Source organism: Carya illinoinensis, chromosome 7, assembly GCF_018687715.1.
Source record: "Carya illinoinensis cultivar Pawnee chromosome 7, C.illinoinensisPawnee_v1, whole genome shotgun sequence".
Lineage (NCBI taxonomy): Eukaryota > Viridiplantae > Streptophyta > Magnoliopsida > Fagales > Juglandaceae > Carya > Carya illinoinensis.
This window is the reverse complement of record NC_056758.1, coordinates 30,281,433-30,352,191: the sequence shown is the minus strand read 5'-3', so window position 1 is coordinate 30,352,191 and position 70,759 is coordinate 30,281,433. Positions and strand designations below refer to the sequence as shown.

Genomic DNA, 70,759 nt, shown 5'->3' with positions numbered 1-70,759 from the left:
CTATGCTCCCCACAACCTAGCGGTTTGGTCTGCAGTCCAAACCGAAGACCGAACCGTATGGTGTTTGGTATGGGTTCACAGATTGCACCAAGGACCGAACCGTATGATGCTTGGTATGGGCTCACGGATTGAAGAGTAAAAAGAACAATTTGATGAGCCAGTGCTTTTTGCTGTTTTGGTTTGTCATATCCAACAGAGGATATGGCCTAGCAATCAAGAATTTCCAGAACATGCGATATATATAGCACCAATTTATTATTTTCCTTTTAAAACTTATACTCCACAAGTAATATATATATATATATATATATATATTTGTATATGCTTAATATTTTTGGGGACTTGGTATTATGTTATACATGTAATCTGATGAAGTAAATCGAAGTTACTATAGATACAATACAGTACTACTGTTGTCAAAGTCTGCCTTTAACAATTCGTCCAACGTCCATAAATGCAAGAATTAATCCTTGCGTTAAAGGATAACCCTGCACTTCGAGCTAGTCAGGTCCCATATAGCCGGAAGGAGAAATTTCCTGCCATTAACGCCGTAAGCATTATAACTTGCCTTGCTGAGTCTATCCACCTTCAAATTTCCAGGATACCCTGGATAAGCACCTTCACCAAATATCCCTGGACATGCCGAAACAGCCTCCAGTGGAGCCAAGGGGTCTCCTTGAAAATACCCATTGTTGAAAGGGTTAGTGGCAGCTCCTGCAAGAATTGTTGCAATGTTCATAACCATACCATCGGACCCAACACCATTAGGAGCCACAAGGGCCCGGCCTGGAGGACCGTATGCTGGAAGTGAAAAAGGCCATGCACAGAATCCAGGGCACTGCACCGACGGGTTTCCTACATGTGCATATATTATCCTACTCTTTGCATGAGACAACGAGATACTGTTATGAAAACCGCAGGATCCCATGCAAAACCTCTCTACTATCACGTCTTTAGCAGTTAAAACCAAGTATATCCCAGTAGAGTCTAATGGTAATACTTTGGTCTCTATCTTGTTTCTGACATAGTTTGCTATCTGGACACGCTTAATGTTCTTACCTAAAGAGTAGATGTCACCAATTTGTTTAACAAGTTTGACAGTTCTCGAGACTGAGTTCCCAGCCTTGTCTTTGTATGTCTCGATCGTTTTCCACCATGTTGCCACAGTGGGTTGGTGGGGCACAAGGCCATTGGAAAGAGTAAAGGAAGCTAAGAAATCGGTTACTGAGGTTTGGTCGTTTCGAGAGAACGCTCCATACCATATGAGGTAGATATTGACGGTATTTGGTGTGGTTAAGAGAGGGCCTCCATGATACTGGATTTCAGTAGCTGTGGGGGCTATAGTAATAGAAGGTTGGCTTTGCCTAGGGCTGAGTGCATGTGACGGTACTGGCACTGGGGCTATGGCCAAAGCAAATATGAGGGGGAAGAGCAGAGACTTCCATAACATGGTTGCCATTAATTCTCGGTTGAAATGTTTGTGAATGATGAGTGTGAGTGTTTAATTAATGAGCCTGGATACGTTTCTTTTATAGATGCAAATAGGTCCTACTTCTGCAGCAGATAAGCTTGGGGAGTTTTAATGCATTATTGCTCTAGCTAGGGCTGGATTGCCTGACTTGAGCATGATCTCGTACGGAAGATGTGGTAGCATAGTCTTTTGTTTTATTGTCCAAAGTGCATGCAACTTTCAGCGAAAGAGAAACGTTAATTGTTCTCAATTCTAAATTTTGTCATTTTCTAATAATATTTATTACGTGACATATTTAAAGTAATTGTCAGTTAAATAATTGACATATAAAATTATTTAAAATGTGTCACATCAATAAATATGAATATTAAAACTGACAATATCATATATATATATATATTATATATATATATATGTATGTGTTCTTCTTGTTTCTTGATGGTTATTTTGACATTTCAGAATATGAATCTGTATTTAGGGCTCTTTTACTGACCGGATTGATAAGAGGATGATCATTGATCTGCTCCAGCTAGCTCAAGTACATAAATTAAAGGGTTATTTCAAGATTAGAAACTGCCTCTATTTTCAAGCTTTTATGATGTCCAAGTACTGAAAGCTGTTATGCTCCAGCTAGCTGATCCAGTGCAGGTTTTGGGCTTCTTGAAAAGTTCTCCTGCAAGGAACTATATATAATGATTTAGTCGATTAATTAAAGGGTTAGTAATTCAAAGCGATTTAGCTGTCTAATTTTTGAAGCTTATCTGCATATATGAAGTCGATGCCACCATGAACAGTGTAATATTGAACTCGTCAATTAAATGTCCATGGGCTCCATGTTATTAATGAATGAGATAAGTATAGTTAGCTAGTTCATGATTATCAAGCAAAGCAACATCAACATAAAAAAAATAGGTTCTTGGAACTTGCTTTTGTATACAGTCTCTGTGTGGAAAGAACAAAGATAACTTGGCATTGAAAAATCACTACTTATTTTAAAAATTCAAAATTTTTCCTTATGTGTGGGTCAGGCTCTTTTCGATCAATAGGTCCAACAACTTGAATATTAAACTAAATAAAATAGAGTAGAGAGTTAGGGATCGAATTCAAGACTTCTGTTCTGATATTATATATGTGAAAATATCACTTATTTTAAAAATTTAAACTGATAGAAAAAAAGAAGTAAATTTAAATATTTATATTATATTTTTAATAGGCAATAATTCGATCTTGATTAATCTACTTTTTGTTGTTTGCTCGTTGATCAGGCTCACAAACTCAACCACAAATGTGGCTGTTTAGGAGAGTCTTTATCCATAAAAGGAGGTTGGTGGCTAGATGTGCTGTGATGACACTGCAGTACCAACCACTGGATGTTGGCTTTCAAATTGACTTTGATTGGTCGACAATAAAATTTCCTCTCATAGTCTCGAAGATATATGAGGATGATTGTTTACCTATCAATTCCTGATTAACAATAATTTTGTGATTTGCGATTGGTTCTGATTCATTGGCTACCATGGTTTTATATTGGTGGTCAATGGTGTCATGTAATGCTAGGTGTGGCAGTGGTACGTCTCAGAGCTTAGGACCATTAATCAGATAGGGGGGAAAATATAAATTATTATTATTATTATTATTATTATTATTATTATTATATGAGATAATTGCAGAAGCAGTACTTTATTTTTTAGGTTTTTGTGATTTGATACTTCAGTTTTCAACTTTTGCCAAGTTGATACTTTAATTTAAAAAAATTGGCAATTACGTATCTGATCCGTCAATTTCTCATTAGAAAACTAATATGATATCATGTATCGGCAAATCAAAAATTGATAACGAATGTCATTTTACAATCCTTTTGTTCAATTGAGGGACAAATGGTTAGCGGGAAGTACCATCAAGATAACAAAGTAGCTAGTTGAATAAGTAGAGAACACGATACTTATGAAGCAATGCCCTACATCGGTATGGTGGAATTTCTTAAATATTGGGCCACTGTATGAGAGCTAGAGGGAAGCCATCAAGCCGATAACATATTCTAGTGGGTAGGGGTTAGGGGTGGCAATATATTACATGACCCATTAACCAAACACGAACACGACACGATAATAGCGGATTAGAGTTTAATCTTAACAGATTCAGGTCAAAACGGGTTGATTCATTAAGACACGATTGCTTAACGGGTTGATAACGAATTAATCCGTTTTGACACGTTATAACCCGTTATGACACGTTAAGAAAGTTAAATTCACAATTATACCCTTCTACCTAAAAGTGAAATTGTTAGAATTTTATTTTCGATATTTTTATTATTTGGATTGTGATTTTAGACTTATAGTTAATTTTATAATTTTTATAGATATTGTGATTTTAATATTTATATAAAATTATACTAAATTTAATCAAGTCAAACAGGTTAATTTCAGGCATATTTAACCCATTTTATATAAATAGTTTGAAACATGTCGTATTGTGTCGTACTAACATATTTCGTAATATTCACTAATGGGTCAAAACAGGTTGACACAACACGACACGTTATATTAATGGGTCGTGTTAGGATTTGAGATTTTGACACAATAAGCTTAACGGGTCGGGGTAGGGTTGACCTATATAATATAATATACATATTTTGACACGACCCGTTACCACGATTTGACACCCCTAGTATGGGTGCTACCTACTCTATACGGATGGATGGTCACCCATCCTGTCCCTGTCTACGTAGAGTGACTAAATCTACCTGTGACCCCATCCTCGCTTGGGTAGGGTGACCATCCACATCGCTTATGGGGCAAGTGGATTGGCACCACCACTATTGAACCATCCCATTCAACAACACATTTTTCACAAAAAAGTCTAGCAAAATTGCATATAGTTATAAAAATCTCACAAATTCAACAAAAAATCAAAACAAACTTACATATTAAACCAACCAAACAAACTAAACCAAGTAGTAATCGATTTGTGGCCATATATTTATGGCCCATGGTCGCTGCCATGGTTCGTAAAACTTTTAGGCCCACAATTGCGGCTATGGATCTTTTAACTTATATATTCACGATGGCGACTGTGGTCTTTGATTGTAGACACCCATGGCCAAGCTGTACTTTTATCGTTATATACTACAGCTTGGCCATGACCCATGCCAACAAAGAGAAACTGGCTTAGAGGAGGAAGAGAAGAAGAAGAGAAGATAGGGGAGAACAACAAAAAGAGATAAGAGAGGATGGTGAACGTATTGAATTGCTACTGAGGCATGAAATAAATGGGGAGAAGAGACAAGAAGAGAAGAGAAGAGAAGGGGAAGGAAGGACAATAGGGAAGGAGAAAATGAGAGGAGAGAGAGAGAGAGAGATGTAATATTTATAGTTACTTTATATATATATATATATATATATATATATATATATTTATAGGGCTTGGGTGGACAAGTAAAATCTGGACGGGCTTAAGACCTAGCCTGATATCCACCCCTAATATTTTAAACAGACTTCAATCCACTTGTTTGCTTGCCGTATGCGGGCAGATGTCCCTTGCCAGCTCCAAATGGATAGGCTAGATGCGGGGCCCACCCAACAGGCCTAGTCGTGGGTGGGCAAAGTTCCATCCAACCTATCCAAGAGTGATTTTTTCATTTTTATTTGATTATTTTAGAATATTTAATCTAATTCTTATCAAGACATCTTGTTTTGTCGTTGAATGAAAAAGAAGAAGAAGAAGAAGTAGGAATAGGTATTTATTGAACCGCATAACAAAAAAGATTTCAATGAGGATGATTCGTTAACGTTTGCAAACAAAATATGCGGGATGAGGGTTCAACCTCTCTCTCCAAAGATGAGTTTCTCCTCTTCTTAGTAGTCTCCCTCCTCATAGTAGTCTCCCTCACCAACCACCCACCTAACCTATTTATTTTCACCACCTGATCTACCATAAGCAATAACTACATTTCTAGAAATAGAATCCACCTACCTTAAACAATGTCCAAATAACCATCAGACATTGACCAGCTCATCAATCAAACAAAGGTGCTCTCATGGGATGATATTATTCTGGAACCTGCATCTGCACTAGTCATGAAGATCTTAGACCATGCTCTCATTGGTATGTTGGTTTTTGCAAAGTCCCTAAAAAAGCATACCTTTCACTCTACTATAAGAGTAGTTTGGAGCTTTGTGACTAGTCTCACTATAGAGGATTTGGGTCCAAACACTTTTCTTTTCACGTTTCCTTCTCCTTTAGAAAAATATTGTGTGTCCTTACACTGTCCTTGGAATTTCAAAGGATATTATATGGTTTTTAAAGAATGGCCACTAGGACTTAGCCTACAAGAAATTGATCTAATACACTTTGCTTTCTGGATATAAATATATGGGCTCCCTCTTGAAATGATGACAAAAAAAAAAGGCTAAATAAATAGGGAAATTTCTTGGCAACTTGATGGATATTGATCTAACATATCTCTCAGGTACATGCGTAAGACAACTCCTTAGAATTAGAGTAGAAATAAACACAAAAAAAGCCGTTGTTTGAAGGTTTCACTCTTTCTAGAGTCAACAAAAGTCCTACAAAGATCAATTTTATATATGAATGGCTCTCTGAATTTTGCTATGGATGTGGGCATCTTGGGCACCTTCAACAAACCTGTCCTATCTATATTAGCAGAAGAACCATGGTTTGAAAATTGGATGCGTGCGGACTCACAAGAATCCCGTCGAGCTAATAGAATCGAAGAACTCCCACGCGACTTACTACAAGTGGTACAACAGATAGATTATCCACCAGTTATTTATTGCTCATTGTCACCAGTGAAAATAAGAGAGTCATCTGAAACCTCCCAACAGAGCTGTCCTCGTCCAGGTTTTGGAAAGGGAAAGCAAACCCAAGTTGAACATCTTGGCAAAAGAAAAGAAAAAGATCATCAATACCCAACAAGGGAAGCAAAAAGAATTCTGCATCACACAACTGTTCTCTAGTTCAATGAATAGTGCACAACAAACCCTAGAAGACAACATTGTACACCATTATGAAAGTCAATGTAAAGTAAGGTCAGATTCCTTCTTCATAAGAACACGTGGTGCAGATAAAATCTCACTGACATGTCTGCCAATTTTCATTATTGAGCAAAGTAAAATTATCTCCATCAATATCCAGCATGCATTTACCCCCGCCGCAAATAACAAAATCAATTTTATCCTAGCCATCCACATGTCCCAGGAGGTAGAGAAAAATCCCCCCGTCCCCCAAGGTAATCTTCTCTGGGCCCTCTCAAGACAACCATGCCCCTTCTTCCCTTCCATTTAGATGAAGACCAAATTGAAGTGCCTAACCCATCCATTTTCAATTAGATTATTAACCAAAAGAAGCAAATTGTCGGCCCATCTAATCCCCAACCCCAACCATAACCTTTCTCTTTTAGTTAGCCCATTTGGTCGGGCTTGTCTAGCTTTTAATACCTTCCACCCAGGCCCTACCCAAGTCTTCTCTCAAGCCCACCCAAACACCTTGACTAGTGCACCATCCCCGAAAGCAAAATTACTCATGGAAAAATCTCTAATGGCAAATCATCCTTTACCCTAAAATTAAACTCCCCTGAAGCTAACCAGTGAGTCTGTTAAGAAGAGGAAGTGCTCAATTGAGGAGAAGAGTGAACCAGATTTCCCCCAAAAGAAATGCATCCTTAGTTCAACTATCTTGGTTGAAGATGAAAAGGAAAACGAGATAGAAACTGATAATCCACCAGTGGTGCCTCCAATCATTTAAGAACAAAAAGGGTCTAACCAAAAGGAAAGGAAATGAAAAGTCTAGAGAACCCAACCGAGGAGGAACCCGATGGCTACTAGATATGCTTCATATCAAAATCAGGAACTACATGCCTTGGGTAACAAAGTTCAAACTCAAACCATGAATCTATTCCCTACAAATCCAACGGCAACAGTGGCAAGGTCTTCATTATCACCCAATGAGCCATGAAACTGTTATCTTGGAATTGTCAAGGTATTGTTTGACCTTGTGCAATTAGATCTCTAAGGGCAAACATCATGACTCATAACCCTAAAGTTGTTTTTATTTTAGAAACTTTATTAGCTTCTAAAGATACTGCTATTGTGGTTAATAGGCTTGGCTTCTCTTGTCTTTTGCACCTCTCACCATTTGGTAAATGGGGGGACTCCTTGTTATGTATCAATCAGGTTTTGACTTTAATCTTGTACATATTTCTTGTAATATAATATCTATGTTAATGTATTCGGATCCCATACACTTACACTGGCTTCTTAATATGGTTTATTGTCCAGCTCCTTATAGCAAAAAACAATCATTCTGGGACCAACTTATGAAAATCACTGAAACTTATCCTGAACCATCTTTAGCCATAGGTGATTTTAACTCCATTCTTACCCAATCCGAAAAACAAGGAGGTAAACCATTTGCTTAACCGTCCAATCCAAAAGGCCTCCAGTTATTCATGGATAACAATGGGTTTGTTGATCTTGGGTTTACAGGACCCAAATTCACTTGGTGCAACAAAAGGAATGGTCATAACTTGATCCGATAAAGACTTGATAGAGGACTTGCAAACATCCAATGGATCAATTTTTCCCTCAAGCTTCCATCACTACCCTTCCTAGAGATACCTCTGATCATGCCCCGTTAATCTTAAATTCTTCGAACTCTTTTAATTTTCTCAAATCCTTTAAATTAGAAGAATTCTAAATGAGGGATCCCTCCAGTGTTGATGTTATTCAAGAAGCTTGGAATTTACCTTTTGTTGAGACCCTAGTCTTTATTCTTGCTAAAAAATTCAAAACAACAAAGAAAGTAATAAGGTCTTGGAACCTTAAATGCTTTGGCCACATCCAAACCCAGCTTAAACTCCTGAATTCCATACTTGAATCATTGCAATCTCAAGAGGGTCTTATTGATAGTACTTTGGAAATTGAACTTCAAGAAAACATTAATGAACTCCACATCAGTTAAGAAACTCTGTGAAAACAAAAATTCATGATCACTTGGCTCATTACTCCCGATCTCAATACGAAATTTTTCTATGCTTCTACAACCATTCAGCTTAGATGTAATACCATTGATTGCTTAAAGATTGACAAAAACCATTGGACTTCTGATCATGCTACCATTATCTCTAGGATCCAGGATTACTTTAAAAAATCTACACTACTTCCAATCCACCCACACCAGAAGACTTAGACAAACTGTTCCTAACCAAGATCACCACTCTTGATAATGACTTTCTTTGTTCAATTCCCACTGAAAAAGATATTGCTCTAATTTTTCATCAACCCCCATCGTTAAAAGCTCTAGGTCTAGATGGCTTTACTGGTCTTTTCTATAAAACCTATTGGGAGGTGATAAAAAAAGACTTGATAGCAGCTGTTCAAAGTTTTTTTCTCAATGGTAAACTCCTAATAGAGGTTAACCATACCAATCTTATCTTGATTCCAAAAGTGGATAACCTGAATGAAGTTCATCAATTTAGACCCATTAGCCTTTCTAATATGTACTATAAAATCATAGCAAAAATTCTTGCTAATTGTCTCAAACCTGTCATTTCTCAAATCATTTCCCCTTGCCAATCAGCGTTTATTTCTAGAAGATTTATTCAAGAAAATACTATCTTGGCCCAAAAAATTTTCCATCACATGAAAGAAAGGCAAGGTAAATTAGGACAAATGGCCATAAAAATTGATATGGCAAAGGCTTTTGACTCTATGGAATGGTCTTTCATTTTCTCTATCCTTCACCATGCTGGATTCAATCACCAATGGATCAAATGGATAAGGGAATATATCGCTATTGTCTCATTCAATCATAGTCAATGGGTCTCTTCATGGTTTTTTCTACCCTACAAGAGGCTTAAGACAGGGAGACCCCATTTCTCCATTTCTTTTCATCTTGGGTAGTGAGGTCCCCTCAAAAGTGAACACTTTTAAACTCAATTAAAGGATTAAAACTGTCTATAGGATGTCCTTCTATTTTCCACCTTTTATTTGCTGATGGTCTTTTCCTCTTTAGTTCTAGCCTCAATCTCCACCGCTCAAACCTTTTCAGATTGCCTTCAAACCTTCAATTCCTGGTTGAGACAAAGTATTAACCAAAGAAAATCATCAATTCACTTCAGCAAAAACAACCCCCCCAAAAAAAAAGCACAAAAATTGACATCAAATCCATCTTTCCTACAAAATTTCTCTACCTTACACAAAATATCTTGGACTCCCATTGGCTAGAGGAGGAGATATAAGAAAATTTTTTCTACACATTGTTGAAAAAATTCAAGCCAAACTTTAAGGGTGGAAAGCACAAATCCTCTCACAAGCGGCTAAAATGGTCCTCATCAAAACAGTAGCTAGTGCAATCCCCAACTGTGCCATGGCCACCACTTTCTTCCCAAAACATATTACAAATCTATTGGATGCTGTTTTTAGGAAATTTTGGTGGGGGATTGATGATCCTGCAAAATAGAAATATACTTCCATGTCCTGGAAAGACATATGTTTACCAAAATCATTGGGAGGTCTAGGCCTTAAATAAATGACCATTTTTTAATTTTGCCCTTCTTTCTAAGTATGCATGGTCTTTCCTAAAAGGTTCAAACAGTCTTTGGATGGAAATATTATCCAAGAAATACCTAGATTCCGTCACCTTCAACAATGTCAATCCTAAACCCTCAGATTTTTTATTCTGGAAATGTATCGTCAAACAAAAAAATTTCTTGAAAAACAATTATTGCTTTCGAATCAACAATGGTATGAGTGCAAAAATTTGGAGTGACCCCTGGAACCCTACCATCTCTAAGACTAAACTCGAACCCAAATCCCAATTCCCCATTCATTGATCATAGCTTAACTGTTTCTAAACTCATCCTTGACGAACCAAGAAGATGGAATTCACTTCTACTCAACACACTCTTTTCAGAGGAAACTGTTAGAGGAATTTTCCTCTGGTCACTCATAACTTCCACGACAAAATCAAATGGATACATCATTCATCAGGAACCTTTTCAGTCAAATCTGCTTATGTTGGCTTGGTAAAGTCAAACACAACCCTCCTCCCTTGCAAATTGCAACAAACTAGAAAAAAAAAACTTTGGAAATTGAAAATGCAAGATAGACTGAAATTGTTTCTTTGGAAGATTTACAACAACATTCTTCCCACAAAAGCTATAATCCATAAAGTCATTTCTCTTGAGGATGAACAACTCCACTGCCCTCTTTGTAACATAGAAGCATAAGATCTCCCTCATCTTTTTCTCAACTGCTTATATTCAAAAATTCGGTGGAGACACTCCAATTGGCCGATTGATTCCACCTTTTTTGCAAGTTAACCAATCATAAGTTGGATACAGACCATCATTAATCCAGTCTCTATCTTAAAAATCCCTAAGAAAAAACACTATAACTTTCATATCTTTGTAGCCATTGCCATGGACTCTATTTGGTTTCTAAGAAACAAAGTTATCCATGAACAAGTCCAATCGTCCCCCTCCATATTTGTCAAGTCTGTCCAAAACAATTTCCAGGAACACATGAGAGCATGGTCAATGTTGATTGACCACCCAAGAGAAGATGATGCTATGCAACAAGACCCATCAGATGCATGGATTCTGTCTTTTGACGTTGCATTACGGGATCAAAATAACATTATTGGATCCTTATACAGGAAGAGCATAGGAGAAACCTTAAGTGCCAAAACAGACCAAATCCGCAACACACACCCAAATACTGGTGAAGCTTTAACAGTACTAATGGCACTTCAAGAGGCAGAGAAATTGAAATTGGAAAACATAATCTTGGAAGGTGACTTCAACGTGGTAATTCAAGCTATAACAAGTTCATCATCAGAACAAGATTGGATTCTAAATACCATCATCAATGACATCAAGCACCTACTAAAATCCTTCAAGACATGGAACGTGAGGAAAATACATCGATCAAAAAATTGATGCGCACACAATTTGGCACAATGGATAGTGGCAACGCAAACTTTGGGCAACATTCCTTTAATCCAAATTCCCTAATGTCTGTTACAATTTCATAGTAGAAAAGACTCTCCCAACTTATCAATATTTTTTAAGCACTCTGCTATACTTTGTATTTTTGCTCTTTTATATCTATACTTATATGTAAAGTGCGAATCCGCTTTCTACAGTGTTTTCGTCTAATATTTTTTTTCCATTTTGCCTCTGCTTTTATTCCAAATTTGCGATCTGCCTCCTGGGTTACTTTTCTTTTAAACCATCAAAAATGGCATCTCTCTCTCAGCTCAGACAGCAGACCCTCTATCTTTTCTATCTCTCCATCGGACCACCTCGCGTCTCTTGCCGCCGTCAAAAGCCACGGAGCAGACTGGACAACAGCCCTCATTCAAGTAGTCGTAGCTCTCTCTCTCTCTTGATCTCTCCTACATTTTCCTTTCACAGTCGCTGTGCAGGCACAGTAAGGAAGATCCATTGAGATGCCAACGATCGTTTGGAGGAGCTCCAGCCTCTGGTGTCTCCTTGGACCACTACAGACACTGCTGGCATCACCCACCATCAAATTACTTTTTTCTCTTTCTACATTTATACATTTCTATCTATTTTGTGTAGGTTTAGAAAAAAAAAAATTATACCCATATACATGAAACCAAGGCAAATGCAAACACAATGTTTTCAAATTTGTACAAATTTACTGAATAAATCATACCCATATACATGAAACGAAACCAAATCGAAAAACAATCCTTTGAAATTTGTACAAATTCACTAAATAAATCCTCATATACACGAAAGGAAACCAAATCCAAAAATAAAATCTAACATAGTGCTAAACAAGAGAAAAACCCAACTGACAACAACTACCAAAACCCATCTGGTTTCCATTGTATACCAATCATAGGTTTTTTTTTTTCCTTCAATTTCTACAAGTTCAGCAAAACAATGATGGCCATATACACGCAAACTAGATCCAAACACAATCTAAAATATATGTGAAAATGTGAAAAAAAAATCCTTCAAACAATTTGAGAAAAGAGAGAGAGAGTGACCTTCTCAGAGAGAAAGAGAGAAGAGGGAGAAATAAGGGGAGAAAGAGAGAGACAGAGGATGTTGACGAATGAAAATTTGTCTCGATGTAGCAGGTGAAGAAGGGGAATGAGAGAGAATTAAAGGTAAAATGTAAAAACAAATTAGGGTTAATTGCTTTGTTTAAATGGTGTCACATGTGGGAATGGGTGGGTTGGGTTTTGGTTCTTTTTGGACTATATAGATCGGGACACTTTATGAAGAAAGTATCACTTTTTAAAAAAGATATTAATTTCTTTTGGCCTTTAGGTGTGAAAAATAAACAATGTTATAAATGATTTTGGGTTTATTAATTGGACTATAGTCTCTTCTTCTTTGTTTCAAAATAAATACGAAGTGTTCATAAAAATTTGATAGAAATAAAATGTTAAAAAAGTAAAGTGTAATGTTTTATAGCATTTTAGTTGCTTTCATTTTGAGTTATTTATATATTATTTTTCTCTTTTATTAATGACTTTCATTTAACGATTTCTTTAGATACATCATTTCCAAATCTAAATATTTTTTGATTGTTGAATAAATTTAATCATTCAATAACAAATTTGATATTAATAACATTATTTCATGTAGATTTACAATTTCTAATGTAATATGGTTTGTTTCTGTTATTTCATGTAGCATTTTATTTCCTTCAATTTTGGATTATGTAAATATTCAATTTAATAGTTACATATCTTATTATTCTCAATATGTTAATATAGTGTTATTTAACATATGTCACTACACAATTATTGTGTTGCTTTTTTCTAATGTATTCTTTGTAACAAATATGCTACTTTTGTTGTTGTTTCACATTTTCTCATTCTGCTTTTTGTTAATTTTCTCTACTTTTGTTGCTTTTTTATTTGTCCTATACTTTTTGGTACGTTCTCTTTTTTCTCATATGAAAAATTCTTATTCTATTTGTTTGGCAACAATGTTATTATATGTTATGAACGTCATTATTTTAGGTCTTTAAATATATTTGATGGTTGTAACAATAAACAATCGGTAAAATACATATGTATCATATTTTTGTTAAATATTTGTTAAGAACATTTAAAAAAAACCCAGTTATTAAAAGAAAATCTTTTCTTTTATATTGATATGAATACACATGTATTTAACAAAGATGGTTAACACCATATATTTTTGTTTCCCGTAATTTATTTCTCAACAAATTGATTTTTTTTAATAGATTCATTTTATTCTTAGATGTACTAATTAATTTAGATCAATGATATGTAATAATTAGAGAAAGAATGGATCATCTATCTAGATGCAGAAATTAATCAATTTGGACAATTGCGTCAGAAGAAGTTAAGCATCCTCTCCATCAATCCTATAACTGAAACAACAACATAAAAGTTCAAATCTCTTTTTATCAAACTTTTCACTATTGTAATTATATGCTTAAATAGAACAGTAACTTGTATATAAACTCTATGTGTTTTGCTCACATTTTATTATATTTGATATAACTTTTGTAAAATTATAACCTCTTTTAAATCTATTTGAATTTTTTATTTATCTATCTTCTCATTTATCATTTAGTACTATTTTTTTTTTCCAACTGCAGTATACATTGTGCCATTCCTAATATGTCATCAAATTACTTTAAAATATATATATATTATATATATATATATATATATATATATATATATATATTCAGGGTGGTGTGTGAGGACAGGCCCACGAAACCTTACTTTAAACAACGGATCATTGGCCCATTATAGGGTACCCAGATCATTAATATCGAATGAACCGTGACCATCGGATCCAGGGTGTTCGTTAGAGGCATTGCCACATGTAAGTTTAAAATAGCCAGCATTTTAACTATTTATCATTTGCAATGACCTAATCAAAATTTTAAAGTTACAGTAATTGTTGGATCTCGCCAATAATAAAAAATTACTGTACCGAATCTATTGTATAGTTTATTATTTTTTTTATACCGACTCTCTCTTTTTCCCCTCGGTTTACCGTTTTCTCCCAAAATCACAATATTTCGTCTGCAGCTTCTCCCGAACGAAGCTCTCCCCCCATTCGGCCTTCTTTGTCCAGCTCCCTCCAATCAAATCCACCGGTTGCCTTCTCCAACAGACACTGTCGTCTCTGAGCTGTCGACGGTAAGTTTCTCTTCCTCCCTCTTCTCTGATTTACTGAGCATTTTTTCGTGCCCTATTTTGCCCAGCCATTATCGAATCACTTGACCGAACATCAGCTTGTTCCACGATTGGAAGGCATCGGTTTGCTCCAACATTCACGCCGGCGGTTCGAAGACCCACGAATCCGACGCTACCGTCGCCCCTGTTTGGGTAATAGAAATATTTTTTTTTTGTTTTTGTTTTTGAAGATGAAATGGTAGCAACAGCTTTTTGCTTGTTTCCCTGACCTAGATTTCCTCTTGTTTCTAGGGCTTTACAGATCTGCGCAGGTCTTACTTCGAGCTCTGCTGAATCCTCCCGTAAGTGTTTTCAACCCAATTTTCTTGACTCTTAATAATGCTACTTCTCTGGCTTTGTATTTCGACGAAATACAAAACGGTGTTTAGATTTGGTCTTTTCTTTTCGTATTTTTCTGGGCCGAATTTTCTCTTTTTTGTACTTGGAAATGGAAAGCTAGCCTCGTTTTGTTTCATTAATTTGTTGAAGATTTAGCTTTTGTTTCGACTTGATGATATGTTCCTTCGAATTTACTTTGGACTGATTGACGAGAGCTTTGCTTAGTTTTAGTTTATGAATATGTGTACTTTTTTTGCCGCTGCTTTTTGTTTTTGTCATGAACTTCTGGCTCACTTCTTTGATAGAATACTTGTGCTTCCAGTGGTAAACTCCATGAATTTGTTTATGGTGTCACTTGTTGTATAGATTTGAGTGGTTCAGTCTCTAGGATTCTAATTTGCCTATAAATATGGTATTTTACTGTGAATGGTATTCAGTCTCTGGGTTTATCGTTTTCCCCGATATATTAAGTGTATTTGTAAAATATAAAAAAAAAATTATATTATTAAAATATATAATATTTTATTATTATTTAAACTTCAAGATAGCTAGTCCAATGTGGACTAATCTATCTAAAAATCTATTTTATATAGATTTGTTTGTTATAAACTATCTTGAATTGTATGACTACATTTAGCTAGCCATCAAATGCATAGTGCTAGTCGTCAAATGCATAGTGCTAGTGCATAGTACTAGTCGTCAAATGCATAGTGCATAGTACTAGCATAGTGAGCTAGTCGTTAAATGCATAGTACATAGTGCTAGCATAGTGAGCTAGCCGTCAAATGCATAGTGCTAGTCGTCAAAAGCATAATCCCTTTTGTACTCCTATATATATCGTTGAATCTTTTAAGGAATTCATAAGTTTCATAACCTCTCTGAACTCTATCTCTTTTCTCTCTCCTTTTGAAAGTTTTATAACACGTTATGACTCTCTCTTTTCAATGATTTCATAACACGTTATCAGCACGAAAGTTCTAACGATTTTGAAGCTAGTAGTCCTCTACTTCAAGTAAGTTTTTCAATATATTTTTGTAGTTTCCAAAATGAATATGAAATGTTACATTACTTAATGAAAACTCTATACTTATGTTCCTGATTTATATATGTAAAAAATGTCAAATCTTACAAAATTGGAATTCGTTGCTCTTGACATTTCTGGAAAAAATTATTTATCTTGAATCATTGATGCTGAGATCCATCTGGATGCGATAAACTTGGGAAATACAATTAAAGAAGGAAATCAAGGGTCCTTGCAGGACCATGCTAAGGCAATGATTTTCCTTCGGCACCATGTTCATGAAGAATTAAAAATTGAGTATCTAACGGTGAAAGATCCACTTATTTTGTGGAATGATTTAAGGGAGAGATATGAACACCAGAAAACTGTAATCCTTCCAAAAGCTCGTCATGATTGGATGCACCTGAGGTTGCAAGACTTCAAGAGTGTTAGTGAGTATAACTCTGCACTCTTTAAAATTAGCTCGCTATTGAAATTATGTGGTGAAAAAGTCACTAATGATGACTTGTTAGAGAAGACATATACTACTTTTCATGCCTCGAATGTGCTCCTACAGCAGCAGTATTGAGAGCGAAAGTTCAAAAAATATTCTAAACTTATATCTTGTCTTCTATTAGCTAAGCAAAATAATGAGCTTTTGTTAAGAAATCACCAGTCACGTCCTACTGGTTCTATATCATTCCCTGAAGTGAATGGTACTAGATTTACATCATTCCCAAAAGCGAATGGTGCATCTTTTCAAAGAAAACGAGGGCGTGGATGTGGTAGGAAAAACTATAGAAGTGGAGGTCCTAGAAGTGACCACACTAAAAGGGACAATAATAGATACACACCGTATCACCAGAAGTGGTTCAACTCAGAAAAGGGCAAAGGCTCTCAAAACAAATTTTTAAAGAAAGATGAAGATGGATGCCATAGATGTGATATGACTGGACATTGGGCTCGTGTCTGTCGTACAGATAAGCACTTGATTGACTTATACCAATCTTCTATAAAAGAAAAAATAAATAAATTTGAAACAAATTTTGCTGAACCATCATATGCTTTAGATTCTATAGATGGAGAAGATATTACAAGCCTTGATGTTTCTAATTTCTTTAAGGATTTTAGAGGTAGAGTTGATCATGGAAGTGTTTCTTTTTAATTAATATATTTCCTTTATCTTATTATAAAATATTTTTATATTCTACAATGTTTTGTAGTAATGAAAGTTTTATTTATTCTTTTATAATTGTTATAAATTATTAATGATATGATTTATTTGAGAATGGAAATGGAGCATCCCTGAAGGATTGTCCTAAATCAATAATTTTATTGAGTATCTCATATGAGTGATACTTGTACCAAAAGCTCATTATGATTTATGCACCTGAAGTTGCATAATTGAAATTGTGGAAAGAATATATATTTGAATGAACGTCTCGAATGTGCTCCTGAAGTAACAATATCGAGTATGCTCCTGAAGTAGCAATATGAAATACAAACTTTCACAATATATTCTAAATTTGTATCAGGTCTTTCAGTGACTGAGCAAAATAATGAGTTTTTGATAAGAATCATTAGTTACGTCTTACTAGATCTACATCATTCCCTGAAGTGAATGATAATGAATTTATATCATTCTATTCCCTGAAGTGAAAAGAATGATGCGTTTCATTCAAAAAAAACTAAGAGATTGGACGTGATAATGAATATCTTTTCGGGCCATAAGTTCGTATTGGAAAAGCTGTAAGCTTTCACTTTGAGATGATATTGTACAAATTATTGAATCAAATATTATGATGTATCAAAAGGTGATATGATTCAAAATATTTGTATCTTTTCATGGTTATCTTGATCATCCAAAATCAATTACGATAAGTTGAATGATTTTCATATGGACGTCCATAAAAGAACCAGAAGATTCTTTTACTATAAAGTCTTACCACCAGAAGTGGAAGGAAAAATTTGCTTGAAGCAAATAAGATGAAATTATTTGACATTATCTTGATTATCATATGTGAACCAGAAGTTCGGATGATAATTAAAATTTGGATGCAATAAGATAAAAATGTCTCATATTCTAAAAATGTCTCAGGCTGCAGCACGCCTGACAACTGTGGCACCTGACAGCACGCCTGACACCTACAGAGGAGTTGAAAATCCGCGATACTTGTCTGATCTTAAAAGGCTGGCCACCGTTTTTATTAAAAAATGAGGTTAGCGGTTTAATGTTGGTAAATTCTCCACTAACTGTGTTATTTACAAAAACTCCAGAAGAGTACAACTCCAGAAGAGTAGTGATGAGCAGAAAGATCCAGTTGTGATTATTTTATCAACATGGATCAAGTCCACAGTTAGTTGGATGTACAGATGCGAGTTATCTTTTAGATACCCACAAGAAGATCATTACAATTCATGAGAAGAAAGTTGAAATTGATATCAAGAAGGTACGGTTAAGTAAAAATCTGGCAGATTTATTTACTAAAGCATTACCAACTGCAACATTTAAGAAGACTATGCAGAACATTGGAATGCGGAGGTTGATTTATTCACTAAAGCATTACCAACTGCAACATTTAAGAAGATTATGCAGAACATTGGAATGCGGAGGTTTGAAGACCTGTTATCATGTACTTTTCAGGGGAAGTAATGTCTTGAAGACTTGTGCTGATTGTACTTTTTTTCCTTTGCTAAGGTTTTATCCCACTTGGTTTTCCTTTGCAAGGTTTTAATGAAGCAATCCTAAAACACTCGACGATACACATGAATATTGTACTCTTTTTCCTTCGCCATTGATTTTTTCCCACAGAGTTTTTCCTTAGCAAGGTTTTAACGAGACATATTCTTTAAATATGGTCATCTAAAGGGGAAATGTTATAAACTATCTTGAATTGTATGACCACATTTAGCTAGCCTTCAAATGTATAGTGCTAGTCGTCAAATGTATAGTGCTAGTGCATAGTACTAGTCGTCAAATACATAGTATATTGTACTAGTATAGTGAGCTAGTCGTCAAATGCATAGTACATAATGCTATCATAGTGAGCTAGCCGTCAAATGTATAGTGTTAGTCGTCAAAAGTATAATCCCCTTTGTACTCTTATATATCGTATGAAACCTCTCTAAGCTCTATCTCTTTTTTCTCTCCTTTTGAAAGTTTTTATAACACGTCTCTCTTTTCAATAATTTCATAATATTGTTGACATTCTAGCTAAATTATGGACTTATGCTCTTAACATCCCAATTCCCACTGAGATGACGAGTAGAAATAACGGCAACGTTGAGAAGGCGAGGGTTTCGGCTGGTGCTGGGAAAGCGCAATCGAGAGGGCAGGGTTTGAAGGGTGGCACAAAGGCATTGTCGGCGCACGAGAAACCAGAGTCGTGATGGTAAGCATCTGTTTTACAAGGAACCCATCAGAGGAGTCCGATGGATATTTGGCTTAACGGCGGGCCAGGTTTCTCCGCTCCAACGGTTTCGTTTACAAAAGCAGTGTCAATTTTTTTTAATGTATGTAAATGTATTTATGTTCCTTTTAGTCTCTGTCTTGTCTGAAATAACCCAACTTGTTTGGTCACTTGAGAAAATTATAGCAGATTCCTGTGTGTTTATGGTTTCGGAGTATTTTTAAGACTATGATAAGGTTTGACCACTTCTACTCGGAGGAGACGAAGTGTTTTACAGCCATAGTTTTTCTTGTTGGATGGAACCTTCGTAATAGGACGAAAACGGGTTAGCCCGATCCAAAGGTAGATACGGGTCGGGTCGGACCAGAAATCCGATTGAATTGGTCGGGTTGCAGGCCCAGCTCCTCTCCTTTCTCCTCTCCCGTGCACTATATAGTGCTGTTACCTCCTTTCACTTCTCTCTGACTGCCTCTCTCCGACCTCAAGGCCTCAGAGATTCAAAGTCGACTTCGAACTCTGCAACGGCTATTGTTGAGCGAGATGGAGCTCCGTCGGGAAAGTTCGGGACAAGCGTTGGAGTTGAATCGTGGAAAGCGTTCGTGGAGGTAAGCCAGTTTTTCACTTGGCTTAAGGTGTTTGGCTGCTGAGGAAAAAGTAGGAAAAGAAGGATTAGTCTGTTTGTCATATTTTAACTAGAAACGGAAGCATTGAAAATAACTGGCCTTGAATTTCTCGGTTTGGACACAAAAGTAGCGTACTCATTTCATCTAATAATCATTAACACTTTCTCAAATTTCTACGCAAAAATATAATAGCCAATTCAACTTTTTCAAATTTCAAATGAATAATAATATTAAAAAATAATATTTCTAAGGATGTTTTATTCAACTTTCAATTTAGCCATCTAATCTCAAATAACTATCCAAACCTAAAACATTGTCAATGGTTATGATTAATGAGTTGTTTTCTTTTTTTAATAATTCTGTTTCATAGTTTGGAAGATCCTGATAGCAATGCACTAATCTTGCCTGAAAAGAAAAGGAACAAAAAGAAAGGCGTTGATAAGGTAAGTTCGGCCAGCTAGTTAACTATTTTGTTTTGATTTACTTTGTGTGTTTGGGTTAAGATTTCACAAGTCTTATGTATAGGAATGCAAAAGGATTAAAATGGATAAGAATCCCAAGCTGAGCAAAGCTCAGAAAAGGAAGTTGAAGAAGTTAGAGGTGCTTGCACATGCAAATCTAATTTGGTTAATTCATTTTGCGTACTAGACCAAAACCCTTAAGTGGTTTTTGTTACTGCAGGAGGAAAAGGAGAGAGCACTTTTGCTGTCAAAAAGCATTGAGACCTTGGAGTATGTCATTGTGTTTTCTTAAAATGATTTATTTAATTATTTTCTATCTGAGAAGCTCAAGGAATTTTAAAATCTATCTTTCAGGAAGTACAAGCTTCCGGAGGACGCATTTCATCTTCTGCATTCTTCACGAGATATTGGTCATGTTAGTATAGTTAAATCAATTTTATCTTATTAAAAAAATGTTATCTTTTAACATTACCGTTAAACTCTTTCGGAATGTCCCATCTTAATGTGAGATGAATGGATGAATATCCTAATTTTTCAAGGTTATAAAAATTGTTTGGGTTTGTATTTATGCTATAGAATTATCTTAATGTAGGCTGAAACCATGAAGGAAAAACATAGGAGGGCTGTGCACTTTTCTAAGGCAGGATTAGAAGTTCCGGATAGGGACAAACCTTTTGAAAGAAAGGGTGGTGATTCTGCCACTGGTGGAACTGAACTTGAGGTGGACAGAATTTCTTCAAGGCAGGATTTCAACAAGGATGATTCATTGCAACCAACCATACTTAGAGGAGAAGCCCTGAAGATTCTGTCTAAAATGGACAAGATTCCTTCAAGGAAGGATTTCAAGGATGATGATTTATTCCAACCAATGATACTGCAAAGAGAATCCCAGAATTATGAATCTGTACCTTTGGACTCTTCTCAAGGGGCAGTTCGGTGCATTGAAAACAGTGGATCAGTATGTCTAATCCTGTATTTTTGCTTTTCCTTGGCCAATGAATGTATAGGACGTGTCTGTGTCTCCTAAAGTATGATAGTATTAGTACTTACACATGGACACATAACCTATTCATCCTAATGGATGATTGTGCATATTTAATGATCTAATATTTTTTCCATAATTTTTAAAACTCAGATCAATTCAACTAAACTCAACTAAACATTGAATCCAACTGGTTCAAGTCGATCCATATCTGACACACCAAGTAATTATGTGTGGCTTGTTGTGGTTCTTATATATTGTTCTCCTTTTAATGCAAAAGGCACATGATTTCATTGCATCTGAGTATTCATGAAACTATCTATCAAGCTAATATATGGAGGGAAGAAGTTCAATTGTTTATGATGTAGGTGAGAAATTAAGAGTTAAAAAGAACCAACTAATCTTATGATACTCAAAGATGGTAATCTAAATGGAACTTTAATTTGATTTGTTTTATTATGTTTATAAAATGTCCATAAAATAAGCATGCATTGCAGTTACAACTGGTACTGTTTGCAATTTACATCTGTCACATACCATAACTCAATCGAGAAGCAATACATGACATGTATCATTTTTGTTTGAGTTACATAATATGCACAACTGAGTGATAAGAACTACAGTTCACTCTGTTTGTTAGTTTCCATATATTTTGTGGTTGACAAATAGGAAACTGGGCATTTGACATGTGACAGGATAAGGCAGATGCGAGCCAAAAGGTTGATTACAGCAGGAAATTTAACACACAAGTTTGTCCTGCTCAAGAACCTTTAACTTTCCCAACTGTTGTGCATGTATCTAGGCCGAATGAGATTCAGAACTCTAGGAAGGATCTTCCAATAGTCATGATGGAGCAGGAGATAATGGAAGCTATAAATGATCATTCAGCTGTGATCATATGTGGCGAGACTGGGTGTGGTAAAACTACTCAAGTTCCTCAGGTGGGTTTTGCTTAATGCTTGATTGTGATATGCAAGCTGAATTCACACCTTTTTCCCCTTTGCATGACAATCCTATTCTGCATTTTGGTTAACATTGTTCAGTTTCTTTATGAAGCTGGCTTTGGTTCAAGCCAGTCCAGTATTAAAAGAGGTATTATCGGTGTTACTCAACCGCGCCGTGTTGCTGTACTTGCCACTGCCAAGCGAGTGGCATTTGAGCTTGGTTTCCATCTAGGTCAAGAGGTTGGGTTTCAAGTTAGGTATGACAAGAGGATTGGAGAGAGTTGCTCAATCAAGTTCATGACTGATGGAATTTTACTACGAGAAGTTCAGGTTTTGCCTCCTCTGACTGTACATTCTCCTAGCAATTATGATGCAAACAACTACTGATAAGAATTATCAATTTTGACCTAGTTGTACTTGGCTATGCTCATTATACATGATTAGGTTTCTGTTCATGGTGGACAAGTTGGTCACCAAACAATTAGATCTCTGTCTCTTTGTATGTTTGTGTGTGTGTGTTTGAGAGAGAGAGAGAGGAGGGAGGGGGGGGGGGGGGTTGTGGAGGGAGAGAGAGAGTTTTTTTTTTTTTTTTGATAGGGATCTATTAGTTTTGTTAAAAGGTGCTTACATTGCTGGTTGGGGCTTCTCAGATATACATTCTGTTGATTGAAATTCTGCATAGTTCAACTTCTTCTGATTGAATTAAGCATGTGAGGAGGAGGAGGATGAGGAGGAGGAGGAGGAAGGGGGGGGGGGGGGGGGGGGGGAGAGTTTTTTTTTTTTTTTTTTGATAGGGAACTATTAGTTTTGTTAAAAGGTGCTTACATTGCTGGTTGGGGCTTCTCAGACATACATTCTGTTGATTGAAATTCTGCATAGTTCAACTTCTTCTGATTGAATTAAGCATATGAGGGGAAGAATTTACATTCTCAGTGATGATAACCAATAGTTGATAAAGTTTTTCGTAAATGCTTCTGATTATTTTTTGTATTGATGGGAGTATTTTTTTCTCCCTCTAAATCCTAAAAAATTTGTTCACTGCTTTTGGTTGGGAACTGATTTTGTGAGAATTGTAGGATTTATATATGCTTTCAGCAATATTCATGAGATATTGATGTTTCAGTGCTCAGACTAGGGGACAAAGCCTGATTTATTTTAGTTTCACCATAGCTTCATAGGTGGATTTCTTCTTCTTCTTTCTTTCCCCTATGTCATATGTTATTATTCCAGATCTCATTCTGTGTTTTGCATCAAGTATGTTCAGTTAAAATGAGTTACCATCTTTCCAAGGTAGTTAAATCATATCACTTTTTGCCACAGAATGATTTTTTGCTGAAGCGTTATTCTGTCATAATTCTTGATGAAGCTCACGAGAGAAGCTTGAACACAGACATACTGATTGGAATGCTTTCACGTATAATTAAAATTCGCCAGGTAAGCTTTGATAGGTATTATCTATTCTACGTGGTTGTTTTATCTTTCCTCATTGTCAAAAGATATTCTGCTTGATGACAGGATGAATATGAGAAGCAGCAACAAATTGTGCGTACAGGACAAAGTGTAAGTCCAGATGATGTGATTTCTCCATTGAAACTTGTGCTGATGAGTGCCACCTTGCGAGTGGAAGATTTTATTTCTGGGAGAAGGATATTTAACGATCCTCCACCTGTTATAGAAGTTCCAACTAGACAGTATCCGGTAACCATACACTTCTCAAAGAGAACAGAGATCTTTGATTATATTGGTCAAGCGTATAAAAAGGTCTTGGCAATTCACAAGAGGCTGCCACATGGGGGTATACTTGTCTTTGTCACTGGACAGAGGGAAGTAAACCACTTGTGTCGGAAGCTATCTAAAGCTTCAAAGGAGCTGGTTATGAAAACATCAAGGGAGGATGTTGGGACTGATGGCACTGGGGTCTCCCAAACAAAATCTGTTGAAGACATAAATATGAAGGAGATTAATGATGCATTTGACTTTGATGGGAATTCAATTCACCAGAATACTTACAGGTTTAGCTCTTATGAGGAAGATGAGCGTGATATAGATGAGAATGATTCAGATGTTTCTTATGATTCGGAAACAGAGAGTGAACTGGAATTTGATGATGATGTTGATGGGGACCCATCGCATCAGACCACCAAAGAGGATGATCGTAATCTATTAAATGTTTTAGGGGAGGATGGGAGCCTTGCTTCACTAAAAGCTGCTTTTGAAGCTTTGGCTGGAAAACCTGCATTGAACTCTTCTGATGGTAAACATGCCCCTCTTTCTAGTCCAGAAGGGTGCTTAGACCAATCCAATCCAAGCATAGGGAACAAAAAGGGGGAAAAAGGTTTCTGCGCTGGTACATTGCGTGTTCTGCCTCTTTATGCCAAGCTGTCTGCTGCCGACCAGCTTTGTGTTTTTAAAGAAGTAAAGGAAGGAGAGAGACTTGTGGTTGTTGCCACTAATGTGGCTGAAACCTCTATAACTATCCCAGGCATCAAGTATGTTGTTGATACCGGGAGAGAAAAGGTGAAGGCCTACAACTCCTCCAATGGCATGGAAACATACCAAGTACAATGGATAAGTAAGGCATCGGCTGCTCAACGTGCAGGAAGAGCTGGAAGAACTGGGCCGGGCCACTGTTATCGTCTCTACTCTTCTGCAGTTTTTAGTAATATACTTCCTGACTTTTCTCTTGCTGAAATATCTAAAATGCCAGTTGATGGTGTTGTCCTTCTCATGAAATCCATGCGAATCGATAAGGTTGGTTAAATGTATTTGTCGATTCTTAATCTACCTTTTATTTAAAGTTTTGGGTGGTGTGACTTTCTATGCTGGGAGTTTTGCACTTGACAAAGTAGACGTGCACTGGAAAATTTTCCTGTGTTGTAATTAAACCTAATATGTTACATAAACATGTTTTTGTGGTGGGGTTTTTATTTGTCCTATGTTTTCCCTGACTGATTTGTAGTATTCGATTATATGTTGGTCTTTGAATTTCGTGAGTTGTGAATTTAGGTTTCTGACACCCTATATTGTTTTGTGGTTTCAGGCTACTGTTAATTGGTCAATAGGTAGCCCCTGCTTGTTTTATTCATATATCAGCATATTAGTTGATATTGTTACCAAATATATAAATGGTGGAAGTTTTTGGCTGTTCAGTACCTAAGGGACTACCTGCTCTGGCTCTTACTTTTACTTTTCTAAATTTGATGATTCTTTTGATTGTCTCTTTGGTCTATGCTAGGTTCAAAACTTTCCATTTCCAACTCCTCCCAAGATCACTGCATTGGTTGAAGCAGAGCAATGCTTGAAGGCTCTAGAAGCTCTTCATAGCAATGGCAAATTGACACCCTTAGGGAAAGCCATGGCTCGATTTCCCATGAGTCCACGCCACTCCCGGATGCTCCTTACCGTTATTCAGACTATGAGGATGGTGAATTGTTATGCCCGTGCAAATCTAGTTTTGGGATATGCGGTTGCAGCAGCTGCAGCTTTGAGTTTGTCAAATCCTGTTGTCTTGCAATTTGAAGGAAGTGATGTGAATAAAGATGACCTAGAGCAGGATGAGAAATCTGGTACTCAAGTTGACGTGGAAGTCATTGGCAAGCAAGAAAAATTGAGGAGAAAGAAACAGAAAGAAACTGCAAAAATGTTCCGTGCAAAGTTTTCGAACCCTAACAGCGATGCTCTGACCATAGCATATGCACTGCAGTGTTTTGAACTCTCCAGCAGCCCAGCGGAATTCTGTAATGACAATGCATTGCACCTGAAAACCATGGAGGAAATGTCCAATTTACGAAGACAGCTACTTCAACTGATCTTTGAAAAAGGCCTTTGTGGCACCGAGCAGGATTTCTCTTGGATTCATGGAACTCGAGATGAAGTAGAACATGCTTGGAGAGTTTCCTCCAATAATCCCCCACTTTTGCTGAATGAAGAAGAGCTCTTGGGCCAAGCTATCTGTGCTGGATGGGCAGATAGGGTTGCCAAACGCATTAGAGTAGCTTCAAGACTGTCTGAAGGAGACAGAAAAACACATGCAGTACGGTATCAAGCTTGTATGGTAAAAGAAACTGTGTTCCTCCATCGTTGGTCATCTGTTTCTAGTTCGGCCTCTGAGTTCTTGGTTTACAGTGAATTGCTACAGACAAAACGACCATACATGTATGGTGTGACAAGTGTGAAACCAGAGTGGCTTGTTAAATATGCTAGCTCTTTGTGTACCTTCTCCTCAGTCCTTACAGATCCCAAACCTTATTATGAGCCTCAATCTGACCAAGTATTCTGTTATGTCATTCCTACTTTTGGGCCTCATTTATGGGAACTTCCCCTGCATAGTTTGCCAATCACAAATGATATGCAACGGGTGACAGTTTTTGCTTATGCTTTGCTTGAAGGAAAAGTGTTACCATGCTTAGGGCCTGTTCGAAAGTTCATGTCAGCCCCTCCTAGTAGCATTTTGAGGCCAGAGGCATCAGGTCAAAAAAGGGTCGGAAATCTTTTGAACAAGTTAAAGACCAAATCAATAGATAGCTGCTCTATGTTAAGAGAGGTCTGGATGGAGAACCCTAACGAGTTGCATTCAGAAATTCTGGGTTGGTTTCAGGAGAGTTTCCACAAGCACTTTCAAGTTCTTTGGTCAAAAATGCATGGTGAAATTCTTTTAGAACCTCAAGAACGCTTCCCCAAAAGAGGAAGAGTTAAAAGCAAAAGCAAGAAGTGATCTTCTTGTTTAAAAGCTGGACTGCAAGTGCTATAATTATTTAATCGTGTTGCTCTTCGTATATCTGAAAGAGCTGGAGCAAGGTCTGAAATGAGAAAAGGATAGAAGATCAGTATATTAATGACCTGTTGTCTGAAACTTCATTGCAGTGGGTGATATTAGTGAAATCACACAGGTAACCACATAAACCCATTTTGTCTATCTTTTAGTTCAAAGAGTCAGGAAAAGGTAAAAAAAAGGGTTTCTACACACGTTTAATTGTTGAAATTGTCGCAGTTTTCATTGGATTTCTGAGAATGGATGTACATCAACATAATGGACATCAACTTCTTGTGAAACCAAGATTATCTTCAAGTTTTATACTTTGTTATTTATGCTATTATTGCTGCAATGTTGAGGCTACCATGATGAGCCCATGAATTTTCAATTATATAAGCTGTTTAGTTTAATTCAATTTTTTTTTTTTTAATCTTCACTTAAACCAACCCAGCACAAATGGTGGGCGGTAAAGAATGCTGTTTAGAAAAGGTTTCTTTTGATGAGTTTCATCCTTTGTGTTCTTGGTTAGACTGCTTGAATGAACCGGATTTTGTTTTTTGTTCTGTATATATGAGTTGAGGTAATTGCAAACTTGATCAGAATCTTGATATGCTATATGTGATATATATATTTATATATTTATAAGATGTCCTATATATTGGTACTGAGCTCCAATTCCTACACGGCCGCTTTCAAAAAAAATAAAAGCTGGAAGTTTTATACGGATAACTAGTTACCTTTTACACCTTCAAACTATTACTATTTTTTCATTTTGTACCCAAAACTATTAGAACTGACACATTGCACTCCTAAATTATAAAAATTTGAAATTTGTACCCTCTTTTAAGACCGTGCAGATTGTATCAGGTCACCATTGTTCTTTCATTTTAATGGTCAAAATTGGATGGAGGTGCAAAATGTTAGTTTCTATTAGTTGGAGGATGTAATGTGTGTCAGTTTTGACAGTTCGAGGGCATCTTGACAGTTATCCCATAGAGGAAGCTCTAACATCTCTCAATGATGGGTCGAATCGTGAAGAGGAAGACGGGGTTGGACTGGAAGGCAGGTAGGGCTCTTCCTCCTCTTTGGCTTTTTCCAAGGTAGTTGGAGAATGTAATGTGTCTCAGTTTTGATAGTTTAGGGTGTGCAGTACAAAAACGTTTGATGGTTTCAGGATGGAAAGTGTATTTTCTTCCTATTTTATATTGTATTGACTACTTCGTTTGCTTAAGCTCTTTTGTGAGCTTCATCATAGTGGTTCATCACGATTATTCGGTGCCTTGGTTGGTTCATTTTGTTTGTTTCTAATTTGTTTTTTAAATGTACTACTTTGTTTGAACTTAGGAGTTGGCTCAAGTGGTAAAGGCCTTGGACTTGAGGGTATGCTCCCTCCAGGTCTAAGACTCAAATTTCTTTGGGTGCAAACAATCTCTAGAGGCCATCGGATTGAGGGATTTTTCTCTTAAATTCGAGAAATTTTTTGCCGAGAGCTCATGTACTATCAGGATAAGTTAGGATGCTGTTTCCGGATACCCGGTGCCAATAAAAAAAAAAAATGTACCACTTTGTTTTATATGGGGCTCTTTATATTATGATATCATCCTCTTCCCCTTACTTCTAATGTTGAATTGCAATGACCGTCTGATGTTTGACACATCTGTAGGGTTTGTATGGACAACTGAGGCATGCCCCATGTATAGTTTCTCCACGTGCTTGAAATTTTACAAGCCGCAAAGACTCTGAGCATCCTCAAGTGTCCTGTTTCTCTCTAGATTCACTGAAAAGTGAGATAGTGAACAGGAGTTATATGTTTAGTTGGGAGTGTAGCATAATTTTGTTTGTGCTACTTCATTCTGATTCCTTTTGTCCTATATGCGCTTTACAGCCGGTTGAACATTTCAATGTTCGCACCAAAAATTCCAGTATTCTCGTCCAACTACTACTGGTAAACCAGCCCCCAGTGGCATCTACCAATGTTCCTAGCCCGCTTACTATGTTACCTTCTCTTAATTTTTATTTTTGTTGTGCATGAGTTATATGAATTTTTTTTTTCTCCCTAAAATTTAGTGGTTTCCATGTTTTCTCAAAAGTACCAAACTCAATAGAGAACTTTCTTTTATTTACCGATAAAAAAAAAATTAAAATTTGTCTCAATGTTTCTAAAATTTTTTATTGGACAATATTTTAGTGTATATTATGCATTGTAAATATGCACATAAATACAAATGGTATTTTTGTCTTTTTTATTTATTTATTTTTAGCATGTTTTAAATATCCTTAATTATTAAAAAAATAAAATAAAAATAGAAATGAAATAATTACTTTTTTAATTAAGAAAACAAATTAAAAGATTAAAATATATGAAACCTAGTATTTTCCATTTTTATTTTTATTTGAATAAATTTCTTTTCAGGAGTACGACGATAGGTCTCATCTGAAGTTCAACCATTACCTCTAATTTCGGTGAGGTGATGTGACGTTTCATTATTGCAGTAGATGTCAGCTGACAGCAGTCAGCAGTTTTGCCACCATTCTTCTAAGTGCAATGTATATTCTATATGCCCACTTTTCCCATTTTAGAGATGGATAATGCTAAATCCTGTCAAATGGCTTTTCTTTGTAAGAAATGATTTGGATAAGTTGTAAAAAGATAAATTTTATACGACTAAAAAATATTTAAAAAAAGTAAAAATATTTATTTTTATTAATAAAATTTATATTTTATAAAAAATTTATATGTAATTTAAGATTTGTATTTATATTTATTCTTACTCCTCACTTTGGACTTTGGAGTCCCTGAAGATTTTTTTTTTTTTTTTGGCCCTAAGATAAGAGGGTTGTTTTTAACACCACTGAAAATGGTTTCGGGATTTATTTAGTTTTTGTATTTTTATATCTTGGATTTGCAATTTTCAATTAGTGTCAAATTTAAGTCCTTTACAATCATTAAATATCATAATCTAAAGGCATTATATTTGATTTATATTAAAATTGGTAGAAAATAAAAATAAAATAGAAAAGGAGATGGAGAAGAGACAAGTAGGAAAAGAATTAAAGGGTTAGATCTTTGCTATTTTTATTTGTAATTGAATGCATAATATATATTCTTATCTATAAGTGAACGAGGATATAGAAAGAATATAAATATAATAAATTAAAAATATTAATTAATTTATATAATAAATTAAATATAATAAGAAATGAGTCATATTACCGTGTATATATATACATATATCTATATATATGGACTAAAATATTATAAAGATTTTTTTATTATGAATATATTAGGTAGTTTTTTTAAATAATATATTTGGTAGTTGCTCAACGAAGCAAGCACCCGTATTTTATGTTATCATTTTCTATGGAAGGCTGCAAGCACCATGGTTTTAAGCTTTTAAGAGCATTGACAATAGTTTCTTCATCTTCATATATAAAATTATATTTTTTAAAGATTAATTTTGAATATGAAGAAAAATTTTTGTATTGGATTATGTATTTTTTGACTAAATAATAATAATATATATATATTTTTTTTCCTAAAATTTCAAAGCTAAGGGTGGTACATTCCTCATTTACTCTCTTTTTCCATGTTTCTATTTTTCTTGTGTTATTTATGCCTATAGGTGAGTTTTCCTTCTACCCGTATTATTGTTTCAAGTGGATGCCCAATGAGATGCATACATTTGAGGTTATCTTTCATATACCTATTTAAATGATAGAATACAAAATTTTATCTCATATCTCTTCTTTCAACCATCGCTACAGTAATGCTATAATAATAATAATAATAATACAGTACTGCTACAGTTGATTTATTATTTCTCACTACACGTGTGAGAAATGATATATTTTAAGATTATTTTGAGGATCCAAGGCAACAAAAAAAGGGGACTCCGACTACAAAGCCAGTCACGCACGTGCAATACTCCCTTTCTGTCTCCTTGTCCGTGATGCTTTTAGCTCCCTCCGTTCTCTTTACCGTGGACTCTTTTTGTTTCAATATACAGACTTCCATTGCTTCTCTCCATGGAGCAGTTCTACTCGGTTAATGGATACCCCTCACATTAATGAAAGTCTCAGTTCACACGCTCAAAGCTCTGCAACTGATCTCTGTCCGTCCTCTTTTTATTCCTTAGATTGGTAACAGCAATATTCTCCTTGTGTCCTTTTACTGATTTTTGATATTTTTGTTCTTCTGCAAATTGTTACAGCCCATCTTTAGATATTTGTTCGATTTCTATTTCATTTATAATTTGAAGTTTTTGGGCAACTATAGATTTTAAATGAAAAAGGAAAAGAAAAGCTGGTGAGCTTTGGTATTTTGTTTAGAACAGAAAAAATATTGTGGGTTTCTCGGGCTCAGTTTGGACACTTAGAATATAAGATCTGCGAATTATAGTAAAATGAATTGAGTTATGATATTTTATTAGAATATGAAAAATTAGTGAGAAAAAATTAGATAAAAATATTATAAAATTAAAATCTTGTTATAAATTTTTAATATTATTTTTGTTTTATAATTTTAAAAAGTTGTATTGTTTTTTGTGATTTGTTTGAAAGTTTTAGAAAAGTTGTATAGAGTTTTATATTTGGATAATAGTTATGTAATGACTAGGTAAAAGAAATTGAATATTTGAAATTAAAAAGTATTTTGTATTTGAGTGATATTTAGGAAAAAAATATCTGATAATATATGCAAATACCTTGTTATACAAAAAAGGCCTAAGGCTCGTTTGTCGAGCATCAATATTAAGCTACTTGTATCTTTGGTTTTGGAAATTTTGTTTAATTATATCTTTAAAGGAAAAGTGGTGAGTCGCTTTTTTGTTATTTAGGATCTGTTTGGTTTGATGGATTATGTTACTAAAAAAAAAAAAAAAAAAATCTTCATTATTATTTAAAATTTGCGTAAAATTAAATATATCTGAGCCTAAATGAGGTGTCATGATAAAAATTGCCCAGAACTGTTATGATTATTTGTCGGAAATAATCTGTTCTCTGTATTACTTCCTTTAAACTGTTGCCTGTCGAAACAATTGAAGTCCTCTGAGTGGTTCAAATTATGAGATGTTTAATAGAGTGATTACGCATCATCACCTTTTGAACACTAGTGCTGTACAATATATTGGTAGATAGAACGTTTGATTATCTGCATTCGTTATTGGAGATGATATGGAGAATAAGAAAATTGTGAGCTGCTTCATTGAATCTTTCTGCTGGCATTAGGTTCTCCACAAAGAACGAAAGGATGCTTGAATTGTTTTGTAAAGGTGCCTTTGGAAATACCATGGTTTAGCGGTCAATTCTTTGACAACACAGGATTTGAAGGCTTGAGTTTGTTGTTCAACTTGGAAGTAAGTGGCAGTCATCACCACATATAATGTAAATGGATCACTTTGTTGAAACATTTTGTACAGTTTTACCAGTTCAGTTTTCTACTAATAAGATGGTGGCTTTCAATTTATTTTGCGGCCTGTTAAGGGTGTTGAATTTGCTCATATAATCTTGAAGAAGAAAATCTTGTGATTGAATTTCCATCTGTGACAAAAAGCCATCAACATATAGAACCTCATGTTTGGTGGATTTTATTTTCATGCGTATAGGTGGAATTATTGTTGTTAGCTGTTATTATAAAAACATTTTATTTTATTAAAAAAAAAAAAAAAGCTCTCATTTATTTTCTTTGAACTCATATTGTTTAATGGTTTAACATTACGTTATGATTATTTTTATTCTCAGATTTGTTAAGAGAGTTATTGGGTAATGGATTCCTGTGATTGCATCGACTCACAATGGCCCCATGATGAGCTTCTAGTGAAATATCAGTATATCTCAGATGTATTAATTGCCCTTGCGTATTTCTCCATACCTTTGGAGCTCATATATTTTGTTCAAAAATCTGCATTCTTCCCATATAGATGGGTGCTTATGCAGTTTGGTGCTTTTATTGTTCTTTGTGGAGCTACCCACTTTATAAACTTGTGGTCGTTCTCTGTGCACTCTAAAGTTGTTGCTGTTGTCATGACGGTTGCGAAGGTTGCTTGTGCTATTGTATCGTGTGCAACTGCATTAATGCTTGTTCACATTATACCTGATCTGTTAAGTGTCAAAACTCGGGAACTATTTCTAAAGAACAAGGCTGAAGAGCTTGACAGGGAGAGGGGGCTTATTCTTACACAAGAAGAAACTGGAAGACATGTTAGGATGTTGACTCACGAAATTAGAAACACACTTGACAGAGATACTATATTGAAAACTACACTTGTTGAGTTGGGTAGGACTTTAGGCCTTGAGGAATGTGCGCTGTGGAGGCCATCACGAACTGGTATGAATCTGCAACTTTCTGACACCCTAAATTACCAAACACAAGTTGGGTCTACTGTGCCACTAAACAATACTATAGTCAATGAAGTTTTCAATAGTGCTCGAGCAATGCGCATACCATACACATGCCCACTGGCCAGGATCAGACCTCTTGTGGGAAGATATGTTCCACCTGAGGTTGTTGCTGTGCGAGTTCCTCTTTTACATCTCTCAAATTTCCAGATTAACGATTGGCCTGATCTCTCTGCAAAAAGCTATGCAATCATGGTTTTGATTCTACCTACAGATGGTGCTAGGAAATGGCGAGACCATGAATTGGAACTTGTTGATGTTGTTGCAGACCAGGTTTTTTTTCATTACTATGTTTTATTTGACTTATTTGCTATCTCTCATTTCTGTGCCACATATGATATATATCATGATTGTTTTCTTCTATATTTCCCACCTCTTAGTACTTTTTAATTCTGAGTTTATCCTTTGACACTCCTACAGGTTGCTGTTGCTCTTTCACATGCCGCAATTCTGGAAGAGTCTCTGCGTGCACGTGATCAGCTCATGGAGCAGAATGTTGCTCTAAATTTAGCTCGACGTGAGGCAGAGATGGCTATCCACGCTCGTCTTGATTTCCTTGCTGTCATGAACCATGAAATGAGGACACCAATGCATGCAATGATTGCATTATCTTCACTTCTTTTAGAGACTGAGCTAACTCCAGAACGAAGGGTTATGATAGAGACAGTACTAAAGAGTAGTAACCTTTTGGCAACCCTTATTAATGATGTTCTAGATCTTTCTAGACTTGAAGATGGAAGCCTAGAATTAGAAACTGGGAAATTCAACCTTCATGGGGTTTTCAGAGAGGTGAGTATCCCAGCAGTTCAATATTTGTTAATGGAATTGAAAATAATCTTGATTTGCTACAGCATTAACATAGAGGCATCTTGGTAATGTTTATCTGTCCTAAATTTGCAGGTCATGAATTTGATAAAGCCTGTTGCATGCGTGAAGAAGTTATCCACGACTTTGCTTCTCGCACCGGATCTACCTGTATGTGCTGTTGGTGACGAGAAACGGCTTATGCAAACTATTTTAAATGTTGCGAGTAATGCTGTGAAGTTCACAAATGAGGGATGCATTTCAATTATAGCATCTGTTGCAAAACCAGAGTCTCTAAGAGATTGGCGACCCTCTGAGTTTCATCCAGTGTCAAGTGATGGTTGCTTCTACCTACTAGTACAGGTTGATAAATAGTGGATTTTACTTTCATTCGGCTTATTTTTCTTCACAAGTCTTGCAATTTTTCTTTTGAGGCTTAAGGCAATCATTATGTTATGACATGTAAGTTTTGGAGATTACAGGGTATCCTTATGTTTATTATCTCTTGTGATCTGGTACTTTACTTTAGTGTTCTTCATAGAAGATGTCTCATCCCAGCATCTATGGCTAGATGCCTGGATATAAGCTAAATGCATTATCTCGCCTATATTTTTCTTGTATGGTTACTGCATACCATCTCGCTTGTTTTCAACTGTAACATCCCTGTTTCTGCAGGTCAAGGATTCTGGCTGTGGCATTCTTCCACAGAACATTCCACATATTTTTACCAAATTTGCTCAGCCACAAAGTGGATCCAGTCGAAAGAATGGTGTTGCAGGACTTGGACTCGCCATTTGTAAACGGTAAGAGTCCACGATCTTAGACCTTACATGTGAATACTGCATGGATAACTGGTTTTTCCACCTGATAATATTTTGACCGTTCATGCGAGTATGCAAAGTGTTTTAGAGATGGTTCCTTCCCAATATCATCTTGTGGAAGGTTTTGACTTTTGACTAACTAGCAATTGACCTGGCGTGGGAACTATCAAATAGGTTTGCAATCCAGTGGCTGTCTTGTCCCTAGTTTATTCATTGTTTGCTTTAACTTTCCCTTTCCAAAATTGGATCAAATGCCTTGCTTTTCAAACAATTGAATCAGGTTCGTAAATCTCATGGGAGGATTGATTTGGTTAGAGAGCGAGGGCCTTGATAAAGGGACCACTGCTGCATTCATTGTAAAACTTGGGATTTGTGACAACCCAAGTGATTCAACCATGCACCAGGTTGCCCCCAGGGGTCGTGCTCATAAGGGCAGTGGAGATCTTCCTGGACATAAAGCTGTGTTTAGAGATATTGATGATGTTGCTTCTTCAAGTTGCCGCTACCAAAGAAGTCTATAAATGTTAATGCATGCACAGATTTTGGTGCTAAATCTGTGTAAATTGAGGTCCCGGATATGGTGCTGATGGAAACTGGAATGGCGTAGATGTAATTTTGCAAAAAGATATATTCCAATAGCAGTATATTTTTGAACCATGACGGGCAAGATATATCACCATAACCAGCTTATAATTCATGTCCAACATAAAAAATAAGATGGTACATTGATTTGATTCATGAACCTCCAAGATGGTGAAACAATGTTAAGATCATTCATAGGAGGTGAAGCAAGTGTGATATACACAATTGTAACTCGGAAACTCTCACTCATAACATGCGTAACGCTTTTGACATGGCAGGAGCAACATTCGGTCGAATGTCAATGTCTGCCATGTCAGTGGTCGTCTTAACTGGGTTTCATGTAATCTAGAACTTCTAGAACTCATCATAAACAAGGAAAAAAAGAAAAGACAATATTAACAACCAAAAATTTTGAAAAAATCATTACATTGGGGAACATAGTAACAAGATTAAATGGATGGTATTTTCAATAAAAATTTTATAAAAATGTTATAAAAAAGGTTCATCTTTATCCTTTTCCAGGTAGCAAAATATCAGCAAGTATTTCTTTTTAATTGGAGGCTTCAAAAACCCAAATGAAAACGATTAGGGTGAAGCCCAAATATATTGCAAGAGGCCCATTAATTAGAATGACACGTGTAAGCATTTGCGCCCTTTACCTTGAGCCCAAAACGGCCCAAAATGCCGAACCCTTCCCCAAACCCTAAGGGAGAAATGAATCGCATTTCTGTGGCCATATATAAACCTCAGCTTTCGCGAACTCTAATCCTCTCTGCCATAGCAGCTACCATAGAAAGCGAGAGAGAGAGAGTTTGAGAGCGAACGAGAGATTGAGAGATGGTTTCGCTGAAGCTCCAGAAACGGCTCGCAGCGAGCGTTCTCAAATGCGGTCGAGGCAAGGTCTGGATCGACCCAAATGAAGTCAATGAAATCTCCATGGCCAACTCTCGTACGCTCTTCTTCTCCTTCCATTTGCCACTCTCTCTGTCTTTCTCCAGTTTTTAATTTTTTTGTTTTTTATTAGGGGGTTAAGATCTGTTTTTGTTGTGCGATCCGTCGTCCGGTTTGATGATGTTTACCTCCTCGAACTTTCTCTGGTGGCAAAAGGAAAGAGATGGGAGGTTTTCTGGGCGTGTTTCCGCCTATAGTTTTACTAGTCGCTAATGTAAATTTTGTTTTTTTTTTTTTTCGTTCTTTCTCCGCAGCCAAACGGGCGTTGGATTTTTGTTTGTGGGGGTAGGTTTGTTTACACCGTCGCTCTGCGTGGTCTGAGCTGGGGGGTTTTAATTCTACACTGTTAGGGTTTTGTATGATTTGGCCCATTTGGGATTATTTAGTCGATATTGGAGCTGGAAAATGCGTTGTCTGATTGGATAAATTGGTTTCAAGTTATATTGATTTCGCGGTCTACCGTTCTGTCACGCTTTTATGTTTTAAGTTGTTACTCAAATGTATTTTTTTGGCATCAGTGTACTGGTTAATCGGAACTATTATTTCGTTTGTACAGAAAATGAGTGAAAATTTTCAAATTCTGACCAAAACCGCTTTGTTATACTCACTAACTGTTATGTTTGGTTGACTGTAGGTTTTCTCCTTTATTGGGTTTAGTAGAATCTTTTTATTTACATGATATGCGTTGTTGGTAATTAGCACCTCCTAATTTTTTAACCCAACAGAATTTGTGAATTGTTTTAGAATTGTATACGGGATTATTTTTGTATGTGCTAGCTAGACTATTATTTATGAAGACCTTGAAGTGCTTGAATAATATTATTGAACATTATCAATGCATAATCTATGCAAAAAAATTTATGGGCTTTTTTTGTGTTTCAATATTTATGTTCGTGGATTCCGGTGCAGGCCAAAATATAAGGAAGTTGGTTAAGGATGGTTTCATCATCAGAAAGCCAACCAAGATTCACTCACGTTCTCGGGCGCGCCGCATGAAGGAGGCTAAGAGGAAGGGACGCCATTCTGGATATGGTAATATTCAACCCATGAGAAATGTAGAAATTTGCAAATTAAATGAATTCTGAATTTGTGATTTTTATCGTGTCGAGTGTTGTGAATAAGGTGGCTTTTTTGGATGGTGAGTTAAGATGAAATAAGTTAAGATGAAATTTGAATAAAATATTGTTAAAATATTATTATTATTGTTTTGAGAATTGAAAAAGTTAAATTATTTATTATATTTTGTATAAAAATTTGAAAAAGTTATAATGATGCAATGAGATGAGATGAAACATTGTCATTATCCAAAGGGGGCCCAAGTATACTCTTGTTATGTGTTGAATACATTGACACCAGTCATTTGCATGACCTCACTGAACATGCACATCTATGCACATAGTTAGCCAACAAGTCATCTATGTGCCAATCAAATTTGAAAAAATTGTAATGATGAAATGAGATGAGATGTAACATTTTCACTATCCAAACGGGGCCTAAGTATACTCTTGTTTTGGGTTGAAGACATTGATACCAGTCATTTGCACAACCTCACTGAACATGCACATATATGCACGTAGTTAGCCAACAAGTCATCTATGTGCGAATCAATTGTGGAGGTCCATCAGTGAAAGATCTTCACCCTAACCAAAACTCTAGAAGTGATGTGGGCGGAACACCATGATCAGAAAATAGTTTGGTGTTTAGTTGCGGTTGTAAGAGCTGAAGTGAGTGGAAATTTTGCAATACTGAGTTCTAGTTTAAATTTCTTTCAGGTAAGCGCAAGGGTACAAGGGAGGCAAGGTTGCCCACCAAAGTGCTATGGATGAGGAGAATGCGTGTGCTCAGGCGCTTACTCCGAAAGTATAGGGAATCGAAGAAGATTGACAAGCACATGTACCATGACATGTACATGAAAGTGAAGGGTAACGTTTTCAAGAACAAGCGTGTCCTGATGGAGAGCATTCACAAGTCCAAGGCTGAGAAGGCAAGAGAGAAGACTTTGTCTGATCAATTTGAGGCGAAGCGGGCTAAGAACAAGGCCAGTAGGGAGAGAAAATTTGCTAGAAGGGAGGAGCGATTGGCCCAGGTTAGGCTTTCAGTATTATATTGTATATTACAGTGCAAATGCTTATTTGGATTCATGAATATTAGATTGTGTTACATACAATTTATGCACTGGTTTGCATTATGCCTTGTGTCATGTGCAAACTTGATCACCTGGCTCTTGTAAAAAGAATGATGGTCACTCGTGCTTTTTTTTTTTTTTTTAAAGTTGAAAAAGATTTCAGTTGTAAATTGGTGGAATTCAGTCAGTTTGTGTTGAACTGATAGAGATTTGGTAACTATATTACGTTTGATTTTGACCTTTTTTGTGTTTTATTGGCCCAATTTATAGGGACCAGGAGAAAAACCTGCTGCGGCTCCACCAGCTTCTACGCCTGTCACTGCTTCTCAACCTACTCAGTAAGTGAAAACTTCTGTTACACGCCCATTTGAATTTAGCACGTCTGTTATTTTCAACTAAATAAGTAAATTTATTGCACTCGCAGGACAACAAAGAAATCCAAGAAGTGAGACCGTAATGAAGAGCACCGAAGGATGTATGACTGTCGATGGCCCATGTGTCTTCGCTTACTGGTCTAGAGTAGTTTTGACGAGTCTGTTTGCTATTTGTTTGTTTTGGAACTTGGTTTATATCCTAGATACAAGGAGCCTTGATGTTTTGGTACTTAGTTTAATTAATGCCTACTTTATATTATTATTATTATGCCGATTGGTTCTTACGGTTTGAATTTGAGTTAGTTTGAGAGGCCTCTATCTTGTTTTCTTAATACACGGACAAATGTCCAACAAATTTGCATTTCCTTAATTAGGTGCGGGTTTCAATTTCGGGCTCCCTTTGGAGTTGCGTCATTTTCAGACTCAATATTTTAGTTATCGCAAATTCGGTTTCATTTCGGAATTGAAGTGGAATCGAACTTCATCATCTGAATCCAAGAAGAAAACACACCCGTGCACCACAAAAATGGTCATATTTCTTTCACATGTTGACCCCAACATGTTTTGTACTCGGCATGTGGTGGATTGTGAAGAAAATGAGCAAGACAAGCATCATGAGAGCAAGAAGTTCGTCTTCAATAGCCTTTATGGAGTTCAGTTGACAGATACACGCATCTTTACCGTTATTCTCTCTGTAATTGGTGTCTACATCCTCTTCTCACTCTAACCTTAAGGGATTGAGCTAAGAGTTACGCTTTAGCCGGATGGCTGTCAAACATGTTTTTCCACTGGCTAATAGGAACATGCCACGTAGGCATTTCATGAGAGAGTGAAATGAAGGTTAATGCACCAAATAATCACCTCTCATCCTCTCTCCCTCTCTTTCCCTCCCGAATCTGGATTCCTTTTTACGCCAAACACAATCACCTCTCTCCCGCTAGTAGCGGCTCAATATAAATTCCTAGCAGCTCAAGGTAAAATTTAAGTTAGTTATTCATAATTATAATATAATTAAAATGAGATTTTATTTAAAATCTTTAAATAAAGTTTTTTTTTTAATTTATATTGAATATCACAACTTAAAATGAGGCCTCAATACAAATTTAGCAAGATCTTAAAAATTATTTAAAATATAAATAATTTATTATATTAAATATTAAATTTAGTATTATGGGGCCTTGCACACATTGAAAAATAAAGAAATTTAAAATTTTATCTAATGAAATGGTTTTTATTTTCTTTTAAAAGAAATTAAAAAAAAAAAACCTTATTTTTAATTTTGGAGACCTTACATAAGGTGGGGGCTTAGGCAATGGCCTAACTGGCCTTACCACTGAGCAAGCCCTGTCTCCCTCTCCCTCTCCCTCCCTCATTTGTGTTGTCGAGCCCTTATTGCGCTCCACCCTACCATGTTGAAAGCTTATCGTTCTCAGTGATGGGTTCTTCAATTACTATGACTCAATGGTTTTGAGTCTCTGAAATGAAAATAAGCAATATTTTGATAGCAATTCCGTAGATTTCAAAAATATAAATACAGAAACTTTCAACTAATCCAGCATGTAGAGATAATGTAGGATGTAGATTGTGCAAAAAGATCAAAACGAAAATATTTTCCTTATTCCTCAGCATCCAAAAACCTCTCCATTAAATCTAGTTTGAGCCTTTCTGTCGTGCTTGCCTGGTGTCTCATATATTAAAGGTGCATGCTTATGGTCCGCGTCACCTGCAACAAAATCATGCACGCCTGCATTAATTTGGACCCAACTTCGGCCTGACGGCTTTATTACACCCAGGGTCTAGTCCAACTGCTAGTCCAAGGAACATTGCTTTTACACGGCATTATGTTGAACACTTTGTAAGCTTCATCAATTCCACCTAGGCTCAATACAAATTGAAGCCTAAGGTAAAATATAAATTAATTATTTATAATTATAATATAATAAAATATAAATTATTATTTGAAATATTTTTAAAATTTTTAATAAAATGAGATTTTATTTAAAATCTTTAAGTAAAGGTTTTTTGAATTTATATTGAATACTATAACTTAAAATGAGATCTTACTGTAAATTTAGCACATCAATTTAGCAAAATTTTAAAAAATTATTTAAAATATGAATAATTCATTATATTAAATATTAAATTTAGTATTATGGGGCCTTACACACATTGAAAAATAAAAAAGTTATTTAAAATTTTATCTAATGAAATGGTTTTTATTTTTTTTTAAAAAAATTAAGAAAAACACTTCATTTTTAATTTTGGGGCCTTACATAAGGTGGGGGGCCTTAGGCAACGGCCTAACTGGCCTTACCATTGAACAGTCCCTGTCTCCCTCTCCCTCTCTCTCCCTCATTTGCGTTCTGGAGCCCTCATCTGCGCTCCACTCTACCATGTTGAAAGCTCCAAAGAAATTGTCTTAAATGATGGGTTCTTCAATTACTATGACTCAATGGTTTTGAGTCTCTGAAATGAAAATCAAGCAATATTTTGAAAGCAACTCCATAGATGTCAAAAGTATGAATACAGAACCTTCCAACTGATCTAACATGTAGAGATAATGTAGGGTATAGATTGTGCAAAAAGATCAAAACGAAAATATTTTCCTTATTCCTTAGCATCCAAAAACCTCTCCATTAAATCTAGCTTGAGCCTTTCTGTCGTGCTTGCCCGATGATCTGACCATGCATCTCATATATTAAAGGTGCATGCTTATGGTCCCTGTCACCTGCAACAAGATCATGCATGCCTCCATTAATTTGGACCCAACTTTGGCCTAGAGGCTTTCTTATACCCGGGGTCTAGTCCAACTGCTAGTGCAACAAACATTGCTTTTACACGTCATTATGTTGAACATTTTATAAGCTTCATCAATCCCACCATAGCTAGCATACAATTTGTTAACAATATCAAGCATACAGCACCTCCCACAACAAAGAATCAGTCTGCTACACCACAAGCACTGTACTGCTCCACTACCAGTGCTGAGCCGAGTCTACAACAATAAAGAATAGTCTAGAAGAATTTTACATATACACGTGTCACTCTCTTATGCATTCTGTTATGCAAGAATATTCTTTACTTTTGTGTATAAATACTCTATAGTGTACTGAACCAGATAAGCAAGAAAAAATACAAAAAGAATTCTTTTCATTTTCTTATATTCTGTTTCTAACATGGTATCAGAGCTTGGTGAGACCTACGTCTAGAGCATTCCTATGGCTGACAGCTCCGAAACTCCACCCCCACCTCCACCTCCACCACCACCAACTCCACCTCCACTGTCACCTCAATCTTCTATTCTTCCCCTTCCTTCCTCTTCTCATTTGGTCACTGTAAAACTCAGTCATGAAAATTACCTCTTGTGGAAGGCCCAGCTTATGCCTTACCTCATAGGACAAAATCTATTTGGTTTTGTTGATGGAACCATAGATGCTCCCCACCCGTTTGTTGAAAACTCTACAAGACCCCAAATTTTCTAATCTGGAAACAACAGGACCAAGCGATTATGAGTGTTCTTATTTCCTCTCTATCTGAAACTTTAATTGCTCATGTTTTATATGCCACTACTTCTCAACAGATTTGGAACATTCTTGAAGATCTCTTTGCTGCTAAATCTCACGCCAGCATCATGCATGTGCAATATCAGCTGGCCACCCTCAAAAAAGGGTCTGATTCCGTTGCTGTCTACTATCAAAAGGCCAAGATGCTTCGAGATACTCTATCTGCGGCTAGTAAAACTTTATCGTCTTCTGATTTTATCACTTTTCTCTTGGCTGGGTTGGGCTCCGATTATGATTCTATGGTCACCTCTATTACTACTCAAGTCGATGCTCTCAGTCCTCCTCAGGTTTATAGTCATTTGCTTACACACGAAGCATGTTTATCTCATCAACATGCTGGTTTGACTGCTACTACAGAATTTTCAGCCAATGCAACCTACAAGTACCAACCTGAGTCTAATACTCGTGGTTGTGGGTTCCATCGCAACAGAGGTAACTATAGAGCTCGAGGCAGAGGCTGTAATGGTAATGGAGGTTGTCCTCCTCACACCTTCTTCACTTCCAATCGTCCCACTTGTCAAGTATGCCTCAAAATTGGACACACTGCTCTTAATTGTTATCATCGCTTTAATCATGGTTATCAGTCTCCTCCTCCCCCATCTCACATGGCAAACTTTACTGCTGTTCCCCCACCTCCAGCTTCGGTTTCATCCATTGACACCAATTGGTATCCAGATTCAGCTGCTACACATTACTTCACACATGACTTTTCTAATCTCTCTATTAGTCCAACAGATTACAAAGGTGAAGAACAAGTGTGTATTGGTGATGGAACTACCCTCCCCAATCATCATGTCGGCAGCTCCTCCATACCTTCTACCTCTGGCAATCTTCTACTCTCTAAACTATATCATGTTCCTTTGATTTCAAAAAATTTAGTTTCTGTTAGAAAACTTTGTGCTGATAATAATATCTTTTTTGAATTTCATTCCAATTCTTTTTGTGTGAAGGATTCCCATACTCGCAAAATTCTGGTCCAAGGCAGCACTAAGAATGGCATGTATGCCTTTCCTCCCGTCTCCACTTCTCCACAAGCACATGTTGGCACTTGTGTTTCACCCCTCCAATGGCACATACGTCTTGGACATCCCTCCATGCAGCTAGCACATCGCATTCTTTCCAAAGTTTTCCTTCCAGTCACAACCTCTTCCACACGTGGTCTGTGTTCATCCTGCTGTCGAGCTAAGCTTCATCAACTCCCCTATAGTTGATTCACATCTCATTCTACTGTTCCGCTTCAACTTTTATTTTCTGATGTTTGGGGCCCTGCACCTATGTCTTCCCGAGGGGGTTTTCATTATTACTTATCTTTTGTAAATGATTATAGCAGATTTACGTGGCTCTTTCCCTTGAAATGTAAATCTGATGTAACTTCTACTTTTTTAGCTTTCAAAAGACATTTAGAGACTCTCTTTAATGCTAAAATCCGTGCCTTACAATCTGATTGGGGAGGCGAATTTAGATCTTTAAATTCTGTGTTGCACTCCTTTGGCATTTCACATCATCTTTCTTGTCCCTATGCTCACTCACAAAATGGATCGGTGGAACGAAAACATCGACATATTGTTGAGACTAGCTTGTCTCTTCTTGCACACTCTTCCACGCCATATTGGTACTAGTCTGATGCATTTACTACTGTTGTTTTTCTAATCAATAGACTTCCCTCCTCTGCCTTGCATTTTAAATCACCATTTGAAATTCTATTTCACAAACCTCCTGACTATACCTTTCTCAAATCATTCGGTTGCATTTGCTGGCCTAACCTTAGGCCTTATAATAAGCATAAGATGGATTTTCGTTCCCTGCAATGTTTCACGGTTACAGTTCAGACCACCATGGATATCTTTGCTTTCATGTTCCATCCGCACATATGTACATCTTGAGAGATGTATTATTTGATGAGTCCCATTTCTATTTTCCTACATATCATGCAAGCCCATTCCCTAACTTGCAACGCAGCCCACAAACAATCAGTCTTCCATTACTGAATCCATTTCCTGCACAACATAAAGGCCCACGTATCTCGACCCATCTCTCCCATTAACCCGTGACTCCACCATAAGTCAAAACGCATTGCCTGGTACCTCTGAACCCCTTATGACACCTCCTGTCCATGAATCCTTATCTTCCACACTTCCTACATCAGTCCCTGACCCACCCCCTACCTTTATCTCTCATCTAGACTCTTCCTCTCTGTCTATTCCAGCACCTTCTACATCTATGCACCCTATGCAAACCCGTGCAAAGTCAAATCTTTAGTTTCCTAAGGTACGCACCAACGGAACCATTCCATGGCCTTATCCTCAAGCTAATATTACCTCTGTTGAAGTACCCGAAGAGCCCACCTCTGTAACTGAAGCTTCCAAGTTCCAAGAATGGCGCACGACCATGCAGTCAGAGTTTGATGCCCTTTTATCTAATAATACTTGGTCTTTGGTTCCACCTTCCTCTAACCACAATCTTGTAGGTTGTCGATGGATTTTTAAAACTAAGCATCTCTCTGATGGCTCAATTGAAAGGAGAAAGGCCAGACTTGTAGCCAAGGGCTACAACCAATTTGAAGGGCTCGACTATTCAGAGACTTTCAGTCCAGTTATAAAACCCACCTCCATCAGGTTAGTCCTATCCATTGCTGTATCTTCTGGTTGGCCTATTCGTCCGTTGGATGTGCAAAATGCGTTTTTGCACGGCACCTTGGATGAACAAGTGTATATGTCACAACCCCTAGGATTTATTCACCCACAATTTCCACACTATGTCTATAAATTGAACCGTGCACTATACGGCCTTAAATAGGCCCCCCGAGCATGGTATGCACACCTGGGCTCCCAATTGCTTGAAGTGGGTTTTAGTGTCTCAAAGTCAGATACATCATTGTTTATTTACCATCATAATTCAGTGACTATTTATTTTTAGTCTACGTGGATGATGTGATTCTCATGGGGTCAGACCTGAATGCTTTGACTACACTTCTTGATTTGTTACGTGCTGATTTTCCAATGAAAGAGTTGGGTGATTTATACTATTTTTTGAGAATTGAATGTCATTGTGATTCCACTAGCCTTACTCTATCACAACGTAAATATATTCTTGATTTGCTCAAGAAGACTAATATGAGTAATTGCAAGCCTGTGAGCAGTCCCATGTCCCCCTCTACAAAACTGTCAGCTCATGATTCCACCTCTATGGAAGATCCATCTCTTTATAGAAGTCTAGTTGGGAGTTTACAGTACTTGTTGTTCACCAGACCTGAATTGGCTTTCCCTGTGAATCGTGTATGTCAATATATGCACGCTTCTTGTTTATCTCATTGGCAAGCCGTAAAGCGTATTTTACGCTATCTCAAGCACACTTTGGATCATCGTCTGTCTATTACTCATTCCTCCTCTCCTATGTTGGTTGCATTTTCTGATGCGGATTGGGCTGACTGCGCAGATGATAGAAAATTCACTGGGCGTTACTGTGTTTTCTATGGCAAGAACCTAATTTCCTGGAGCTCCAAAAAGCAATCTACAATTGCAAGTGTTGCCCAGATGACTAACACAAGAGGGGGGTGAATTGAGTTGTATTAAAAAATAACAATTATAAATCAAATATATAATATAAAATATAAACAAAATATGAAATAACAATAAATATAAAGAGTAAGGGTAAGAGAGAAGCAAACTCAGTATGTTAACAAAGTTCGGCCCCACTGCCTACGTCCTCGCCTCAAGCTACCTCTTGAGGATTCCCAAATTTACTATTCAACCTCCTTCAGGTGGAGATAGAAACCTATTACACCTTTAAACAACACCGCTACAAAGGATCCGTGTAGAACACCCTCTACACTTGCAATCACCTTACACGTGGTGATTCAACTATTCCCCATGTAGAATACTTTCTACACACACAAGGGTTATACGCACCATTTTTCTGATACAAGAGCTGATAGTGGGTAGGTTATCAGAAAACACTCCTCAATGAGTGAAATAAGAACAATACAGCGCAAACTATATCTCTCAAAATGAACAAGGATTAAGGCTCAATGCTTAGAGAAGAGAGAATGAAAGTTTTGAATGAATGTTGTATGCTCTTGGTGTTGTGAATGTGAAACTCTCAAATGATCTATTTATAGGCATATGAGACTTCATATTCAAATTTAAAAAGATTCACATGTCAAAGACAACATTATTCACTTTTTCAAAAAAATCAAACCTAATTTTTTACTTTTGGCATATGACAAAAGGAGCACACTTTCCTTTTCAAAAAATTCAATTCTAATATTTTACTTTTTGCATATGACAAAAGGAGCACACTTTCCTTTTCAAAAAAATTCAAACCTAATCTTTTATTTTTTGTATATGACAAAAGGAACACACTTTACTTTTCAAAATTTTCAAACAAAATCATCTACCTTTTGTATAAGTCCAAAAAAGCATCAATCAATTTTGAAAATATTCAAATAAAACATGCACATGTGAAAGATGACAATCAATCATCTTTAATATTTTCAAAGTTCAACCCTTTAATCAAGGCATGCACATATAAAAGATGACAATCAATCATCTTTCAAAATTTTCAAATTTAATTTTCAAAAATATTCATGCACATGTGAAAAATGTATTTTAATGTTTTATGATAAAATATTAATTTTGAGCATTAATCATAATTTTGAATTTTGAAGTGATTTACAACATTACTCTATAATTTTAATGTGAACTTGTTTCCTTCTTTCTCATGCTTGTTTCCTTGATGTGCTTGACTCCATTGTGTAGACAACTTGAGTTTGAGACTTCTTTATTCTTTGAATTCATTTGTTATCATCAAAATCCATATGTAAATATATAATTACACAAAACTTGAAATCTTGGGTTCAACAGCAAGATCAAGTACCGAGGCCGAATACAAGACTTTGGCTCGCGCCACTTGTGAAGTAATATGGCTGTAAGCTCTCTTATCAGAATTGGAAATTTTTTTGTCCAAACCTCCCATACTTTATTGTGACAATTTAGGAGCAACATATCTGTCCGTGAATCCTGTGATGCATTCTCGCACCAAACATGTGGACATTGACTACCACTTTGTTCGCGATCGGATTCAAGCTAAAGTTCTTCAAGTATCTTTTCTTTCAAGCAAAGACCAAATTGCTGATATCTTCGCAAAGCCTTTATCAACTTCAAGATTCTGCATTTTAAGATCGAGCCTCACAGTTCTTCCATCCAAGCTTGGCTCGCAGGGGCATGTTAACAATATCAAGCATACAGCACCTCCCACAACAAAGAATCAGTCTGCTACACCACAAGCACTGTACTGCTCCACTACCAGTATTAAGCTGAGTCTACAACAATAAAGAATAGTCTAGAAGAATTTTACATATACACGTGTCACTCTCTTATGCATTCTGTTATGCAAGAATATTCTTCACTTTTATGTATAAATACTCTACAGTGTACTAAACCAGATAAGCAAGAAAAAATACAAAAAGAATTCTTTCCATTTTCATATACTCTGTTTCTAACACAATTGTACGAGTGCAATATTGTTTAAAGACACCGATGGGTTCCCAAATAGGGGAGGGAGAGAGAAGGAGAGAGTTAATTCTTGTGTTTGGCGCAAAAAGTAACCCAGATTCGGGAGGGAGAGGGAGAGAGAATGAGAGAGGTGATTTTTCTAAGTCATAAGATAAGGTTCGGTATATTAGCCTTCATTTCATTCTTCCATAGAATTACTACATGGCATGTTCTTATTGGCTGATGAGAAAACATGTTTGGCACCTATTAGGCCTCAAGCTTTTCCTTGAGGTAAACTAAGAGAGTCAACCAATTAAATTGTAAGACCTGATAGTCTCATAGGCTCCACGCGGACACCGCTCTCTCACGTGAATAGTGCAACATAGTATTTTTGTTATATCATAGAAATAGAATTAGGGTTAGGAAACAAAACTGATGTATGATATATTCTATTGGAGTTGAAAATGATCCAATTTTTTTTTCTTTTCTTTTAAATGAACAATAATAAACTAACCATTTTACAATTCTCTTTAAAATAGTGTAGTGTAAAATTGAGATTATTTTAAATGAAATGACAATAACATTAATTGATTGTAAAATGAGTTGTAAAAGAATGGTACGTGTATCATTAAAACATGACAACTACTCTAGGTTTGCACTTTTTCAACTCCATTAGTCTTTCCATGAAAAAAGTTGACGTGTCAATTATATAATTAATATGGCACATAAATATATAATTGACATAGAAAAGCGTAGGGGTGTAAGGAGTTCGGTTCGAACCAGAAAAACTTACCACATAGAATGATTTGGTCTAATTCAATCCGGACCTAAGTTGAGACTAATTGGTCTTGGTCTCACAAATTGTGGATTAAAGAAATTCAGTCCAGTCTCGGAGTTTATAAATTTTAGATCTGACCAGAATGAACTTATATATATATATTTTAAAAATATTGTTAATAATTTAATATATTATTTTTATAGTAATTATATAAGTTAGTGATATAATTTTCATCTAATTTATTATCACTGACCATATAAAATATAAAATAATATATGCTATCAATTAATAATAAATCATAAATCATGTGATAATTTATGTCCTTATATGTAAATAGTTAATACATCATACATTCATTCATACTCTATTATTAATTAGGTAATTTTTTTAAAATACCTAAGTTGCAAGTAAAGATAAATAATTTATGTACAATGAAGTTATTTGATATTTATTGACCATATATAAAATATATGATATTATTAATAATTATGCATACTAAAAATTACAGAGTAAAGTTTAAGTTAGTAAGTAGTAACTATCAATACCATAAATATAATTATAGTTAAATATTTTTTTAATGAATTAGTTACATAATTCATATTAATAATTCACTTAATTTTAATCTTAATAATTTAAATAATTTTTTTATTAATTTATTTATAAAATAAAATAACAAAATAATTGGGTCAAATCAAATGGATAGCTATTGGTCTGATCTAGTTCATACGGGTGTTAGGTCTGATTTTTGATCTATAATTTTTCAGGATTGGATTGGACGGACTTACCCCCCTAAAAAAATGGATGGAAAAAGATGACACTTGTCATGATCTGCTTGGCCACTGAGAATTTTCAGATGAGAATTTTGAGTTTTAAGATTAAATATTAAAATATTATATTTTAATATTATTATTATTTTAAAATTTAAAAAAGTTGAAATGTTTATTATATTTTATATAAGAATTTGAGAAAATTGTAACGATGATATGAGAATTTTATATTTGAGATAAAAAATTTAAATGGCTAAAGAGGAACTAAGAGTTTCTAAAAATTTGACCCAAAATGAGTAGCCAAGCTACCCATGTACTAGTGTGTTGGGTGGAGCATCATTCAAATATTGCAGCTGAACGAAGCAGAGAGGAAGCTCTTGCCTGCTCAAACAACTCATTCAGGGCTTTGACTAATTAAAGTCTTCTTCAGATGTATGGTAATATATATATATATATATGAATAATATTAATATGTTTCTCATTTTAGCTGTTTATATATTTAAATTTTTTTAAATTAATGTATTTAATTAATTTATGTATATATATAGCGCGTGATTAATAGTATTTTATTCGAAATTGTTCATTCTCTAATCTCAATCATATAGTTGATATAATACAATCTGAATGATTTTCTTTTTTATCAACTATTTAAATATAAATTTATTTAAATTACGATCTGGAATGGCTAAAGATTAAATTGAGAAGGAAGAATGGTATTTTCGGTTTTAGTTTAGATAATTTATATAAGGTTCGATGATATAAGAAATTTTTTATTTATAAGCTAGCATAAATAATGAATTTAATAAAAATATTTATATAATATAATTTGATTTAGAATAAAAATTTTAGAATTTGAATCATACAAATCAAATCTTATAAGTTAAATGATGTAGATGATGTACTCTATCTGTTAAGTTAGCAATATAGAATAAGAGTAACGATACACCTATAACTCTTTTACAACTATTTTATAATTTATTTTTAAACAATTATATATCAATAAACTGAGAAGGTTTCATGAGATTGGTTAGATCTATTTTATAATAAAAATACATTTATAATTTAACATAACACATCGATTTATAAATTTATTTTTATATAATTTCTTTGTATCTAAAGTATTTATCTTAATAAAATCATGCAATTCTATTAAAAATAAATTTTAATATTAAAAAAAATCATGTATTTCATATAAGCATCATGCTACATTCACCGCTCCTATCTTTAGTGGAGTTAAGTGTGTTTTTTTAACCTTTTTTTTTTTACACATATATTTTTTAATATTTTTAAATATTTTTTTAAAAAATTCATAATATTATTAAAAAATACATTCTTAATCATAAAATAAAAAAAATAAACCCCAGCGAGCTACCAGCTGTGGGACTTGTATTATTCTTCCTATAAAGTTATAAAATAATTTTAAAACAGTTGGAAGGTTATCAATTTTTCATAAAATAACTCTAATATAATCAGAATTCGAAAAGTCTTAAATTATTAAAAAGCAAAAAGAAAGAATTGGTCCACGTACATCCACTGCGAATTCAATTGGGGGCTAAGCATAGGCGGTAGTACAACGTACAAGGAATACGACAACCGCCAAAAACATAAAAGGGCTTTGCTACATACAGTCGGGAAATACAGTCGGCGTGCAGTCGGCTGTACGGAATGAATAAAAAAAAATTATAAAAAAATTATTTTATATTCAATGAGACCTATATGAATTATAAAAAGTTATAAAAATAATTTTTTTTTTTTATATAGGTCCCGTATTAATTTTTTTTTTACAGCCGACTGCACGCCGACTGCATTTCCCGACTGCACAAATCATTTCTGAACATAAAAATGCTAAGAATCGTACAAGTTTTTCGAGACTATTATAATCCGCAGGCGCCCACCGAGGAAAATGAGATCCTGAAACCAGCGGCGGTTACCGCTGGCGGAATTCAATTCTCCCAAGTCCAAACTCCACCGGACACTCTGCCGCAATTTCCAAATCTTTGCGTGTTTGTTCTTTTTCCTTGGTGCACACGCACCCATATTGAATTGGAAAGCCACGTGTTTTAACAAAACCTAAACTATTTTATCTTACCTTAATTTGTTATTATTATTTTTTAATTTTTATTTAAAATATAATAAATAAATAATTTAAATTTTTTAAATTTTAAAATAAAATTAATATTAAAAATTAATATTATAATAATATTTTATTAATTACTATTTAAAATATTTCATCTCATTTAAATTGTATAACCAAAACTCTAGAACTCACTTTGGCATATGAATCAAGTTTCCCAAGGATTCAGATTTGCTTGTGTTGTAGTTTCCTGATTGGATAGATAGAGATCCATGTGTTTCATTCTGATTAATGTTGAGATCCACACCCAGCATTTGATAACCCATAAAATTCGACGTAATTATAAAGTATCTTTATTGTGTGAGATTGATAGAAATCCATAACTCTCCCTCTCTCTTGTACATCATGTCATTATCTGCTTTGTCTACAATCCAATTGGTAATTACCTGTGGCCTAATGTCAATACTCCTTGAGAGAGGCAAGAAAAATTGTTTATGTTTTGAAAAATGAAGCAAAAAAAGGGCAAAAACAGACTAATATATATGAACGTAGTTCTAAATATATGAAATTTATGTCGTTTACAAACCCATTTGCAGGAAGCACATTTATCGTTTGAGTATTATTTTATTTCTCCCTGGGTCTTTTCTAATTTCTTGTAGCACCTGGCTGCCTCTTTTCATTTTGCATAAAAATGGTGGAAAGTGCGATTTCCACCTGATTCAAAGGAGTAAGGTGCATCATCATACAGAATCAATCCATGCATGCAATCTTAAAATTAAAGCACAATTTTTATTAGACAAGTAGATGACAATTTCCCGACAAGATCAAGTTCTCAGTATCCTATTTGACTGCAACACATAGAAACTAAAGCAAAACCCTGATACTGAGTCAAGGAACCAATGAAAAAACCATCAAATTTTAACATATTTATTTACAGTACGTTAATAAAAATCTGGAAAAGCAAAGGGATCATCACTTCAATTGCAAATGACGCTGTTACAGAGCCAGAGAAGTCTCATCAGAGGTAGAGACGATCTCCTCGTCATCGAAGCTCCAGAGATCAGCCACGACGCTTTCCTGAGCAGTATTGGGCACTGGTGGTGCCGACTGGCCGTCATAGTACGGTATCTGATAGAACTTCATGAAGTTCTCGTACGCCATTAGCTCCTCAGACAGCTTCTGCACCTCGTTCGCTTCCACCGCCGGTTTTTCAACCACTTTCTCTTCCTCTTTAGCCTTCACCTCCAGATCGCTAGCGCAAAGCAACGCGGTTGATGTATAAGCCTCCTCTGACCCTGACCCTGACCCTGACCCAGAATTCTCATCCCCGGGACCAACGATTGGGTCAGCGTTCGCTTCTCCAATAGCCTCAAATCCATTATAACCAAATCCTTCAATCTGGTTCAGATCATAATCGAACGCAAAGTCCGAACCTTTTGAATAGCTATTGTTCGGATCAGTGTTATTCTGCGACTGTTGACGAGGAAAACTGGGGATGCTCTGCAGAAAGCGCGGGTTGTGGTGATTTTGGGAGGCGGTGGTGAAGTAGCAGCTCTCGACTTTGTCTTCGTTGGGGAAATTGACTTTGGCTTTCTTTCCACGTATCTTCCGGGCCTCTCGGTCGTAGGCTCGGGCCGCTTCTTCGGCGGTGTTGAAGGTGCCGAGCCAGACACGAACCCCTTTCCTGGGATCGCGGATCTCGGCTGCCCATTTACCCCACGGGCGTTGGCGAATTCCTCTGTAGAGGTTCTTCCTCTGCCTCTTCGCCGGTTTCTGCTCTTCTTCATGCACATCACCTGCTTGCATATAGTTCAAATTCAGAACCTACCATTTTCTTCTTCTTCATACTTTTTTTTTTTTAATTTTTTTTAAGGAATAAAATGAACAATCCTCCCTCTGTAAAGTAAAGGGTATGTACCTGAAGGGAGCTGGCGTCGTTTGAGAGGGGCTGAGTCATCATGGACGAACAGGCTCAGCTTCGACTCGAAGGTGTTGAGCTTCACATTGGGCCAGAAATCAGAAGCGCTGTTGTTGTTTTGGCCATGTCGGCGAGGAGGGATGAAATTTGCGATAATAGCACCGCCACACATTCTTAAAGCCTAACTACTTTGTTGAGCGTGCTGAGTGAGATTGTTGTAGGGGTTTTATGAGGTTGATGTAAGGTTTTGGTTTTATTGTAGACGAAGATGATGTCAAAAAGGGTTGGACGAGACTTGATAAGAAAAGGTTGAGAAGAAACGAAGGCAGAAGAAGGGTTTTTGTAGTGCTGGTTGGGTCATCGTGCACAGCACTGTTTGTTTTAGTAGGCAAAGATTTGGAACCTTCCTCGGATAGCAGTTTTTACTGCCTGCCTTTGACGCTATCTCGGTCTTGCGTGGCTGGCCTTGCTGGCAAGCATATCTGATATCATGCTGCATATTTCATTTTGAGGAATATCTGATATCAAGCTGCATATTCATACACAACCTCTTAATACTTTATATTTTATTTTATTTTTAATTTTTTTTGAATTTATTTTTTTAAATTAATTTAATTCTTTTATTCATTATTTATATATTAAATATTTGATAAAAGATAAAATAATAAAAATTAAAAAAAAATATGGAGCGTGGAGTGTTGGGAGGTTGTGAAGATTTTTTCTTTTATTTTCTGTCTTTTTTTTTTTCTTTTTAAAAATAAAAAATAAAAAGTAACATTTTTCTGGTAAAAAAATATTGAAATAAAAATTATCAAGCAAATTACACTTTCCCCTCCTCATATATAAGAAAATGATAGTATACCTCCAAGGTTTGTACCTAGTTGATTTTATTTATTTTAAATATTATTACTAGTAAATTTGTATATTTTTTTAAATGTTAAAAAAAAATAAAAAAAAAGTATAATAAACTAATAGTTAACCCAAATGAATAAGAGGCGGCATAGTAGCATGATCCATAAATATATTATAACTTCTTGTTTACAAATTATTATACTTAGATTTGATACATTAAATATAATTTATATATTTTTTTTAATTTGACGCACCTCCTACAATAAATCATTTTAATTTATGAATTTATTTTAATAAAAAATTTTCATGAACCAAACATTTCTTTTTAACAAAGACTTATGAGAGGTTTGGATAGTGAGTTGAGATAAGATATAAGTTGAATAAAATATTGTTAAAATATTATGTTTTAATATTATTTTAGAATTTGAAAATTTTAAATTATTTATTATATTTTATATGAAATTTTAAAAAATTTATAATGATTACATGAGATGAATTGAGATAAATTGAGAGACTTCTATATATAAACGGGGCCTTATCATCGCATCAAAGGTTATCTGACTTAAAGTTTTTTATTCATTTAATTTCAAATTTGATTGCGTTTTCTTTCCACATGTAGTGATAGTTAAGTTTAAAAAAAATGTGTAAACCTAGTCTAATATTTTCCTCCGCCCCTTTATTATTATTATTATTATTATTATTAATTTTTTTTTTATCAAATTTCAAAGTCTAGAATGGAAGAGAGAAATTATGATATATATAGCTGTTGGAATGAATTATTAAAACATGAATAGTGAGCATTAATTGAGGAATGCAAATCGACTTGTGTCATATTATATATATATATATATATATATATATATATTAATGTATAAATATATAGTTAGTTAGAGTAGAGCCAAGAAATTGGTAAAGTAGCATTAGCAAGCACATCGAATATCTAATTCTTGGGGCATTATGGATCCATGTTAATTGACTTTCAAAGAGAGGAAGTCAGTCGCCACTTGACCCACTCACACCTACACCAACGCATATCATTATATTAGCTGTCTATTATTAATTATAATATATGATTACAAGGTTTTGGGGAACATTTATATAATCTTTTGGTTGTCTATTTTCTTTGGTAATTGGTGACTGCACGTGGCTATGCATACGGCCGACTCTTCAAATAGACATTTAAAATAAAATTTCTCCTTCGGCTGCAATTTAAAACAAATTAAATAAGTCAAAAAAGTATTTTAATATCACACAGACGTACTTAATTTCGTTACCAAAAAGTGTTTCTGGCACTAACGTTAGGACCGCCTTCACAAGAGGATTGAATAAACTAATTAAATTGATATAATTATGATAGTTGCGCACAGTACGCCAAAAGTCATAGACCAAATTAAGCAGTGACACAAAGGCGTGCGAAGGACATGAGAACAACGACTATTCCTAACATTTAATTGAATGTTGCAAAAAGATTTAAGTTTTGCTGATCTCACCAATGACGACAATATGTCCCGGTGTAACGGTGATCTTCTAGATGAATTCTGATCATGAATGGTAAAACCCGCACGGCAACAAGTACCTCAAACATGGCCGTTTTATAGACTGTTGCTGGTAACTTTTTAAGGAGAAAAATGGTATACATTTAATATTATTTAAAATCATTTATTTTATAAAATAACTTATAAAAATAAAATTAATATATTTAATTTAAAATATAATTATATAAAAAATATTATATTCGTATTATTAATCCATTTAGAATTTGATGTCTGCGGCTGACTTATCCTAACAACAATATTGAATACAGTGAATGGCTATGAGTTTATAAATGACTTGCCGAAGATACGTTACAAGAAAAATAAATTTTTATAATTAAAATTTTATAATTAAAATGATTATTTTTGACAAAATAAGTCTTAAAAATAGTCTTTTTAGTTATAAAATTTTAATTACAAAAAATTGTTTTTCTTTTATTGATATATAAAGAGAAGAGATGAGTGACAGGTTTCAGAGATCAATAGATAACGTCAAGTGAATCCAGCTTAGAGGGTGGCGTACGTAGTGGTACGTACTAAGGGGTGGGATGATTAAACTAAACGACGTAAGTTTGACATTCGGCATTTACGCATCTCAAGCCATTGGGTTGAGAGAAAATTCCTATTTGAATTACGTACTCGAAGACCTATATGCATCCACGAGATGAGCTGAAATTTTACTTTGAATGCCCAATCTCTGTCACATCCCATTTCCAGGGGTACTCAACCTTTTAAACCTGAAATCCAAAAAATAATCATACAGAATCAAATGTCTCAAGAATTTCTTCCAAACAAAATAAACTATACACTGGAAAAATATCTCTTATTCACACTAATCCACTTATGCATGCCACTAATGAGCACTTACCTCACATTTCTTTTAGAATCTTGCCATTTGTCATCAAAGTCATCTGTAAAATAAAAATCAAATAAAGGGTATGGTTGAGTCTACCAACTCAGTAAGTAGCGAACCTATACTAACATGTAAATGACTAAGTTGCAGAATGATCTAAAAAAATATGGCTGTGGTATTTTCAAAATCATTTCATTATAATAATGATATATAGAAGATCTTAGGCGCAAGCATATTGAACAACATAAAAAATAGAAAGAGATGTAATATTTACTCCTATCGTAGGGTTGTGCATGTTTAGAGTTAGCCAAGTAAAATATAAATTATTATTTTTTCACCAAAGTGATGCACTCAAAACAGAGACTATATTCACCCTTATAGCAAGGCTGTGCAATCTACGGATAACTAAATAGAATAAAAATCACTCTGTCATAAAAATAGTTTGCACTCAGATAGAGATCATTATTTTATCATGTAGTAGGGTTGGAAGCCAATACCATTATGTCCTGTGGCAGGACCACATATCAGACGCCACTATTATATTCCATGATGGGGCCAGAAATCATATCAAAATAGAATCTTATACCTCAAAGTTTTCATATGCAACATTATATCATAATAGAATACTAAGCAAATAAATATCACATAATCGGATTAAGTATTTCATATTTCATATTCACATTTTATGCAATAGAGAAACATAATGCAAAAATTGCTCATCTACACCAATCATGATAAAATGTCATGTTTAAATGTTCAAATATAAAGACTAGTGGAAAAATAACTGAAGATGTTTTTATAATAGAATATGAAAATCTTTAACATAATCAACCTCAGTAATTGTTTTGGCAAAATCTAGCATAGGAACACAACTTACCTCCTAGCTTCTTAACTTTTCTAAATTACCTCACAACAGTGCTAAAAGAATATCAATAATCACCTATAAATAAGCATTGAACTTGAGTCAATTTCAATCGTATGTAATTTTCTACTTAAGCACATAGTTGGAATTAAAACTTGAAATACAAATGATCATTTTTCATAAAGTCTGAAGCCATCATAACCCTAAAATCCCATTAACTCTAAAATATCGATGTTAAAACTGTAAATCTCATATTCATAAATCCAACTTCGATTACTTGATGTCCTGACCATTAACCTCACAAAAAGTCTAAATTTAATACTCCATATACATGAATAAACCCATAAATAACAAACTTTGAACTCAAATATCGTCAACTTGTGACATCCTCGATATATATTTACCAAACCTAACCTATGCTATTCGGCTTGAGAGAGAGAGAGTTACATACATGAAAAACTCTACCTATTAGCCCCACACAGCACACCACACATGATTTTTTTCTTTTTTTTTATCAAATATGTGGTATATGAATGATAAGTAGGATAACTTAATTAGTTTAGAAAAAACAAAATTAAAAAAAGTTTAATAAAAATAAAAATAAATATAATATGTGGGTTGATGAGTAACAAAACTCTACGTAATAGAGAGACCTAAAGCCTCTTGATAAGACATTAGGCTGCTTCTGTGTGGTATTGGTCAAAGGCAGTGTGAGTGGAGCAAGGTGCATGGCTGGGCACATTGGGACATGGCAGTGAGTGCAACGAAACTGATTGTATGGCTTGGTGGTAGGTAGAGCTTGGTTGCTGGGTTCCTTCTCAATTTCGAGTGTTGTTTCATGTCACTCCTTGCAGTGCAAGAGAGACTCACAGTTGTAGTGGAGGGACCAGTGGTAGGGGAACCTCAGTGCATCACAAAGGAGGGAAGGACAATGTTTGGGCAGAGTTTTGTAGCAAGAGAGAGAATAGTTTAGGATGCTTTTTTTTTTAGGTTGTCAAAACAAGGACTATTTGGATGTGCGACAGTGGCCTGGATCATAATGGCTGCCCTTTTAGTTGCATTGGACTCTCCATGGTCAAGGGCTTCACGGCAGTGCAAGCGAGCATGTTGCCTTGCGAGGGCTCACGGTTGGAGGATTCGCGAGGAGGGGCTCAAGTGGTGGTTGCTACGGCGTAGATGTGACGCCCCCAACTCCCACATACGGATATATAGAAATCGAGGTGTTGAGATGATGACAATACGGATCACACATCCCATCGCCAAGTGTCAAGTGTATGTATAAACATCACGTGTATAATAAAATTAATGCAGCGAGTAATAAAGTCTTCTAACTAAGTACTAGAATTTTGTTTAAATACAAATTCGCTTAAAACACAAGTGTACTAAAATATTACAAGTTTAACATTGTTTCAAATCCAAATTTATATAACATAAAAGCAAGTAGAATAATTTTTCAAACGTAAAACAACTTTAAGTCAATACTCTGACGAAGTCGCCTCCTCGGATCAGCCTTCTCCTCCTCAAACTCTGTATCAAAATCTATGGTACCAAAATGGTACCGCAGGTAAGTAATAAACCAAACAAACCTCAAGATAAAAATATATTCATGCCACAACAATATGCATGAACATGATACCATATGCATAAGTTTCAAAAATCTACATTTTTCACGCATGCCAAAAATTCCATTTTGGCCCAAAACGTTTCCTTTAAACATATATCCTCACCATTATCCCAAATAATGGCTCAAAACCAATCTCGTCATTTTCCCAGAAAACGGCCCATTAACCAAACCATTAGAGCATTGTAGGTGGGAATCACATACGGGATTCTACCACCATCCCTACACGTGCACCGTAGGCGGGAATCATAGGCGAGACTCTACCACCGTCCCTACTTACCACCATTCCTACAATTCCGTTTGTAGGCAGGAATCGCAGGCAAGACTCTACCACTATCCTTACTCACCACTATCCCTACACGTGCCTCTAACTCAAACCAGTCAATCCAATCGTTCTCATATACCAAAAATCATTTTTTGCTTAAAAGCCCAGTTTTCAAGTTCCAACACATGTACATGCATGCAATTATATGAAAACCCAATTTTCCTTTTTAAACATGAACATGCATGCACTATGCAATGCAAACATTAAGACACAAAATATCCAATAAATCTCAACATCAATCAAACATAATTAACTCCATCCTCAAATCCATCCGACTCCCGATTCCTCGGACTCAGTCCGGCACCATCAACCAATCACAATTTATTGTTAAAGTAAAAATATATTTAAATCTAAAAGAAAGTTTAGAAAATACTTACAGTGTTATATAATAATTTTCAGAAGATCAACAAGCTGCAAAAGGCGGAAGAAAAACAACGTAACAGTGTAAAAGCATTGTGGCCGTGGGTTGTAAAATATCCACTTTTGAATGGGGACGATCCAAGACTTGAGATTGATAGGTAATAATTTAGAGGTGTTTATAAAGCTAGTGGAAGTGAGGGTTGGCCGTGGGTGGCGGCGAAAATGACGGTGAAAGGCCAAAAAGCCTGAAACGGAAAGTGTGGTTGTAGGGGCTGCTTCGGAGATGGACTGAAGCCGGAAATGAGTGGTTTATGATAGCAAGAGGTCGGTGATGAAACTGTGAAGAGATGGTGGCCCGAGGTGGAACAATGGCGGCGCTGGAGGGAAAACACATCGCGGCTTGGAGGAGCTCGTGGTGGTTAACGGTGACTTGGATGAAGGTAAAATTTGGTGAGGATGATCACCGGTCGGAGGGGAAGAAATCTGGGTGGGTGGTGCACCACTTGGTGGTGGCTAGCGGTGGTTCTGGGTGGACGAAAAAACTGACGGTGAGGGAGAGGGGAGACATCGCATGGGCTGGGGGAAATAAGGGAGGAAGAAGGAAAAAGAAAGAAGAAAAAGAAAGAAAAAAGAGAAAGGAAAAAGAAAAAGAAAAAAGAAAAGGAAGGAAAAGAAATGAGATCCAAACTTCATCTGTGGAGTCCAGAAATTGATCCAACGAAAACAATTTTAAAAGCTATAAATTGAATAAAATAATTTAAACGCAACATCTAGCTAAAATATAATAAATAATTGGTAAATACTAATAACATAATTTTAAATCAAAAAACAAATTAAAATAAATTAAACAGCAATTTAAACTAAAAACTATAATTAATATTAAGAAAGCTCTACAAAATAAATTTCACAACTAAATAAATCTAATTAAATTTGATAATTTAAAGTAAAAAAATTAATATTTTAATTAAATTAAAATACTCATTCAATAAAAACATACCTAAAAATAGGATAACATGTAGAGGCGGTGGGTCCCAGCATGTTGCCGTGGCTTGTGGGAAGGGCATTTGTTGAAGAGAACTGCTACATAGCATCCCCACACTCAACGTACCATTATTTTTGAAATGTAAAATAGAAGAGGGTAAAATAATAAATTCACATTTTTCAATGGTATAAAAAAGTGTGAGGCTGCTGTGTATATTTTCTGTTTGTTGAAAAGAAACGATGGGGCTGTTGCGTATGATCATGTGCGTGCCTCCATATATATATATATACACATATGTATGTATATATGTACGTACGTACGTACGTACTGCATTAGGGCTTCTAAAGGTGTAAGTTGTAACCCCCTTAGGGAAGACGTATTGTGCATGGGTTGGCTAATATTGTCTGATAGTCCATTTGGGTTTGGGCGCTTAAGTGGGCCTTCTCTTTGGGTTATATCATGGGCTTAGTAGATGAGTTGAGCCATTTAGTGGGCCTAACCAAATTTCTTGAGCTTGTCCATATTTTTATGGGCTAGGTCGCTTAACAATTTTATTAGGCAATTTATTTCAAAATGAGTCCATACCGTCCAATAAACTTTTTTGAAATTAAAAAGAAATTCTTGAGCTATCCCTCAATGAATATGGTCCTCTTGTTCCATAAATATTAAGAAGGCTTTAATTCTAATTATTGGACTTTAAAAATGTTGACCCATTAATATCATTTGAAAATCAATCACTAAATCTTAATTGGCCTTCAAAAATCTAGGTTATGGCAATCTTTCCAATAGGTGTCGCATAACGATTGGTCTAAATAAAGAGATTGTAAGCGAACTATATATCAATTAAGTATTGGTCCAAATAAATATGATTGTAAAATATGTCGTGAAAAGTATTGCGTGCTTATTATTTTTTTTATGAATAAAGCTAGACGCACGGGCACAGCTTTAGCGTAAGTTTGGGGTATGGAAAAGATATAAAATTCTCATATAATCTTATTTTATTTTATCCCATCTTACTTTTAAACATAATTTAAATATAAAATTTTCAAACTAATTATTATAACTTTCTTAAATTTTCTAAAAAAAAATAATAATAATTTCAACTTTTTCAAATTTCTAAATAAAAATAATATTATGAAACTATATTTTTACAACATTTTAATTTTATAATATTTTTTATTCAACATTTTCTTTCTCATTTCCTAAAACTCAAATAATATTCAGTTGAAACTATCTCACTATAATTTACAAATTATCTTATTATTATTGTTTTCAAATTTTTTATCTCATCTCACTTTTCAAACCTGTCTTTAAACAATGTAATCACTGTTTAGGTAAAAAGTGATTACACGTGCGAACTTCTGCGCGTGACTGATCCCTACAAATGGTTAATGTTGAGAACTGCAAAATATAATTTTGGCAAAATAGAATGTTATTAAAGATATTCACTTGGTGGGAATATAAACAGATACGCAAATTTGAAGAAAGCGATTTAGGTTGCTTAAAATCATGAGAAACGCTTCAGACCGCACAATCCTATAAGTGGAGAATAGCGGAGACGAATGAACTCGTGACACGTAAGTGCCCCTCAACTAGCCTGGTGCGTCGCGTTGCAGATGAATGTTTCTCTGTTTCTGTTGAGCCCCTCACCCGAGTCACCCCAACCCTCTCTCTCTCTCTCTCTCTCTCTCTCTCTCTCTCTCTCTCTCTCTCTCTCACCCATCGAAAACCTCTCTCTGTCGAACCGAAAACTTCTCATTCTCCTTCGCGTTAACAAGTTGTTGAGACAGGAACAACTATGGGCGTTGACTCATACGCAAGCACCCACTGAGGTTGCAGGGCGTCGGTAATCAGTATATGATGCCATAGATGTTACTCCAAAGAATTGAGAATTTAAGCCATAACCCTAACCGTAGCACTCTAACTATCTACTGCAACCACGAACTCACAGTCACGACAATTTGGTTTTGTTACAAAGTTGAAATTTCATTCCCAATAATTTTTTTTCATATCCATATCTTGAATGTTAACCAAAAACATTTGGAAGAAAAAATCACGATTTTTTTTTTTGTTCATTTCCCAGGTTTTCTCAGCAACCAAACAACACTAAGATTAAACTTAGGCAGCCTCAAAATCTTCAAGAAACAACTTCCAAATGTACAGAAATTCGTCGGACTTCAAAGCAAACACAGATCATCAAATTCAAGAAAAACTGCAAAAACTAGAGATTTCTTGCGTTCACAAGTGGGGGACGAAAAACAAACGAAATGAAAAGGGGGAAATATTTGGTTTGCCTTTGTTCATTTGCAGAAAAATCTGGTTTCGATTTTATGGGGGGAGGGAGGGAGAGAGAGAGAGAGACCGCACGTAGAGAATCGAAGGAGAGACAAAGAGAGACCAACGGATGGGTTTGGTTTTGCTTGGATGGGTTCGAAATAGAAAGAGAGGTATTTTGCTTGATGGGTTCGAAGCAGAGACAGGATGAGTTTACGTGTTGCAGCAGACACAGAGAGAGAGAGAGAGAGAGAGAGAGAGAGAGAGAGAGAGAGAGAGAGAGAGAGAGAGAGAGAGAGAGAGAGAGAGAGAGAGAGAGAGAGAGAGAGAGAGAGTTCTCCTGCAATGCGGTTTGCAAATTTGGTGATGTAGCCCTTACGTGGCTTTCACCTATTGGCCTCTGATAAAGATACATTGTAGGATTAACCGGTTTTAAGTTATTTTCTAAAATCATATATTAAATAGATGTAAAAATATTTCTACATTAAAGCTAGCTGTATGTTTTGTCAAATATTCGAAAGGATTTAATTGTGCTTTTAAAAATGCAGAACTGATGAGTTAAGTACGTGTGCTGGCAGAACCAATATTGCAGTTTTCAATGTATAAGCATATTTGTGTATCGATCTATAAATTAGTATTATTGTCTTTATATTCAAAATTTAAATTGGTACTATTTTCATTAAAATATGATTTTATGACCAATCACATTAGATGGATGCGTGTATTGGAATACAAAATCGTTCACAAGTAGATTTTTCTATACGAATATATATATGAGGTTTAGAGGGCCCGCATATTTGTAAAAAGCAAAAGTTTTATCTAAATAATATTAATTTGCCAATCTTAAGAAACAGTTTTAGCACTATAAGCATAGCGTATGAAAATATAATAGCTAAAAGAAAGATTTAGGACAATAAATTGTATCCCAGTACCCAACCCAAAATTCTGGCCAAGCTAATTAAGAGAGATCGAGCTGCTGTGAATGAAAATTATGGTACAATTTGACAAGTAGATTGTGATGCCACAATTGGAGACAATGGCTAGTTGAAAAGCTAGCTTTGAATGCATTGCCGATTTGGACTACTCATGACAGATCATGGAGATCTAGACTCACTTCCTCTTTAATTTTCGTGATCTTTGATTTTAAAAAAGTAGTAGATAGATCAGTCTGGTGACTATTTTCATGATCTTCATCTAAACTTTTCTTAACATCTCAATTTTATATCAAAATATTAATCATTTCGCAAAATTAGAAAATAATTTAGATATAAGCCAAGTGATCTGGCTACTAATTCTGGCATATGATCATGCACGTTGTTGACATGAGGACGTGGATATCCCACTTCGTGGTAAGCATTGATTCGAAATCATGGTGGTCTTGTGCCAATCAAAGACTATTACTTTATTAATTTGTATCGTGCAACCATGCAAGTACTCCTCAAGCAATATCTACTTCATTTCATTGTTTATAAGAGGCCATGCATGCATTGAAACCCCTTCATCACTGCAACTGCCCTCCCTTCTCTTTCTGCATACATAACATAGAAATGGCAGCTCCCAAACCTTTCTTGTCTTCAATCTTTATCCTTCTTTTGTCACTACTGCTAGTTATTGCCTCTGCCACCGATTATGGATATGCTCCAAAACCAGACTAAGGGAAACCAAAACCCGAAGCTGAACCTCTTCCAACAGAGCAACCTGACTATAAGAAACCAAACTCCGAGGGAAATGATAAGCCCATTCCCACAGAATCAAACTGTGAGGGAAACGATAAGCCTCTTCCCACAAAACCCGAATATCGGAAACCAGAACCGGAAGGACAAGATCAACCTCTACACACAAAGCCAGATTATGAGAAACCAAACCTAGAAGGAATATTAAATGGCCTACTCCCATCAGGACCCATCGGTATTCAAGGGCTTGTCCTATGCAAATCAGGCTCCAATTACATTCCACTTAAAGGTAATCTCTACGGACCTCAATATATATAGCTGTTTTCATGAAATTTGTTTGTGATTAAGGCCACTTAAATGAGGCTCCTATTACATTCCAATTAATTTGATGATCAATATTGCAGGAGCCATGGTAAGGATAACATGCCTAGCCGTTGATGAGAATGGGCACGAGACAGCTCCTTTCTTCATATTCAGTGATGAATGCGATGCAAAGGGCTGCTTCCTTACAAAAATATCTCCTTCGTTTCTGAAAGATAATTGGAAGATTAAGGAATGCAAGGCAATGGGCATTCCAGTACCATTCTCCACTGGAAACTTGCAAAGTTCTGATTGATGTGAACCACGGCATGAGTGGTGCTCCTATTTCGTCTTACCGCGTTCTCGAAGACAAGAACATGAATTTATACTCTGTCGGGCCCTTCTTCTACACCACCGACCCTCAGACGTCACTCCCTAATGGTTATTAGAGTTGCATTAATTGTACGTCGATTTCGTTTGGCTTTCTCTTTCTGTCAATTAAGTCGAGCTTTGAAGGTGCGAGAATATTCAGTTCTGTTGTTTATTGATGTTGATTTTGTTGGTGGTAGACCAGGATACAGTTAGCCTTTGCCATTTGAGACGATTGTAATTCATAAGCTTTCACAATTAATTAATAATTTGAGCCCATGGTTCCATACCTTCTTGTTTTAAACACATACAGATCGATTTCCTTGTATTTCAGTTAATATAATCGAGAAAAAAAAAAAAAAAAAAAAAAGATGCACATGGACGTTGTTAGAAATGAGCACGACGAAATAAGCCAGTCTGTACACCAATTATTTATAGAACCTATGCACTCTGCCAAAAGAAAGACTGAAATGGTCTAGTATTTATAACATGATAGGTTACAAAGAAATTAAATTATACAAGAAAAGGGTTAGCATTCCATCATGCGCACGTTTGAATAGGCGGATTATTAAAAAGGTTGTCTGTCTACCATTTTCTCTGTGTCAGTATGCATGGCCTTACGGTCTGATAGCTTTTGGCTTTCTCACGAGGAATGTCTAGGGATCGAGTCTCCACAACCCAACTTGCTCGTGAAGAAATAAAAAATTGAGTTATGTAATAATGTTTGACATGAGCCACATATGAAGATGTTGATACCTTTTCTAGGCTTCGTAATAAAAATTTGGTCGTATGACCCGTCTACGATGGTGCTTGCTGTGAGGAAGCATATCCATAGTTTTATTAATAAGAAAAAGGGCATAAAATAATAAAGACACAAATTAAGATTAACGTTATTCAACACAGTGACCTTTGTTTACTGGGCTTTGTTTTCTGCCTCCACTGGATAATGTTCGGGTCATCTTCAGATCTTATTCTTATATTTTTCCTCCATTTTTCTTCATTTTTCCAGAAAAGCTCAAAATCTAGGTTTACAGTGGTACTCCGCCACCCTACAACGGCCATCCACCCTTCCTCTGGTCTTTCCGCTCACCTTTTCATCACCCTTCACTAGGGGTGCTGGTAGCACCCCTCAGGGCAGGAGTGCCCCCTCTTCCAACACCCTCCCCGACATGGACGGGGGACAGGGTTTACCCCTGGAATTTGTCCTCATACCACATGGGCGTGGCCTCCCATCTAGATGCAAGGGGCAAATTTGGAACCTTGGTCCATTTGCCCCCCGTCCCGCCCAAATGGGCCAATCACCCGCTAGGCACAGAACTTATGTGTGGGCCATTTTAGGCCTAGATACTATTCTAAATTGCCTAAATTAAAACAAAAATTAAAAACAATATTATAAGTATTACATAAAATGAAATAAAAATTGTTAAAGCATAAAGTTCTAAGTTCTATTATTTGAGTTAGTAACTTTTAAATTGTAACTAATGATTCTAAGCTATTACAATAATACAAATTAATCTAAACTTATTACAAATTAATTTAAACATATTACAAATTATCAAATAATTTAAATAAATAATACTATTGTTTCAATGAAATAACATATTGTAGTTGTATGACTTATGAGATCATTTGATATTAACTTTGAGTCTTGAAATTGGAATTTGGGGGTGGTGGGCAAGTGAGATTATAAAATTTGAAACATTAATAGGAAAATAAATTAGAATTACGAACAATATATACACATGTAATAGAGTTAAAAACTTAAAACTATAATTAGGATGTACCATGTCTTCTTTAGTGACATCTCAATGCAATTTGGTATTTCAAATTGAAAACCCTAACATAATTTAGGGTTTCGGATTGAAACCTTAAATTTACATATACAAATTCACAATGCAATCTCCACAGTACACAAAATACAATCTTATCTTTTAAATCTATTGATCATTCCCATCCTCCATAGTCCAATCTATTGAAAAATTAAAAAAAAAAAAAAAAAAAAAAAAAAAACGCCTGGTGATAATAAGATACTTATAGAAAGTAGGAGAACTTGAGAGAGATGGTGAAAGCTGCAGGTAGTGACTGTGACGACAATTACGACAATGTGAGGGTGCTAGAATGAGATTGCATCATTAACAACTGTAGCTTTCCGCTGCAGTTATTGCAATCTCCTAATGGGATTGCATAAAAGACCCTTTTTTTTTAATACTTCGTCGAGCTCGGGTCATATTATTAGTAGTACCATCTCCCTTTTTATATATATTTTTACAATAATTTTATGTGTAGTTATTTTTATGTACTCTTTTATACACTCAACTAATGTAATTGGTTAAGTATTAAAAAAATTAATGCAATCAATCACATCAATAGAATGAGCAGAAAATACATAAAAATAATTTTATGTAGTATTATTCAGATGTCATAAACTAATAAGGTACTTTTATTATGCTTTTAAAAATTAAGTACATAATAAACATTCGGTCAATATTGCCTCCTGACTTTAATTTGCATGCAGTTGATTTCCATGTCACATTTAATTACGTAAAAGCCTTCAATACTTCCAGCTATGACTGTTCATCCGGATTTCGGACCAGGAATCCGGGTTTCAAACCCGATCCAGATTTCGAACCTGATTGGTGCGGGTTATGACCCGGGCCAAAACCTGGATGAATCTGAGTTTTTACCATCCAGAAATCAGGGTTCTGTGCTATACCCGGGGTTTTTTTTTTTTTTTTAACGAAATCTTAACTGTTAATTTTTGTTTTTTTCAAGAAAAAGATAATGTTGAAAAGCATAATTTTTTTTTTAATCTAAAAGCTTATATTCTATACAACTTTTTCAAGAACAAATGTTGAAAAACATCCTTTCTTATATATAAAACAAAAAATATTTCTGGTTAATGTTATATGAAGTGTTTCTTTTCAAAAATAAAATAAAATAAAACTAATTACTTTTTTAACTAATTACATTATTTGATATTTATACATTACATTACAAAACACAACTACAATATATGAAAATTACATATCTAATGGTTCTATTTTACTGCAGGAGCCTGTTTTTATTCTATCCAATGGTCCTATTTTACTGCAGGAACCTGTTTCATTTATCTGGAACACTAAGGACAAAGCACTGCCTATGAAGTCAACATTGCATTAGCTTTTTTCAATAAGTAGATCACCTAACCATATGTAACCTTTGGCCTGTTGAAGTAGGTAACTTCAACGCCATCAAGCAGTAAACCACCATAATTAGCTTTCATGGAGTAGAGAAGAGCTTGCAAGAAAGAATAACAAGGCAAATCTGTTATGCCTCATCATACTCTACCAAATCTATTGCAGTTTTACAAAAACACAAATTATTTCATTCACTTATAATAGAACAAGCTAGAGGGTTGATTAATAAAGATTTTTTTTTTAAAGTTTTAAAATTATGCAAAATTATGTATTTTCCAAAATGCAACTTGTTCAGTTTAGAACTTTATATAACTGGTATTACTATCAAAGAGATCCTTTGCAAGATGATTCTTTTACGTCTAGATAACATGGCAATGCTCAGACAAAAATCTTGAGAAAAAATTTCTATTAATTTCCCTTCCACTAAAACAATAAAATAGTATGAATTTAAAATAGTGTTCCTTTCCTATGACCAGATTTCTAGGTAGTCAAAGTTATATTCTCCAAAAGTGAGGCTTTATAATAATAGGGAAGAGTACCTATTATTGAAAATTTTCTCACCAATTCAATGGTTAACATGGGCTTCATGAAGCTTTAAGAACTATACATTTCAAGAGAGAGATTATATTTGTGTACCCTGACCATGTTACCTGGACCACAAATTAACAGCTCATCCAAAAAAAAAAAAAAAAAAAAAAAATAGCATTGCAAGACAGAAAAAATTGACATACACTGAAATCTCAAAGGTTTCATGGATGGAAGAATAGACAACATTTTCTTTTTTTAATTAAAGAATGCACATTAAAAGCACAAAATTAAACTTTTTAATTTCATTCTCTGAGACGCTGAAATCTAGCATTGTTTGATATCTAACACTAGACCTAAAGAGTTCAATAGTTGGCTCTGAATATAAAACAAATATCAGGGGGAAACCCAGGTCTGCCTCATGATACCTGCACGTATGCCTTCCATGACTGGTCTCAAATGAGCTAGGCTTGGCATAAGCATTGCAGGTGCTTCTGTAGAAGCAGAATTTATTTTGGCTCCAGGCATATGGTTTCCTCTAAAAGAAAATTCAGATGATTGAGCAGCATATTTCTTTCGATACAAGGGCCTGGCTACAAGTAAAGTGATTACCACAGTTAAAAATTGAAAAACAATACAGATCTTATAAAGTTAAACATAATAAAAAGTTCAGATATTAGTGATTAAAGAGAAACTTATAAGGTTAAAGAATCATACTCATAAAAACAATACATATCTAGCCCATAAAAATACTCAAACAATCTCATCAAAACAAACCCAAAATCAACAAAGAGAGAACCCTCTTTTCAAACATTCTTCAACTGTCTATATTCAAACCATTATTCAAAATCATCTCTATATGATGAAAAAAATTATGTCAAAAATATAATTATTAAAAGCATACTTTTAAATTAATTAATTTTCATTAGTGACAAGAAAAAAAACTAACAAGTAATTTTACTAATCCAGTGCTATGAGTATTGTATGAGCCTCATACCATGTCAGAATATGAGCTATTGTGCTCTGTTAGATGTAGGGCTGTGCATGGTGATGGGTGGTCTAACACGGCTACGTGATGCCAAGCTAGTGCATCTCTCGAAAGTCACAGTAAATATGCTACACTGATCTGACCCACAAAAACATTTCCTTAAATCTTTTACATTCAAACATTATCATCAAAACATACCCAAATTAACAAAGTAA

The 70,759-nt window shown here is 35.3% G+C and overlaps 5 protein-coding genes and 1 pseudogene across 31 annotated transcripts; 4 read left to right on the top strand and 2 right to left on the bottom strand.

Annotated features, from left to right (window-relative positions):
• Nucleotides 1–220: 220 nt before the first annotated feature.
• Nucleotides 221–1,515, bottom strand: LOC122316824 (protein EXORDIUM-like 2). The gene has a single exon (XM_043133628.1). The coding sequence runs from the start codon at nt 1,457–1,459 to the stop codon at nt 476–478; it is 984 nt and encodes a 327-aa protein (XP_042989562.1). The 5' UTR covers nt 1,460–1,515; the 3' UTR covers nt 221–475.
• A 13,177-nt stretch (nt 1,516–14,692) lies between these two features.
• On the top strand, nt 14,693–29,818 carry LOC122315078 (ATP-dependent RNA helicase DEAH13). 24 transcript variants are annotated; one of them, XM_043130811.1, is made up of 16 exons: nt 19,234–19,547; nt 19,931–20,049; nt 20,438–20,510; nt 20,593–20,667; nt 20,749–20,798; nt 20,883–20,943; nt 21,121–21,486; nt 22,206–22,451; nt 22,554–22,784; nt 23,775–23,888; nt 23,970–25,205; nt 25,690–27,343; nt 28,075–28,273; nt 28,871–28,991; nt 29,093–29,152; nt 29,621–29,818. In XM_043130811.1, the coding sequence occupies exons 1-12, from the start codon at nt 19,467–19,469 to the stop codon at nt 27,166–27,168; spliced, it is 4,131 nt and encodes a 1,376-aa protein (XP_042986745.1). In that variant the 5' UTR covers nt 19,234–19,466; the 3' UTR covers nt 27,169–27,343; nt 28,075–28,273; nt 28,871–28,991; nt 29,093–29,152; nt 29,621–29,818. The 24 variants fall into 24 exon arrangements, with proteins under 24 accessions (XP_042986761.1, XP_042986762.1, XP_042986745.1 ...); XM_043130809.1 differs by lacking the exon at nt 28,871–28,991; XM_043130822.1 differs by lacking the exon at nt 29,621–29,818 and having other exon boundaries at nt 28,193–28,273; nt 29,093–29,451.
• A 1,282-nt stretch (nt 29,819–31,100) lies between these two features.
• LOC122315621 (probable ethylene response sensor 1) lies at nt 31,101–35,885 on the top strand. 4 transcript variants are annotated; one of them, XM_043131641.1, is made up of 7 exons: nt 31,101–31,347; nt 32,434–32,561; nt 32,947–33,876; nt 34,024–34,392; nt 34,504–34,770; nt 35,083–35,210; nt 35,309–35,650. In XM_043131641.1, the coding sequence occupies exons 3-7, from the start codon at nt 32,971–32,973 to the stop codon at nt 35,361–35,363; spliced, it is 1,725 nt and encodes a 574-aa protein (XP_042987575.1). In that variant the 5' UTR covers nt 31,101–31,347; nt 32,434–32,561; nt 32,947–32,970; the 3' UTR covers nt 35,364–35,650. The 4 variants fall into 4 exon arrangements, with proteins under 4 accessions (XP_042987575.1, XP_042987573.1, XP_042987574.1 ...); XM_043131639.1 differs by having other exon boundaries at nt 31,102–31,347; nt 32,434–32,589; nt 35,509–35,885; XM_043131638.1 differs by having other exon boundaries at nt 31,103–31,347; nt 35,509–35,885.
• Nucleotides 35,886–36,565: 680 nt separating this feature from the next.
• On the top strand, nt 36,566–39,553 carry LOC122315622 (60S ribosomal protein L19-3). Its single transcript, XM_043131642.1, has 5 exons — nt 36,566–36,759; nt 37,671–37,793; nt 38,534–38,847; nt 39,157–39,224; nt 39,311–39,553. Exons 1-5 carry the CDS (start codon nt 36,648–36,650, stop codon nt 39,333–39,335), a joined length of 642 nt encoding a protein of 213 aa, XP_042987576.1. The 5' UTR covers nt 36,566–36,647; the 3' UTR covers nt 39,336–39,553.
• Nucleotides 39,554–52,703: 13,150 nt separating this feature from the next.
• LOC122317223 (ethylene-responsive transcription factor ERF073-like) lies at nt 52,704–54,210 on the bottom strand. The gene is made up of 2 exons (XM_043134196.1): nt 53,853–54,210; nt 52,704–53,730 (listed from the first exon to the last, which is right to left on the bottom strand). Exons 1-2 carry the CDS (start codon nt 54,022–54,024, stop codon nt 52,931–52,933), a joined length of 972 nt encoding a protein of 323 aa, XP_042990130.1. The 5' UTR covers nt 54,025–54,210; the 3' UTR covers nt 52,704–52,930.
• Nucleotides 54,211–58,990: 4,780 nt separating this feature from the next.
• Nucleotides 58,991–65,996, top strand: LOC122316313 (annotated as a pseudogene).
• Nucleotides 65,997–70,759: the final 4,763 nt, after the last annotated feature.

Excerpts from the sequence above, each read along its gene's own strand:
- LOC122315622 (XM_043131642.1), top strand. The coding sequence starts at position 36,648 with ATGGTTTCGCTGAAGCTCCAGAAACGGCTCGCAGCGAGCGTTCTCAAA. Across the intron at positions 36,760-37,670 it reads AATCTCCATGGCCAACTCTC|GCCAAAATATAAGGAAGTTG; the intron begins GTACGCTCTTCT and ends ATTCCGGTGCAG. Across the intron at positions 38,848-39,156 it reads GGGAGGAGCGATTGGCCCAG|GGACCAGGAGAAAAACCTGC; the intron begins GTTAGGCTTTCA and ends CCCAATTTATAG.
- LOC122315078 (XM_043130824.1), top strand. The coding sequence starts at position 19,467 with ATGGATATTTGGCTTAACGGCGGGCCAGGTTTCTCCGCTCCAACGGTT. Across the intron at positions 20,050-20,437 it reads CGTGGAAAGCGTTCGTGGAG|TTTGGAAGATCCTGATAGCA; the intron begins GTAAGCCAGTTT and ends TCTGTTTCATAG. Across the intron at positions 20,511-20,592 it reads AAAAGAAAGGCGTTGATAAG|GAATGCAAAAGGATTAAAAT; the intron begins GTAAGTTCGGCC and ends TCTTATGTATAG.
- LOC122317223 (XM_043134196.1), bottom strand. The coding sequence starts at position 54,024 with ATGTGTGGCGGTGCTATTATCGCAAATTTCATCCCTCCTCGCCGACAT. Across the intron at positions 53,731-53,852 it reads ACGACGCCAGCTCCCTTCAG|GTGATGTGCATGAAGAAGAG; the intron begins GTACATACCCTT and ends ATATGCAAGCAG.
- LOC122316824 (XM_043133628.1), bottom strand. The coding sequence starts at position 1,459 with ATGGCAACCATGTTATGGAAGTCTCTGCTCTTCCCCCTCATATTTGCT.
- LOC122315621 (XM_043131640.1), top strand. The coding sequence starts at position 32,971 with ATGGATTCCTGTGATTGCATCGACTCACAATGGCCCCATGATGAGCTT. Across the intron at positions 33,877-34,023 it reads TTGATGTTGTTGCAGACCAG|GTTGCTGTTGCTCTTTCACA; the intron begins GTTTTTTTTCAT and ends ACACTCCTACAG. Across the intron at positions 35,211-35,508 it reads GGACTCGCCATTTGTAAACG|GTTCGTAAATCTCATGGGAG; the intron begins GTAAGAGTCCAC and ends CAATTGAATCAG.